The 72,089-nt window shown below is 48.0% G+C and overlaps 1 pseudogene; it reads right to left on the bottom strand.

Annotated features, from left to right (window-relative positions):
- Window positions 1-12,733: 12,733 nt before the first annotated feature.
- On the bottom strand, window positions 12,734-49,587 carry LOC116969209 (annotated as a pseudogene).
- Between the last annotated feature and the right edge of the window lie 22,502 nt (window positions 49,588-72,089).

The raw sequence follows: 72,089 nt of genomic DNA, 5'->3' as shown, positions 1-72,089 counted from the left end.
TGGTTCTGGATAGGAAAACCAAGCATACTTGTTTTGTAAACGGTTTTTGGAAGCAGATTTGATTCAGATTTTGCAATATAATTGTCAATAAGGAAAATTTTTTAAGAAATATTTCCCATTCGGCATATAATTTTTATAAACATGGGATTGGGGAGGGGCCTCACAAGTGGAAAAGCCAAGCGCCTCCCTCTCAAAATAATAAATTAAAACTGATGGTATTATGTAGCAATGTTACAAAATTTCGAGATTTTAAAAATCAAGTCTGCCATTTATCCCACAGATAAGCATAAAAATAAGTTTAATTTGACACCTAATTCACTTTCATTTAAAAAAAGTTCTGGCCATTTTCATACTCGGAAATTAGCATCTTGTTCCCTATTGCTTTTCCATTGACTTAACACAAAAGCTGTGATCGAGGACAGTCAAAAGTCCATAACCTTCTTAACATTAAGAGAACGGAATGAAATTTTTCAGTTATTATAGATTGAAACATTCTGAAACAATATGAAACAATCTTACTTGGATGACTTGAATTAAAGCATATATAATTAGATAGTTACCCAATTGTAGCTAATTACAAAATTCAATTACTAGATCTAAACATCTATCCATTTCTTAAGAAAATATTAACATTTTTAAATCTCTCTCCCTCACTCTCCCCTCTCTTTCCCCCCTTATCATCTCTCTCTATCTCCACTCTCTTCTCTCTCTCTCTCCTCTATCTCTATCTCTCTCTTTCATAGAAAATTAGAAAATAGGGGCAGGAGTAGGCCATTCAGCCCTTCGAGCCTGCACCGCCATTCAATATGATCATGGCTGATCATTCAACTCAGTATCCTGTACCTGCCTTCTCTCCATACCCCCTGATCCTTTAGCCACAAGGGCCACATCTAACTCCCTCTTAAATATAGCCAATGAACTGTGGCCTCAACCATCTTCTGTGGCAGAGAATTCCACAGATTCACCATTCTCTGTGTAAAAAATGATTTTCTCATCTCGGTCCTAAAAGATTTCCCCCTTTATCCTTAAACTGTGACCCCTTGTTCTGGACCTCCTCAATCGGGAACAATCTTCCTGCATCTAGCCTGTCCACCCTTAAGAATTTTGTCCGTTTCTCTATAAGACTCCCCTCAATCTTGGTCGCCCAATTATAGGAAGGATGTCAACAAAAGAGAGAGTACAGAGGAGATTTACCTAAATGTTGCCTGGGTTTCAGCAACTAAGTTACAGAGAAAGGTTGAATATTTAGGTCTTTATTCTGGGAGCGCAGAGGTTAAGAGGGACTTGATAGAGGTCTTTTAAATGATGAGAGGGATGACAGAGTTTGACGTGGACAAGCTTTTCCCATTGAGAGTAGGGAAGACTTCAAACAAGAGGACATGAATTGAGAATTAAGGACAGAAGTTATAGGGGTAACATGAGGGGGAACTTCTATACCTCAGAGAGTGGTAGCTGTGTGGAATGAGCTTCCAGTGGAAGTGGTGGAGGCAGGTTCGATGGTTATCATTTAAAAATAAATTGGATAGGTATAATGGATGAGAAAGGAATGGATGAATATGGGTCGGCATGCAGACAGATGGGATTAGGGGAAAATAATTGTTTGGCACGGAATTGTAGGGCCGAGATGAGCCTGTTTCCGTTGCTGTAATGTTATATGGTTATATGGTAAACTTCTAAATTCTAGCGAGTACAAGCCGAGTCTATCCAGTCTTTTCTTCACATGAAAGTCCTGACATGCCAGGAATCAGTCTGGTTGAACCTTCTCTGCACTCCCTCTATGGCAAGTACGTCTTTCCTCAGAGTAGGAGACCAAAACTGCACGCAATACTCCAGGTGTGATCTCACCAAGGCCCTGTACATAGGTATATTGTAAAACGTATCTGAAGCGTCGCTGAAAATCTGTCCCAGCCCGTGTGCGCGATTTTGGCGCCATTTAGAGGGAGGCGGGTTTAAACGCGATTTCCCTAGGCTGTTCAAATCGAGGTTGTTCAGCCTAGTTAATTATTAACGAAAAATCGCTGGAAGATTCCGTCGCTTGAGCTATTTTTACTTTTAAGGGGTTATTTACTTGTTATAGTAGGTTTAAAATTAACCTCTAAACCCGCGACCCGCCGACAATGGGCCGGTTCTCATACAGGGGACAACGGAGGTAGGTTGTTTATTTTACATTAAAACGGCTTCTTAAGATCCCTTTATATACAAACTTTTATGTGCGAGTAGCTAATTGGGGGGCCATTATAATCCCGCAGTTATTTTTCTGGGCATTTGGGGCACAAATCTACCGCAATGTGAACGTTCTAAACCACGCCGTTCCACAGGACCCACTAGAAATGCTGATTTAAATGGCCATTAATTTACAGCAATTGAATACACTAAATTCCTTCCATTTTGGCCGATAAATTAATGTAAATGAGATTTAAAAATCATGTTTTATTGTGAATTATTTGTGAATATTATTTGGACACTTAGGCTATTTAAAAATGTTAATCATTTATTAAGAAATGGATAGATGTTTAGATCTAGTAATGTGAAGTTTGGAAATTAGCTACAATTCGGGTAACTAACTAATTATATGCTTTAATTTCAGGTCATCCAAGTAGATTATTTATATTTGTTCAGAATGCTTCAATCTATGATAACTGTAAAATTTCATTCAGTTCTCTTAATTTTTAAGAAAGTTATGGGCTTTTGACTGTCCACGATCACAGCTTTTTTGTTATGTCCATAGAAAAGCAATAGGGAACAAGATGCTAATTTCCGAGTATGAAAATGGCCATAACTTTTTAATACATGAATATGAAAGTGAATTTAACTTATTTTTATGCTTTATCTGATGGGATAGAAACATAGAAATTAGGTGCAGGAGTAGGCCATTCGGCCCTTCGAGCCTGCACCGCCATTCAATATGATCATGGCTGATCATCCAACTCAGTATCCCGTACCTGCCTTCTCTCCATACCCTCTGATCCCCTTAGCCACAAGGGCCACATCTAACTCCCTCTTAAATATAGCCAATGAACTGGCCTCGACTACCCTCTGTGGCAGAGAGTTCCAGAGATCACCACTCTCTGTGTGAAAAAAAGTTCTTCTCATCTCGGTTTTAAAGGATTTCCCCCTTATCCTTAAGCTGTGACCCCTTGTCCTGGACTTCCCCAACATCGGGAGCAATCTTCCTGCATCTAGCCTGTCCAACCCCTTAAGAATTTTGTAAGTTTCTATAAGGATCCCCTCTCAATCTCCTAATTCTAGAGAGTATAAACCAAGTCTATCCAGTCTTTCTTCATAAGACAGTCCTGACATCCCAGGAATCAGTCTGGTGAACCTTCTCTGCACTCCCTCTATGGCAATAATGTCCTTCCTCAGATTTGGAGACCAAAACTGTACGCAATACTCCAGGTGTGGTCTCACCAAGACCCTGTACAACTGCAGTAGAACCTCCCTGCTCTATACTCAAATCCTTTTGCTATGAAAGCTAACATACCATTCGCTTTCTTCACTGCCTGCTGCACCTGCATGCCTACTTTCAATGACTGGTGTACCATGACACCCAGGTCTCGCTGCATCTCCCTTTTCCTAGTCGGCCACCATTTAGATAATAGTCTGCTTTCCCTGTTTTTGCCACCAAAATGGATAACCTCACATTTAATCCACAGTATACTGCATCTGCCAAACATTTGCCCACTCACCCAGCCTATCCAAGTCACCTTGCAGTCTCCTAGCATCCTCCTCACAGCTAACACTGCCCCCCAGCTTAGTGTCATCCGCAAACTTGGAGATATTGCCTTCAATTCCCTCATCCAGATCATTAATATATATTGTAAATAGCTGGGGTCCCAGCACTGAGCCTTGCGGTACCCCACTAGTCACTGCCTGCCATTGTGAAAAGGACCCGTTTACTCCTACTCTTTGCTTCCTGTTTGCCAGCCAGTTCTCAATCCACATCAATACTGAACCCACAATGACCGTGTGCTTTAAGTTTGTATACTAATCTCTTATGTGGGACCTTGTCGAAAGCCTTCTGGAAGTCCAGATACACCACATCCACTGGTTCTCCCCTATCCACGCTACTAGTTACATCCTCGAAAATTCTATAAGATTCGTCAGACATGATTACCTTTTGTAAATCCATGCTGACTTTGTCCAATGATTTCACCACTTTCCAAATGTGCTGCTATCCCATCTTTAATAACTGACTCTAGCAGTTTCCCACTACCGATGTTAGACTAACTGGTCTGTAATTCCCCGTTTTCTCTCTCCCTCCCTTCTTAAAAAGTGGGGTTACGTTTGCTACCCCGCCAATCCTCAGGAACTACTCCAGAATCTAAAGAGATTTGAAAGGTTATTACTAATGCATCCACTATTTCTGGAGCTACTTCCTTAAGTACTCTGGGATGCAGCCTATCTGGCCCTGGGGATTTATCGGCCTTTAATCCATTCAATTTACCCAACACCACTTCCCGGCTAACCTGGATTTCACTCAATTCCTCCAACTCCTTTGACCCGCGTACCCTGCTATTTCCGGCAGATTATTTATGTCTTCCTTAGTGAAGACGGAACCAAAGTATGTTATTCAATGTGGTCCGCCATATCCTTGTTCCCCATGATCAACTCACCTGTTTCTGACTGCAAGGGACCTACATTTGTTTTAACTAATCTCTTTTTTTTCACATAAATTGCAGACTTGATTTTTAAAATCTCTAAATTTTGTAACATTGCTACTGTACAACTGCAGTAGAACCTCCTTGCTCCTATACTCAAATCTTATGCAGTAGAACCTCCCCCTCTCAACATCAGTCTTTCTCCTCCCTCTCTCTCTCTCCCTCTCCCTCTCTCCATCTCTCTCTCTCTCCCTCCCTCTCTCCTTCTCTCTCTCCCTCCACCTCTCTCTCTTTCTCACTCCCTCTCTCTCACTGTCCATGTGCGGGTCGGCTCCACCTTGGGGGCGTTGCCGTCATTTCCGGCTGAGGCCGCCCCGCACTCTGCGGGGCAAATGGGGGGGCGGCCTCAGCCCGGAAATGACGCATCTGCCACGGCCCCAAGATGGAGCCAACCCGCACTGGACGGTGAGAGAGATGGGGGAGAAAGAGAGAGAGAGATGGAGGAGAGAGAGAGAGGAAGAGAGAGAGAGAGAGTAAGATTGTTTCATATTTGTTTCAAGAAGCTTCAATCTATAGGGAGTTTCACACGCAGTGGGGTCACCGACCCATGACCCGTATGTTTGCTAGGCTACTCCAAATGGATTACACGCGATGAACTGCAGGTAGGCACTTACCATTGTTTCCAGCGTAGCGGGCCCGTTAAAACCCCACCGCTGAAATTGTCCATTTTTGCGCTGTAAATAATTATGGAAATCGGGATAAGCGTGTGAGACATTTAGCCAACTTCAGAATTCCAAAAGTGAGGAGAAATGACGGTAGATAGAAAAGAGAGCTGAAGGGACAACAACAGACAGAGAGCTTGGCGAACATTGGCAGTTTGCTCACTGCATTTCATTAACAAAGGCATTATTTGTTTTTTTTCTTGACTCCTTTGGCATCTAAAAAGTTTCAGAAGTGATAAATCTGGCTGTAATTTTTTTAAATCGACCATGGTTCCCAAGTGGGTTTTTACGTACAAAATGAAAACGCATCTGAAGAAAAATTTACAGCCAGATTTATCACTTCTAACACTTTTTAGATACCAAAGGAATCAAGAAAAAACACAAATAATGTCTTACTTGATGAAATGCAGTGAGCAAACGCCATAATTCCCAATATTTTCAATGTTTACCAAGCACTTTAGCTGCTGTAATCCCTTCAGTTCTCGCTTCTCTTTACCTTCATTTCGCTTCACGTTTGGAATTCTGAAGTTGGGTACATGTCTCTCACACTTACCCTGACTTCCACAATTTTTTTCAGCGCAAAAATTCACCATTTTCATGGTTTTTAACAGGTAGGAGATTACGCGTTTCTTGCATTAATAACATATTCCGGAAGTTACGGATGTCCTCCAGATGGATTGAGCGGCTCCGTGCGTCAAGCCCTATGACCCAGTGACCTTACATGCAACCCCCTATTAAAAACGTGATGGCCATTTTCATTGTTGTTCCCTATTGCTTTTCCATTGACTTAACACAAAAGCTGTGATCAAGAACAGGCAAAAGACTATAACTTTCTTAAAAATTAAGAGAACTGAAAGAAACTTTCAGTTATTATAGATTGAATACCAATGTTACAAAATTTTGAGATTTTAAAAATCAAGTCTGCAATTCATCCCATCAGATAAAGCATAAAAAGAAGTTTAATTTGACACCTAATTCACTTTCATATTAAAAAGGTTATGGCCATTTTCATAGCATCTTGTTCCCTATTGCTTTTCCATTGACGTAATACAAAAGCTGTGATTGAGTACAGTCAAAAGCCCATAACTTTCTGAAACATTAAGAGAACTGAATGAAATTTTCAGTTATTATAGATTGAAGCATTCTGAAACAAATATGAAACAATCTTACTTGGATGACCTGAAATTAAAGCATATAATTAGTTAGTTACCCAATTGAGCTAATTACAAATTCAATTACTAGATCTAAACATCTATCCATTTCTTAAGAAAAGATTTAACATTCATAAATCTCTCTCTCCCACTCTACCCCCTCTTTCTCCCCCCTATCGTTCTGTCTCTTTCTCACCCTCTCTTTCTTTCTCGCTCCCTCCCTCTATCTCTCTCTCTCTTTCATAGAAACATAGAAAATAGGTGCAGGAGGTAGGCCATTCGGCCCTTCGAGCCTGCACCGCCATTCAATATTATCATGGCTGATCATCCAACTCAGTATCCTGTAACCTGCCTTCTCTCTCCATACCCGCTGATCCCTTTAGCAACAAGGGCCACATCTAACTCCGTCTTAAATATAGCCAATGAACTGGCCTCAACTATCTTCTGTGGCAGAGAATTCCACAGATTCACCAATCTCTGTGTAAAAAAATGATTTTCCAATCTCGGTCCTAAAAGACTTCCCTCTTATCCTTAAACTGTGACCCCTTGTTCTGGACTTCCCCAACATCGGGAACAATCTTCCTGCATCTAGCCTGTCCAACCCCTTAAGAATTTTGTAAGTTTCTATAAGATCCCCCCTCAATCTTGGGCCGCGGCAGAGGCGTCATTTCCAGGCTGAGGACGCCCCGCTGAAAGATTATAGAGGGGGAGAGAGGGGCATCAGCCCGGAAATGACGTCGCCGGCCCCGTTGCCCCGCAGAGAGAGATAGAGAGCGGGAGAGAAAGAGAGAGAGATAACGAGAGAGAGAGAGTGGGGAGGGAGAGAGAGAGGGGATAGAGAGACAGAGAGAGAGGTTGGGGGGGGGGAGATGGACAGAGAGAAGGGGTCAAGAAGAGAGGTGTGGAGGAGAGATGGAGAGCGAGAAGGGGATAACGAGAGAGAGAGGGGTGGGGAGGGAGAGATGGAGAGAGAGAAGGGGATGGCGAGGGGAGAGGGTGGGGAGGGATAGCTGATAGAGAGGAGGAGGGATGGGGGAGTGGAGGGGTGGGGGTGAGAGATAGAGGAGAGAGAGAGTTGGGATTGTTGAGGGTGGGGAGATGAGAGCTGGTCTCAGGGTTCTATCCTCTTTCACGATCTTTTCTTCTCTTTGTCTAGAGAGGGGTTAGAGAGAGCTCTCTTCTCTTTTGGAGAGATGGAGATGGAGAGAGATAGAGGGTGTGGGAGGGAGAGTGGGTCTCGAGGGAGGGCGAGAGGGCTAGAGCGGAGAGCGGGGGGGGGGGGGAGATGAGAGAACTGGTGATAGAGAGAGATAGGGTGGGCTCGGATAGTCTGGAGAATTGGGGCTTTCAGCCTTTCGCTCCGCCAGGGTCCTCTGGATAGAGGGGGGATTCTTTGAGAGGGTGGGAGGGCCTGGTGAGATAAGGGATAAAGAGAGGATTCTCGATTCTTTCTCCCGGAGTGAGAGAGTGGGATTGAGAATTGTTGGAGGAGGAGGTCTCTAGAGGGAGGGGGACGAGAGGGATTCGGGGATTCGAGCCCGATTTGGGGGAGAGAGTTCTTCGAGATGGAAAGCTAGAAGGAAAGAGAGAGAAGGAGAAGATCTCGGAGGCTTTTTCTTTCTTTCTGGCTTTCCCTCGCCGGGATCTCGGTGAGGGCTCGTTTTTTGGGCGGCTCTCTGGCGCCCTCTAGGGGTCGCCCTGCTCTCTCGTCGCGATGGCCTTGGCTACTCTCTCGCGGCCCGGGGGGAGCGCTGCGCGCTCGCCGGTATCCCGAGAGGTTGTGAGCGGGATTGAGTAGAGAGAGAGGGAGAGAGAGCAAAGGAGGGGGGAGGGATTCAAGGGGAGTGTGGTTTTGCGTGCCGAGGGGGATGAATGGGGGAGGGCAGGGAGATTGGGGGGGAGTGGGGGGGGAGAGGGGTCAAGTGAGTCATAAGAAGGGGGTAGAGGAGCCTGGTGGGGGTTCACAACTGTTTGGGGGTGGGGAAGGATTGGTGGAGGGAGCAAAGGGTGGTAAGGAGCAGGAGGTGGCAGAAGGTAAGGTGCGGGAGCCACAGGGAGGTAGGTCACATTGTTTGGGGGGTAGGGAGGGTGTTGCAGTTTAGTTAGTCAAACCAGGGCAGGATCTTCACTGTGAATGGCGGGGCGCTGTGCAATAGACAATAGTGCAGGAGTAGGCCATTCGGCCCTTTGAGCAGCACCGTCATTCAATGTGATCATGGCTGTTCATCCCGAATCAGTACCCCGTACCTGCCTTCTCCCCATATTCCGCTGACTCCACTATCTTTAAGAGCCCCATCTAGCTCTCTCTTGAATGTACTGCGGGATATAATGCGGGATATAATGGGCCCAAATGCTGCGGGATATAATGGGCCCAAAATGAGCTACTCGCAACATTAAACTTTGTATAAAGGGATCTTTAGAAGCCCATTTTAATGTAAAAATATACAGGTTACCTTCAATTGTCTGCTTTATGAGACCCTGCGGTTGCTGGTGGTCGCGGGTTTAGAGATTGATTTTTAAACTACTATAACTATTATTCAAGGCCTTTAAAACTAATAATAGCTTTTGCGACGGGGTCTTTCAGCGATTTTTCGTTAATATTTTACAAGGCTGAACATCTTCGATTGGAACAGCCTAGAGAAAATCGCGTTTTAAACCTGCCCCCTCTAAACGGCGCCAAAATCGCGCAAACCCGCAGCGACAGATTTTCAGCGACGCTTCAGGTAGGCTTTGCAACATACCTAGATAAAGGCAACTGGAGGTGAAGGAGCCATTAGTGACCATATAAATGGCCATTCATTTACAGGAATCAAACACTAAATTCCTTCCATTTGGCCCATAAATCCACGACAATGAGATTTAAAAATCATGCCATATTGTGAATACTTGTGTAAATGTTATTTGGACACTTAGGCTATTTAAACATGTTAAATCTTTTCTTAAGAAATGGATAGATTCATAGCAAAAGGATTTGAGTATAGGAGCAGGGAGGTTCTCTGCAGTTGTACAGGGTCTTGGTGAGACCACACCTGGAGTATTGCGTACAGTTTTGGTCTCCTAATCTGAGGAAAGACATTCTTGCCATCGAGGGAGTACAGAGAAGGTTCACCAGACTGATTCCTGGGATGGCAGGACTTTCATGTGAAGAAAGACTGGATAGACTCGGCTTGTACACGCTAGAATTTAGAAGATTGAGGGGGGATCTTATAGAAACTTACAAAATTCTTAAGGGGTTGGACAGACTAGATGCAGGAAGATTATTCCCGATGTTGGGGAAGTCCAGAACTAGGGGTCATAGTTTAAGAATAAGAGGGAAGTCTTTTAGGACCGAGATGAAACAATCATTTTTTACACAGAGTGGTGAATCTGTGGAATTCTCTGCCACAGAAGGTAGTTGAAGCCAGTTCATTGGCTATATTTAAGAGGGAGTTAGATGTGGCCCTTGTGGCTAAAGGGATCAGGGGGGTATGGAGAGAAGGCAGGGATGGGATACTGAGTTGGACGATCAGCCATGATGATATCGAATGGCTCGAAGGGCCGAATGGCCTACTCCTGCACCTATTTTCTATGTTTCTATTCTTGGTTCTTCTTGGTTTCTTGGTCCACCAAAATACTCCAAATGGAATTTAAACTGGAGGTGGTGGAGGGAGGGCTTAAGCCAGAAAGGGTTATTGGGAAGAAAGAGCTACTTTAAATTAAGTTGCATCTGGTTGGGTAACTATAGTTGGGTGGAGATTATTCCATGCTTTAATTGTGCGGGGGAGGAACGAATGGATGTACACATCTGTCTTTGTAGCTGGGATCACAAATTGGATCGAATGCCCTCGTCTGCTCCTAATTGGTTTGGGTTTGGTGTAGGTCTTGTAATCTATGTTGAGCTGACCATTTAACATTTTGTAAAAACAGGATAAACGGTGAGCTTCACGTCTGTCTTGGAGAGGGTTCCACCCCAGAGAATTCAGAAGTTTGGTGACACTCGCTTTTCTCTCTTCAGACTGAGAGTCACAGGAGAGTGAGACACAGAGATAAGGAAGTGTAAGGTGTTATTCCAGCACTATGTATTATCGAATAGTGTCAGGTTAGGAAAATGGGAAGTACGAGATCTGTGTGTCCTGGTACATCAGTCACTGAAAGTAAGCATGCAGGTACAGCAGGCAGTGAAGAAAGCCAATGGCATGTTGGGCTTCATAGGGCGAGGCATTAATTTAGGTGCAAGGAGGACCTACTACAGTTGTACAGGGTCCTAGTGACACCACACCTGGAGAATTGTGTGCAGTTGTGGTCTCCAAATTTGAGGAAGGATATTCTTGCTATTCAGGGAGCCCAGCGTAGGTTCACAATGTTAATTCCTGAGTTAATGGCGGGACTGACATATGTTGAAAGAATGGGTCGACTGGGTTTGTATTCACTGGAATTCAGAAGGATGAGCGGGTTTCTTATAGAATCGTATAAAATTAGTGAGAGATTGGACAGGGTAGATGCAGGAAACATGTTCCCCATGTTGGGGGAGTCCAGAACTGTTAAGGTATATTTCATAAAACAGACAACTCACAATAAGTTAGATCAACCAACACAAGCTTTACTGATCATTTAGAAGGCGAGAGTGGCAGGTGATACAAAGTCAAGTATGCAACACATACTTAACCCTCCTGGGCCATCACTCTAATGAACAAAGGCACAGCATCTTTTGTTAGTATTTTGGAATATGTTTAAACACAGTTGGAGCAATGACGTCTAACACATCAATCACAGAGTATACCCATTCAAAGCATTGTTGTCACTAACACAATACTTCTCATGCTATGATTGTATCGTGGACAAACTTTAGTTACAAACCCCCAAACAACAGGAACTTAGTCAAAGGGTGCTGGAGTAACTCAGCGGGTCAGGCAGCATCTGTGGAGAACATGGATAGGTGACATTTCGGGTCGGGACCCTTCTTCAGACTGACACTATGTTGACAGATGAGGGGGTGATCGGCAGATGAGTGAAGTGATAGAGGCGAGGGAAATATGGAGATAAAAGGATGTGAGATAAGGAGAGTGGAATGTATATGTGCAGCTTTAAGGGACATTGTTCAGGTAGCATTTGGAGTATTGCATACAGTTCTGGTCACTCCATTACAGGACTGATGCGGAGGCTTTGGGGAAGGTGCAGAGATGGTTAACCAGAATGGTTTAAAAACAAGGAACTGCAGATGCTGGTTTACAAAAAAGGACACAAAATGCTGGAATAACTCAGCGGGACAGGCAGCATCTCTGGACAGAAGGAATGGGTGACATTTCGGGTCGAGACTGAGGAGGGTCTCGACCAGAAATGTTACCCATTCCTTCCAGCATTTTGTGTTTACCTAAACAGCGCCTATCTATCCACGTGGCGGTGTGCCAGCAGGCTGGAGGAGCGGGCAAAGGCATTGCCACAGAGCGGGCAGGTGAAGGGGCACTGGACGGTGTGGACTCACCGGTGCTCCAGCAGGTGGTCAAGGCGGGTGAAGCCGTTACCACAGGACGGGCAGGGGAAGGGACGCTCACCGCTGTGGGTACGCCGGTGCTGCCACAGGCTGGACATGCAGGTGAAACCCTTGCCACACTCAGCGCACACAAAGAGTTTCTCTCCGGTGTGTATCCGCTGGTGCTCCCGCAGCTCCCATCCTCTCTTGTCACAGTGGGAGCAGCTGCTCGCCGACGTGGGCCCGCCGGTGCTGCCGCAACCCCCGCGAGCTGTCAAACGACTCACCACAGTACGGGCAGTCGTAGGGCGGGCCACTGGTGTGCACGTGCTGGTGAGACAGGGCATGGGAGGCCATGGCAAAGTGCTCTCCACACACCGGGCTGGGGACGGGACGGTCGCCGGCGTGCACCCGCTGGTGGAACAGCAGTCGGGTCAAGTGGGTGAAGCCCTTGTCACACTGGGTGCAAATGTAGCGGCGCTCGCCGTTGTGGGTGCGCTGGTGTATCAGCAGCATGGTGGAGGTGGTGAAGCCCTTGCCGCATTGGGCACAGGTGTAGGGGCGCTCACCAGTGTGGGTGCGCTGGTGCTTCTCCAGGCTGCTGGACTGGGTGAAGCCCTTGCCACACTGGGTGCAAATGTAGGGGCGCTCGCCGTTGTGGGTGCGCTGGTGTATCAGCAGCATGGTGGAGGTGGTGAAGCCCTTGCCGCATTGGGCACATGTGTAGGGGCGCTCACCAGTGTGGGTGCGCTGGTGCTTCTCCAGGCTGCTGGACTGGGTGAAGCCCTTGCCGCACAGGGCACAGGTGTAGGGGCGCTCGCCGGTGTGGGTGCGCTGGTGCACCTGCAGGTTTCTGGACTGGGTGAAGCCCTTGCCACACTGGACACAGGTGTAGGGGCGCTCACCAGTGTGGGTGCGCTGGTGCATCTGCAGGCAGTCAGAGCTGGGTGAAGCCCTTGCCGCACTGGGCACAGGTGTAGGGGCGCTCGCCGGTGTGGGTGCGCTGGTGCTTCAGCAGGATGCTGGAGTTGGTGAAGCCCTTGCCGCACTGGGCACAGGTGTAGGGGCGCTCGCCGGTGTGGGTGCGCTGGTGCATCAGCAGGCAATCAGAGCGGGTGAAGTCCTTGCCGCATTGGGCGCAGGTGTAGGGGCACTCGCCGGTGTGGGTGCGCTGGTGATCCAGCAGGCTGCTGGGCTTGGTGAAGCCCTTGCCGCAGTGGCTGCAGGTGAAGGGCCGCTCCCCGGTGTGCACCCGCCTGTGGACCCGCAGCCCAGACAACAAGGCAAAGCTCTTGCCGCAGGTGGAGCAGCCATAGGGCTTCTCGCCCGTGTGCAACCGCCGGTGGGTCTCCAGGACATTCACCGTCTTGAAGCTCTTGCCGCACTCCGAGCAGTCGAAGGGGCGTTCCCCCGTGTGCACCCGCTGGTGGGTCTCCAGCTCGCTCGGGCTCCGCAAGGCCTTGCCACACACATCGCACTCATAACGCTTCTCCTTGTTGTGCCCATTCATGTGGTCCTCCATCGAAGCTCAGCCCCTCGAAGCTCAGCCCGCACACCGAGCGGGGGGGTGGCTCACACTCAATGGCCGCTCATGTCCCCGTCTCTCCGTCCACAGCAAAGGCTCCTAAACCCTACAGGAGTGGAACAAGTTGGCAAACAGAACATTACTAACGCGTGCTTGAAGAGCGGGGAAGTGGGCGGTCGAGTGGTGTGGAGTGGGGGTAGGGAAGGATGGGGAGGGGCTGAGTTGCTCCAACATGCTGGCCCACACCGGCGAACGGCTGCTCCCACTGCGGCGAGCGTTTCAAGAGTGCATGGGGGCTGCGGGAGCACCAGCTGATATACACCAGAGATAGAATCAAGTCTGCAATTTATCCCAACAGATAAAGCATAAAAAGAAGTTTCATTTGACACCTAATTCACTTTCATATTAAAAAAAAGCTATGGCCATTCTCATAGCATCTTGTTCCCTATTGCTTTTCCATTGACTTAACACAAAAGCTGTGATCGAGGACAGTCAAAAGCTCATAACTTTCTTAAACATTAAGAGAACTGAATGAAATTTTCAGTTATTTTAGATTGAAGCATTCTGAAACAAATATGAAACAATCTTACTTGGATGACTTGAAATTAAAGCATATAATTAGTTAGTTACCCGATTGTAGCTAATTACAAAATTCAATTACTAGATCTAAACATCTATCCATTTCTTAAGAAAATATTAACATTTTTAAATCTCTCTCCCTCACTCTCCCCCTCTTTCTCCCCCTATCATTCTCTCTTGCTCCCTCTCTTTCTCTCTCTCTCTCTCCCTCTATCTCTCTCTCTTTCTCACTCCCTCCCTCTCTCTCTCTCTTTCTCCCCCTCTCTTTCTCTCTCTCCCCCCCCACCCCTCTCTCTCTTTTCCTTCTCCCCCTCTTTCCCTCTTTCTCCCTACCCCTCTCTCTCTCTTTTCTCCCCCTCTCTTTCTCCCCTCCCTTTCTCCCTCCTCTTCCTCTATTCGCTTTCTCCTTCCCCCTCTCCTCTCTCTTTTCTCTCTCACTCTCTTGTCTCCCCCTCGTTTCCTCACTCCCTTCCTAGCTCTCTCTTCTCCCCCTCCTCTTTCTCTTTCTCCCCCTCTCGCCCCTCTCTTTCGTCATCTCCCCCCCTCTCCCTCTTTCTCACCCTCTCATTCTTCTCCTCTCTCATCCCTCATCTCCTCTCTCTCTCTCTTTTCTCTCTCTCCTCTCCTCTTCACTCCCGTCGCCTCTCTTCCCACTCCCTTCTATCTCTCTCCCTCGTCTCTTGGTCTCTTTCGCCTCTCCCCTCGTCTCTTTCACTTCCTGCTCTCCCTCCCCCTCTCTTTCTCTCTCCCTCCCTCCCTCCATCTCCTCCCTCTCTCCCTCCCTTCTTCTCTCCCTGCAATCCCTCTCCCTCTCTTCTCCTCCCCCCCCCTCTTTTCCTTCTCTCTCTCCCCTTTCTCTCTTCCTCTCACTCCCCCACTCTTTCTCTATCCCTCTCTCCCCTTCTCTTTCTCCCTCTCTCTCCTCCCTCTTTCATCCTCCTCCCCCTTTCCTCCCCGCTCCTCGCTCCTTCTCTCTCCTCCCCCCCCCCTCTTCTTTCTCCCTCCCTCTCCTCTCCAGTCCCTCTCTCTCCCCCCCTCTCTCACTCCTCCTCTCCATCTCTCTCTCTCCCCCTCACTCTCTCTCTCTCTCTCCCTCCATCTCTCCCTCTCTCATTCTCTCTCCCCCTCTCACTCTCTCTCTCCCTCATTCTCTCCCTCCCTCCATCTCTCTCTCTCCCTCTATCTCTCTCTCTCCCTCCCTCTCTCTCTTTCTCCCTCAATTTCAATTCAATTTTAAAACTTTATTGGCATGATAAAAAACATTGTTATATTGCCAAAGTATAAAACATATTTGAAATGCATCAATATAAATACAAGTATGTATTTCTCCCTCTCTCTCTCTCTCTCTCTCTCTCTATCTCTCTCTCCCTCTTTCTCTTTTCCTCTACCTCCCCCTCCCTCTCTCACTCCCTCTCCCTCCATCTCTCCCTCTTTCTTTTTTCCCCTCTCTCTCCCTCCCTCCCTCACCCTCTCTCTCTCTCCCTCCATCTCTCTCTCTCCCTCCATCTCTTTCTCCATCTACCAATTTCAATTCAATTTTCAATTTTAAAACATTATTGGCATGATAAAAAACATTGTTATATTGCCAAAGTAGAAAACATTTGAAATGCATCAATATAAATACAAGTATATATTTCTCCCTCTCTCTTCCTCTCCCTCCATCTCTCCCTCTCCCTCACTCTCTCTCTCTCTCCCTCCATCTCCCTCTCCATCTCTCTCTCTCTCCCTCCATCTCTCTATCTCTCCCTCTACCTCTCTCTATCCCTCCCTCTATCTCTCTACCCCCCTCCCTCTCTCTCTTTCTCCATCTATCAATTTCAATTCAATTTTAAAACGTTATTGGCATGATAAAAAAAACATTGTTATATTGCCAAAGTATAAAACATATTTGAAATGCATCAATATAAATACAAGTATGTATTTCTCCCTCTATCCCTCTCTCTCCCTCTCCCTCTCTCTCTCTCTCTCTCTCTCTCTCTTTCTCACTCCCTCTCTCTCACCGTCCAGTGCAGGTCGCCTCCATCTTGGGCCCCGGTCGGACGTCATTTCCGGGCTGAGGCCGCCCCGCAGCTCGACCTGGCAGCCTGCGGGGCGGGTGACGTCATATCCGGGCCGATTTTAGCAACCAGCCCCCGCCATCTTGTTCCGCCATCTGCTTCCGGCCAAAGATCTGATTTTTGCTTCCGCCTCCGCTCCCGTATCTTCACTTTGGTCTTTGAGTTTGACCAGGCCGTCCACATCTACGAGTGTTGCCCACTGCTCGGCGCTAAATTGTTCCAATCGCCAATGTAGGCGACCCGACTTATCTTTCTTCAGGTTCCCCGTTAAAGAGGAAAGGTAAGAGAACTTTTATTACTTATGTTGCATATAGAAAATCTTATTTTGCCTGTACAATCTCACTGTAGTTAGATCATAGAGCTCAGATAGTCGAGTCTTCATGGCAGCAAACTTGTAAAAATCTTTCTACCTCTCTGTTATTTAATGCAGAATAAGCACTCTGTTGTACAATGAGAATTTTATTCGGTCTGCACAAACTTTCAATATAGTTCAGACCTTAAAGCTGGGTGCTCCCCTTTGTCCCAGATGCAGTCGTCTTCATGGCAGAATACTTGTAAAAATCTTTCTACCTCTATGTTATTTAATGCAGAATAAGCACATATTGACTCTGTTGTACACTGAGAATTTCAGTGCCCCCTGATCCCTTTAGCCACAAGGGCCACATCTAACTACCTCTTAAATCTAGCTAATGAGCTGGCCTCAACTACCTTCTGTTGCAGAGAATTCCACAGATTCACCACTGTGTGTAAAAAAAAGATTTTCTCATCTCGGTCCTAAAAGATTCCCCCTTATCCATAAACTGTGACCCCTTGTTCTGGACTTCCCCAACATTGAGACTAACTTTCCTGCATCTAGCCTGTCCAACCCCGTACGAATTTTCTTCTCAGGAGCATTTCCCCAATAGCACCCCTCAAGAGCTTTTTCTTTCTACCTCTGTTATTTAATGTAGAATAAGAACATATTGACTGCATGATATTTTCTGTAATTTCAGATGTCGACAGTGGGTGCAGAATACCCGCCGACATGATCTCCTACATCGAACTGCGGCGTATTTGTCATGTAACTGCCGTCTTTGTTCTGTGCATTTCGAACTTAGCCAGTTTTCCAACAAGCAGACCAAGAACAGGCTAGTTTGGGATGCAGTTCCAACGCTCTTTGACATCCCTAACCCTCCGAAACAACTGTATACTCAACGCAGGATACTTGAGAGGAATAATGAGAACCTTCCATCTTCACCAAAGCCTTCAAAGCAGCAAAGGGCCGACCATTCTTACTGCTTAGCTACGGACCAGATTCGTGAGAATGTTATTCAATTCACACCAGTTGTAAATCACAGAAGAGCTCTGAAGAAGGAAAGACAGCGTACTTTCCGCCTCAAGAAAAGGGTGCAACAGATGAAGAAATCAGCGAGAAGGGGAGCTACAGAAAGCTTGATCAGTTTAGATTTTTTACAAGAGCCAGTAAAGTCTTTTTTTGAATCACAATTGCGGAATGCGCCAGGGCGTAGAAGCGCAAGAGGAAGACGATGGGATTATGCAGACAAGATACTTGCCTTGTCCCTCTACCACAAGAGTCCCAGCACATATCAGTTGTACCAGAGCATATTCACACTTCCATCAATTTCATCGCTGCGTAGATGGTTGTGTAATGTCGAAGTAAGACCAGGATTTCCCACTAAGATCTTCGCGCTTTGGAAGGACAGGGTAGCAGGCATGTCAGAGAGTGATAGAGTCTGTATAGTCTCCTTTGATGAAATGAGTCCACGTACAGGCCTCTCGTACAATATTACAGAAGATTCAGTTGAAGGTTTTGAGGACTTTGGATCGCTAGGGAAGACGTCACGGCCTGCCAACCATGCTCTTGTTTTCATGGTTAGAGGCCTGTTTGGGAAATGGAAACAACCTGTGGGTTACTTTCTGTCGCGAGACTGCACAAGGGCGGACAAACTGCAAGCATTACTCAATGAATGCTTGCATAAGGTTAAGGCAATTGGACTACAGCCTAAGGCCGTGGTTTGTGACCAAGGCCCAAGCAATGTTCGGTTGTACAACAACTTGGGTGTGACAGAAAAACATCCTTTCTTCTTCCACGGGGGAGCCAAGATCTTTTGCCTGCATGACCCGCCACACTTGCTAAAAAACACGAGAACAAATTTGGAGAAGTATGTTTTTGAGGTAACAGGAGAGGATGGCGGAAAGAAACATATCAAGTGGGCACATATTCGCGCATTTTATGAAATGGGTTCACAGTTTCCCGTTAGGAAAGGCCATAAACTGACCAGAGCCCACTTTGCTCTGAACAGCTTCTCCAAAATGAGAGTCACCAAAGCAGCGCAGGTGCTCAGTCATTCGGTGTCAGCAGGCATGTTAACCTATTCAACTATGGGACGGTTGCCTGGGGGTGCTGCTTATACTGCGGATTTCATTGCAATGATAGATGGACTGTTTGATGCATTTAACGGCAGGTGTCTCAAGACAATAAAAAAAATTGAGGAGGCCCATGTCTGAAAAATCGGCGCATTGGTCATTCTTTGAATCATGCCTGCCTGTACTGCAAAGCTTAAAAGTGCTTGGAGCGAAAAATGTATTGTTTGTCAAAGGATGGCGGCTTGCAATTTCTTGCATTACACAGCTGTGGCAGCACATAAAGGAAAATACAGACGCTTGTTTCATGCTCACATCCAGGGTTAATCAGGATAATAATAATAATAATAAATTTTATATTTAATGGGCGCCTTTCATACAAAATCTCAAGGACACCTTACATAGTAATCGGAATAAAAACATATAATCGGAGTAAAACAAGTAATTAAAGACATCACAATGACACAAATTAAAAACAGAATTCAATCCAAAAACAGAAAATCAAAAACACAGTGTGAAGAGAGAGCAGCGGCAACCAATTCGTGCCAGCGTCCACTCTCCCTTCACGGCAGCCATCTTGGACACAGACCTACAAGACTACAGTTAGACAAAAAAAAATCATCCCCCCACAGTGGATAGCACTGTGGAGGAAGGCACAATGTCCAGTCCCCACCCCTTGTTCACCCCAAAGTCAGGCCTATTGGGGCCACCGCAATTGCCTCTACGGAGGCCCGATGTCCCTGGCCGTTCTCACCGGGTGGTCTTGCCCCGGCGTCGGGAGAGTCCTTTCGGCGGCTGGGCCACTTGGAACGGCCGCTTCTTGGTTGGAGCCCGCGGTTGCCGAAGCCGACAAGGCCGCGCCGTTTTGGCGCTCCTAGGCTCCAGATGAAAAAGTCGGCGACCGCTCTCCTCACTGCCGCCTTGCCGCCTCTACGCACGCCGTCTCTCCGCTCCGCAAACCCGCAGCCCGGAGATGTTGCTCACGGCGGTCCAGCTCGCCAGAGCTCCAGCGCGGCGACCCAGGCAAGGCATCGCCCGCTCCAGCGCTCCAATGCTGTGCCACCACGCAGGCCGAGGTGCTGGGTGGTTCCCGCCAAGAAACGGCGCTCCAAGCCCGCTGGTAGGCCACGACGACGGGTCGACGGGCAGCCCGGAAAAAAGGCTGCCACACCAACCAGGTAGGGACCTATAAATAAAGTAACACCTACCCCCCCACATTAAAAGACCATATCCCCTACAAACAAATGTCATTGAGAATTTATTTGCGACCATTCGGCGAAAGGGCGGATTCCGAGAAAACCCATCAGCAAAGGAATTTCGCTGTGCTTTAAGAATGGTCATGGTAGCTGAACTGATAAAGCCATCTCTAAGTGCAAACTGTAAACCTGACGATGCTAAATTTATCTTATCACTGCAAACACTGACAAAAGACAGAGTCAAGAAACCATCTCCATCTACCTCCCATCACAATAGGGCACAACAGAACACTGTATTTTGCAGCACGTCACTTGATCTCCCGGAAGAGAACACACTGGTTTACATCGCAGGCCACATCTACCGTAGGTTCCTCACCCCACATGAACTGATCTCAAGATGTCACATATGCAGAGAAGTTCTGCTACGACCTGATACAACCTTAGTTGATCCTGCCCTCATATTCATCCACCATAAGGCATATGACACATCGACATCAGACTTCGGCTCCCTGATGGTGCCTTCAGTACAGTTTCTCGCATTCTGTCAGGTGTGCGAGAAAGTGTTCCGCACAGAATTCGACAATGCTAACATGACCAGGAACAACATCTCCAATCTAATAAATACAGCGATACACAATACTAAGGAATACAAGGACATGAACTTATGCTGCCAGAGAGTCAAGGCGCGAATTGTAGCTATCTTTGTCAGTGTCCGCATACATTATGGACTCAAATACAAGAATAGAGACCTGCAGGACCTGACCATTAAAAGGAAGTGTAAGAAAGTTCTAAAAGTGACGCATAAGTAAAGTACATGATGTCAAATTATTTATTGATGAAGTCAGAAATAAAGTGTTGACCATTGATTAGTATTATGAATTATTTAAAATTGAGTGGGTTGGTGCAATATACTGCTAATGTGCCGTTATGAGATATTCACATTAAAATCTTACCATGTATGACAGAATGAAAGGTGTTATCCTTGCTTGTTTATGGATCTTGCCTTTGAATTATTAAATTGAGTGGGTTAGTGCAATGTTGGTTCCATGTGCTGCTAATGTGTCGTTATCAGATATTCCGTGTTAAAAAGACAAATAAATCACAATAAAAGCGAAAAGATGCCCATGTTCCTTCCACAGCGGGCGGGGGAGCCTGACCCGGATCAGCACGGCCAAAACACCAGAGTGAAGCTGCGGGGAGGTTTACAATTTTTTACAATGTTTATTATTTAATGTCCCTTGTCTGGTCTGAAATAAAGTTCAACATTGGATATAAAAATCAGAATAAATATAATTTTGTGTGTTACATGATGATATACATCTATATCACATTCATGTATAAATCTTGCTTAATCAAATTTAATTTTGTGAAATTCTACAATTAGATAACCCCACCATTACAGACCGATCTCATTCCACTCTCTGGTTATTGGGAAGACCAGACACTGTTTATTGTGGAGAAACAACCATAGAAAAACGAAAATAAGCACAAAAACTTTAAGTAACATTTCAGGGCTAGAGTAACTGTAATCTTCATATTGCTATTATTTTCCCAAACAGATGTGAACAGTGTGATTACATTAATGTGATTAGATGAATGAATTACAGAGTGCAAGTGTAATACAAAATCAACTCAAACACAGCATATGAGCCATTAAAAAGAACTGATTTTAAAAACATTAAAGAAAATTACCAGAGGCAAAATTTATAAACATTTTTTTCTTTAACAAGAATGAAGAGAATTATGAACTAACATAATTATGAATCTAACCCTATGTTACACACAAAAACCTCCCCGCAACGTTGATTACCCTGCGAGTCTGGTCGGGTCGGCTAGGTTCCGGTTTACACAAAATCTACTCAAACACAGCCTATGAACAATTTAAAAAGAAATTTATTAAAAAACATTAAAAAAAAACACTATTACCAGAGTCAAATTTTATTCTTGACAAGAATTAACAGAGGTGAGAACTAACAGAATTACACCTAAGATCCTATAAATCTGCTATAAGATTACATTGGATTACATTGCGAGTCGGGTCGGTAGGATCTGGTTACTAAAATGGGCGGAGAAAAACGCCCAGGATTCCCTCCGTAGCGTACTACACGTCAGCCCATTGTATTTCGCAGGAGTAGCCTATCTTGCTCCGCTATAAGATCTTTGGCTGGGACTGGCGGGTGACGTCTTATCCGGGCTGAGTTAGGCCGCCCCGCAGCTTGCGGGGCAACGGGGCCCTGGGGCCGTGACGTGGGTTTTAGAAGGAATTGTGTGCAGCAGATGCTGGAAAATGGAAAGTAGACAAACAATGCTGGAGAAACTCAGCGGGTGCAGCAGCATCTACGTGGAGTCTGAAGGAGGGTCTCGGCCCAGAAACGTTACACTATCTCCTTCGCATAGACAATAGGTGCAGGAGTAGAGGCCATTCGGCCCTTCGAGCCTGGACAATTCACCATTCAATATGATCACGGCTGATATAACCATATAACCATATAACAATTACAGCACGGAAACAGGCCATCTCGACCCTTCTAGTCCGTGCCGAACACATAATCTCCCCTAGTCCCATATACCTGCGCTCAGACCATAACCCTCCATTCCTTTCCCATCCATATAACTATCCAATTTATTTTTAAATGATAAAAACGAACCTGCCTCCACCACCTTCACTGGAAGCTCATTCCACACAGCTACCACTCTCTGAGTAAAGAAGTCCCCCCTCATGTTACCCCTAAACTTCAGTCCCTTAATTCTCAAGTCATGTCCCCTTGTTTGAATCTTCCCTACTCTCAGTGGGAAAAGCTTATCCACGTCAACTCTGTCTATCCCTCTCATCATTTTAAAAACCTCTATCAAGTCCCCCCTTAACCTTCTGCGCTCCAAAGAATAAAGCCCTAACTTGTTCAACCTTTCTCTGTAACTTAGTTGCTGAAACCCAGGCAACATTCTAGTAAATCTCTTCTGTACTCTCTCTATTTTGTTGACATCCTTCCTATAATTAGGCGACCAAAATTGTACACCATACTCCAGAATTGGCCTCACCAATGCCTTGTACAATTTTAACATTACATCCCAACTTCTATCCTCAATGCTATGATTTATAAAGGCCAGCACACCAAAAGCTTTATTTACCACCCTATCTACATGAGATTCCACTTTCAGGGAACTGTGCACAGTTATTCCCAGATCCCTCTGTTCACCTACATTCTTCAATTCCCTACCATTTACCATGTACGTCCTATTTTGATTTGTCCTGCCAAGATGTAGCACCTCACACTTATCAGCATTACACTCCATCTGCCATCTTTCAGCCCACTCTTCCAACTGGCATATATCTCTCTGTAGACTTTGAAACTCTACTTCATTACCCGCAACCCCACCTATCTTAGTATCATCTGCATACTTACTAATCCAATTTACCACACCATCGTCCAGATCATTGATGTACATGACAAACAACAGTGGACCCAACACAGATCCCTGTGGCACCCCACTCGTCACTGGCCTCCAACCTGACAAACAACCATCCACCATTACTCTCTGGCATCTCCCATTCAGCCACTGTTGAATCCATCTTGCTACTCCACCATTAATACCCAACCATTGAACCTTCTTAACCAACCTTCCATGAGGAACCTTGTCAAAGGCCTTACTGAAGTCCATATACACAACACCCACTGCTTTACCCTCATCAATTTCCCGAGTAACATTTTCAAAAAATTCAAGAAGATTAGTTAAACATGACCTTCCAGGCACAAATCCATGTTGACTGTTCCTAATCAGACCCTGTTTATCCAGATGCTTATATATATTATCTCTAATTATTCTTTCCATTAATTTGCCCACCACTGGCGTCAAACTAACAGGTCTATAATTGCTAGGTTTACTCTTAGACCCCTTTTTAAACAATGGAACAACATGCGCAGTACGCCAATCCTCCGGCACTATTCCCGTTTCCAATGACATTTGAAATATTTCTGCCATAGCCCCGGCTATTTCTACACTGGATTGATCATCCAACTCAGTATCCTGTACCTGCCTTCTCTCCATACCCCCTGATCCCTTTAGCCGCAAGGGCCACATCTAACTCCCTCTTAAATATAGCCAATGAACTGTGGCCTCAACTATCTTCTGTGGCAGAGAATTCCAGATTCACCAGCGTGTGTGAAAACAATGTTTTTCTCATCTCGACTTCCCCCTTATCCTTAAACTGTGTGTGTGGCCCCTTGTTCTGGACTTCCCCAACATCGGGAATAATCTTCCTGCATCTAGCCTGTCCAACCTCTTAAGAATTTTGTACGTTTCTATAAGATCCCCCCTCAATCTTCTAATTTCTAGCGAGTACAAGCCGAGTCTATCCTGTCTTTCTTCATATGAAAGTTCTGCCACCCCAGGAATCAGTCTGGTGAACCTTCTCTGTACTCCCTCGATGGCAAGAATGTCTTTCCTCAGATTAGGAGACCAAAACTTACGCAATACTCCAGGTGTGGTCTCACCAAGACCCTGTACAACTGCAGTAGAACCTTGCTGCTCCTATACTCAAATCCTTTTGCGACGAATCTATCCATTTCTTAAGAAAGGATTTAACATTTTTAAATAGCCTAAGTGTCCAAATAACATTGACACAAGAATGCACAATATAGCATGATTTTTAAATCTCATTGTTGTGGATTTATGGGCCAAATGGAAGGAATTTCGTGTTTGATTCCTGTAAATGAATGGCCATTTATTTGGTCACTAATGGCTCCTTCACCTCCAGTTGCCTTTATCTAAGCAGGTTCATTGCACGACACTGAACAACCAGACTTGCCTTCTCCCTGGTCAGCTCCTGTACAAGCTGCTCTGGGAATCCATGAGGGAGGGAGGGAGACAGACAGACACTCCACAAACTCCTCGTCCACTTGGACTTGCTCTCCTGTCCCACCCTGTATTACACTCGCTCCCGGGCCCCACAACTGTATTACACTCGCTCCCGGGGCCCCACAACTGTATTACACTCGCTCCGGGGCCCCACAACTGTATTACACTCACTGTATTACACCCCATGAATTTAAAGCATTGACACCGTGTGCTTGACCCGCCCTCCCGCCTCCACCCGGGATCCAGCGCGCGTGTGTCTGGGGCCAGAGCGGGTCCGCCGACCCTCGCCACTCCACCTCCCTCCAGCAGCCCACAGCCGTCGCCTTACCTGGAGCCTGGACTCTGCACTGGGCCTGAAGCCTCCACGCTGCTAACTCCCACTCTCCTGGGTTTGACTGCGCTGGTTCCTAATGCTACTCTGCCCAGCCTTGTTAACCCCAGTGGCTGTTCCACTGAGTCTTCCCCATCCCCCTCTAACTATGTGACCCCTGCTCTTCCCCACCCACACTACAGCCCTCTCAACCCCCCCCCCCCCCCCCCACCCTGACCACCCTTCCCCCAACCCACCCCCTGACCACCCACCAACCACCCCCTGAAAATGCTGGAGTAACTCAGCGGGTCAGGCGGCATCTGTGGAGAACATGGATAGGTGACGTTTCACAGAGTGCTGGTGTAATTCGGGTCAGGCAGCATCTGTGGTCAATGTGGATAGATGATGTTTCAGGTCTGAAGAAGGGTCGTGACCGAAAAAAAACAGCCCCTATCCATGTTCTCCATAGACAGACACAAAATACTGGAGTAACTCAGCGGGACAGGCAGCATCTCTGGAGTGAAGGAACCTTCTTCAGACTGAGAGTCACAGGAGAGTGAGACACAGAGATAAGGAAGTGTAAGGTGTTACTCCAGCACTCTGTATTACATGAATAGTGTCAGGTTAGGAAAATGGTAAGTACAACGAGATCTGTGTGTCCTGGTACATCAGTCACTGAAAGTAAGCATGCAGGTACAGCAGGCAATGAAGAAAACTAATGGCATGTTGGCCTTAATAGGGCGAAGAGTTGAGTTTAGGAGCAAGGAGGACCTACTGCAGTTGTACAGGGCCCTGGTGACACCACACCTGGAGAATTGTGTGCAGTTTTGGTCTCCTAATTTGAGGAAGGATATTCTTGCTATTGAGGGAGCCCAGCGTAGGTTCACCACGTTAATTCCTGAGATGATGGCGGGACTGACAGATGTTGAAAGAATGGGTCGACTGGGTTTGTATTCACTGGAATTCAGAAGTATGAGCGGGTTCTTATAGAATCGTATTAAATTAGTGAGGGATTGGACAGAGTAGATGCAGGAAACTGTTCCCCATGTTGGGGGAGTCCAGAACTGTTAAGGTCCATTTCTTAAAACAGCCAACTCACAATAAGTTAGATCAACCAACACAAGCTTTACTGATCATCTAGTCGGCGAGAGTGCCAGGGGATACAAATTCAAGTATGCAACACATACTTAACCATCCTGGGCCATCACTCTAATGAACAAAGACATACAGCATCTTTTTATAATATTTTGGAAAGGTAGTCACATGTTTATACATAGTTGGAGCAATGACGTCTAACACATCAATCACAGAGTTTACCCATTCAAAGCATTCTTGTCACTAACACAATACTTCTCATGCTATGGTTATATCGATCACAAACTTTAGTTACAAACCCCCAAACAACAGGTACATAGTCAAAGGTCTATCATCTGCAGTACCTTCTTAAACAATGTAAGGATCTGTATCAATTGCCCGCAGAGGTTCCTATTTACGGAAACCAAAATCCAAAGGAAACACATCCTCTCTCAAGGCTTCTGTTGACAGAAGCACCTTCTCAGGAAACACACCCTCTCCCACCGCTGTCAATATCCTTTGCTTGGGCACAACAGGAAGCAGCTTGGGTGCAGTTTGAATGCTGGCCTCCAATTTCCTGATCACCCAGCTCATCTACAGCACAGAATTACAAAGCTTCAGAACCCAAAACCCAAAGAAGTCAAATTAATCTTTACTTAATAAAATACCTTATGTTATAATTTGTATTATATAATAGGATATTATCAGAACCAGGGGCCACCATTTAAGAATAACGGGTAGGTCGTATAGGACTGAGATGAGGAAAAACATTTTCACCCAGAGAGTTGTGAATCTGTGGAATTCCCTGCCACAGAAGGCAGTGGAGGCCAATTCACTGGATGTTTTTCAAGTTGTATTTGAGTTACCATACAGCCATACTAAGTAAAAAGGAACAAGATTATCTGAATGGTGGCCGATTAGGAAAAGGGGAGATGCAACGAGACCTGGGTGTCATGGTACACCAGTCATTGAAAGTAGGCATGCAGGTGCAGCAGGCAGTGAAGAAAGCGAATGGTATGTTAGCATTCATAGCAAAAGGATTTGAGTCTAGGAGCAGCGAGGTTCTACTGCAGTTGTACAGGGTATTGGTGAGACCACACCTGGAGTATTGCGTACAGTTTTGGTCTCCTAATCTGAGGAAAGACATTCTTGCCATAGAGGGAGTACAGAGAACGTTCACTAGACTGATTCCTGGGATGTCAGGACTTTCATATGAAGAAAGACTGGACAGATTCGGCTTGTACTCTCTAGAATTTAGAAGATTGAGGGGGGGGGGGGGGGTGTTTATGTAAATGTACAAAATTCTTAAGGGGTTGGGCAGGCTGGATGCAGGAAGATTTTTTCCGATGTTGGGGAAGTCCAGAACAAGGGGTCACAGTTTAAGGATAAGGGGGAAATATTTTACGACCGAGATGAGAAAAACATTTTTTTTCACACACATAGAGAGTGGTGAATCTGTGGAATTCTCTGCCACAGAAGGTAGTTGAGGCTACTCAGTTCGTTGGCTATATTTAAGAGGGAGTTAGATGTGGCCCTTGTGACGTATGGAGAGAAGGCAGGTACAGGATACCGAGTTGGATGATCAGCCATGATCATATGAATGGCGGTGCAGGCTCGAAGGGCCGAAGATTCAGATTCAGATTCAGATTCAGATTCAATTTTAATTGTCATTGTCAGTGTATAGTACAGAGACAACGAAATGCATTTAGCATCTCCCTGGAAGAGCGACATAGCAAATGATTTGAATAAATAATAATAAGTGATAATAAGTGTCCGGGGGGTAGGGGGGATGATTGGCAGTCACCGAGGTACGTTGTTGAGTAGAGTGACAGCCGCCGGGAAGAAGCTGTTCCTGGACCTGCTGGTTCGGCAACGGAGAGACCTGTAGCGCCTCCCGGATGGTAGGAGGGTAAACTGTCCATGGTTGGGGTGAGACCAGTCCTTGGCGATGCTGAGCGCCCTCCGCAGACAACGCTTGCTTTGGACAGACTCAATGGAGGGGAGCGAGGAACCGGTGATGCGTTGGGCAATTTTCACCACCATCTGCAATGCCTTCCGGTCGGAGACAGAGCAGTTGCCATACCATACTGTGATACAGTTGGTAAGGATGCTCTCGATGGTGCAGCGGTAGAAGTTCACCAGGATCTGAGGAGACAGATGGACCTTCTTCAGTCTCCTCAGGAAGAAGAGACGCTGGTGAGCCTTCTTGATCAGAGTTGAGGTATTGTGGGTCCAAGAGAGGTCATCGGAGATGTTGACTCCCAGGAACCTGAAGCTAGAAACACGTTCCACCTCCGTCCCGTTAATGTGGATGGGGGTGTGCGTGCCGCCCCTGGACTTCCTGAAGTCAACAATGAGCTCCTTGGTCTTCTTGGAGTTAAGGGCCAGGTTGTTGTCAGCGCACCATGCTGCTAAGTGCTGGACCTCCTCCCAGTAGGCCGACTCATCGTTGTTGCTGATGAGGCCAATCAAGTTCAAGTTCAAGTTCAAGTGAGTTTATTGTCATGTGTCCCTGTATAGGACAATGAAATTCTTGCTTTGCTTAAGCACACAGAAAATATTAGGCATTTACTACAAAACAGATAAATGTGTCCATATACCATGATATAAATATATACACACATGAATAAATAAACTGATAGTGCAAATAACAGAAAGTGGTTGGTAATAATCAGAGTTTTGTCCGAGCCATGTTTAATAGCCTGATGGCTGAGGGGAAGTAACTATTCCTGAACCTGGTTGTTGCAGTCTTCAGGCTCCTGTACCTTCTACCTGAAGGTAGCAGGGAGATGAGTGTGTGGCCAGGATGGTGTGGGTCTTTGATGATACTGCCAGCCTTTTTGAGGCAGCGACTGCGATAAATCCCCTCAATGGAAGGAAGGTCAGAGCCGATGATGGACTGGGCAGTGTTTACTACTTTTTGTAGTCTTTTCCTCTCCAGGGCGCTCAAATTGCCGAACCAAGCCACGATGCAACCGGTCAGCATGCTCTCGACTGTGCACCTGTAGAAGTTAGAGAGAGTCTTCCTTGACAATCCGACTCTCCGTAATCTTCTCAGAAAGTAGAGGCGCTGATGTGCTTTTTTGATGATTGCATTAGTGTTCTCGGACCAGGAAAGATCTTCAGAGATGTGCACGCCCAGGAATTTGAAGCTCTTGACCCTTTCAACCATCGACCCGTTGATATAAATGGGGCTGTGGGTCCCCCTCCTACTCCTTCCAAAGTCCACAATCAGTTCCTTGGTTTTGCTGGTGTTGAGGGCCAGGTTATTGCGCTGGCACCATATGGACAGTTGCTCGATCTCGCTTCTGCACTCTGACTCATCCCCATCAGTGATACGCCCCACAATAGTGGTGTCGTCAGCGAACTTGATGATGGAGTTCGCACTGTGGTTCGCTACACAGTCATGGGTATAGAGTGAGTACAGCAGGGGGCTGAGCACGCAGCCTTGAGGTGCTCCCGTGCTGATTGTTATTGAGGCTGACACATTTCCACCAATACGAACAGACTGTGGTCTGTGGACGAGGAAGTCAAGGATCCAGTTGCAGAGGGATGCGCAGAGACCCAGTTCTGCGAGTTTGGTAACCAGTTTGGAGGGGATGATTGTGTTAAATGCCGAGCTGTAATCAATGAATAACAGCCTGACATATGAGTTTTTGTTGTCCAAGTGGTCCAGTGCGGAGTGGAGGGCCAGCGAGATCGCATCCACCGTTGATCTGTTGTGGCGGTACGCGAACTGCAGTGGGTCCAGGTTTTTGTCGATGTAGGAGTTGATTTGCTCCATGATCAACCTCTCAAAGTACTTCATCACCACCGGCGGTAGTGCCACTGGTCGATAGTCATTGAGGCATGTCACCTTACTCTTCTTGGGCACCGGTATAATTGATGCCCTTTTAAAGCAGGTGGGGACCTCAGACCTCAGAAGTGAGAGGTTGAAAATGTCCGTAAAAACTCCCGCCAGTTGGTCCGCACAGGTTTTTAGAACACGACCGGGTATACCATCAGGACCAGGTGCTTTTCGGGGGTTCACCCCCCTGAAGGATTTCCTGACATCGGCCTCTGTGACTGAGACAAAAATGCCATCGCAGCGAATGGGGGATCGGGAAGGCACATCAGTATTTTCCCTGTCAAAGCGTGCGTAAAACGCATTGAGCTCGTCAGGGAGTGATGTTACGCCGGCATTCGAGCTGCCTCCTGGTTTTGCCTTGTAGGAGGTGATTGCATTCAGACCCTGCCACAGCTGCCGAACATCTGTCTCGTCCTCCAGTTTGGAGCAGAAGTCCCTTTTGGCCTTTTTGATGGCCTTACCAAGGTCGTATCTGGTCTTCATGTAGGCCACTGTATCATCGGAGGTGTATCGTGAGGCCAATCACCGAATGGCCTACTCCTGCACCTATGGTCTATGTTTCTATAATTAGTTAGTCAAGTCAAGTCACATTTATTTATTATTATATAGCACATTTACAAAACAACTCTCGTTGGCCAAAGTGTTTTACATTTGTTATAAGAATAGTATAAACCAGTGGTTCCCAACCTTTTTTAGCTCATGGCCCCCTTGGGCTCTTTAAATTTTTCTGTGCCTCCCCCCCCTGACATTATTAGCGGAAAAAAGGTGGCACCTTTCATTGAACCTAAATCCCCACATTTTTCTGTGGCCCCCCTGAGATTTGCCATATATGGCTCCAGGTTGGGAATCACTGGTATAAACAAACAAACTACATACATATATACATATAGCCCTCGCTCAGAGGAAGCCAAGGAAGGCTTGAGAGCATAGATACGTTTTTCCAAGTTAGTTAGTTGCCCAATTGTAGCTAATTACAAAATTCAATTACTAGATCTAAACATCTATTTGGACTACGCAGTTGCAGCATGGGACCCATACACACATAAAAACATTTCTTTCATCGAACGTGTCCAAAGACAGGCAGCTCGATTTGTTACTAACACCTATGGGAGAGAAGCGAGTGTCACCAAACTTCTGAATTCTCTGGGGTGGAACCCTCTCCAGGACAGACGCGGAGCTCATCGTTTGACCTGTTTTTACAAACTGTTAAATGGTCAGCTCGACATAGATTACAAGACCTACACCAAACCCAAACCAATTAGGAGCAGATGAGGGCATTCAATCCAATTTGTCATCCCAGCTACAAAGACAGATGTGTACAGCAATTCGTTCTTCCCCGCACAATTAAAGCATGGAATAATCTCCACCCAGCTATAGTCACCCAACCAGATGCAGCTAAATTTAAAGTAGCTCTTGCTTCCCAATAACCCTTTCTGGCTTAAGTCTTCCCTCCACCGCCTCCAGTTTAAATTCCATTTGGAATATAGGGAGGTTTCACGGCAGTGGGGTCACGACCCATGACCCGTACTGTTGCTACGCTACTCCAAGTGGATTACACGCGATGAACTGCAGGTAGCCATTTACCATTGTTTCCAGCGTAGCGGGCCCGTTAAAATCCCACCGCTGAAATTGTCCATTTTTGCGCTGTAAATAATTATGGAAATCGGGATAAGCGTGAGAGACATTTAGCCAACTTCAGAATTCCAAAAGTGAGGAGAAATTACGGTAGATAGAAGCGAGAGCTGAAGGGACAACAACAGCCAAAGTGCTTGGCGAACATTGGCCGTTTGCTCACTGCATTGCATCAACTAAGGCATTATTTGTGTATTTTCTTAATTCCTTTGGCATCTAAAAAGTTTCATAAGTGATACATTTGGCTGTAATTTTTTTTAATCGCCCATGGTTCCCAAGTGGATTTTTACATACAAAACGAAAACGCATCTGAAGAAAAATTTACAGCCAGATTTATCACTTCTGAGAATATTTAGATACCAAAGGAATCAAGAAAAAACACAAATAATGCCTTACTTGATGAAATGCAGTGATCAAACTGTATTACACTCGCTCCCGGGCTAATAAACTGTATTACACTCGCTCCCGGGCGGATAGGGCTCGGCCTCCAGCCGTTGACACTCCCGCCCGTCACCCTCTCAATTGTCGACGGCTATCGACCCCCCCCCCCCAATTGGCCGGGCCGTCTGTCCGTCTCCCTCCTCCTCCAATGAGCAACGACAGGTGGCGGGCCAACGACCAACTCACCCGCCCATTGGCCCTTCCATCCGTCAGTCTCCCATCCTCCTCCAATGCGCGCGGTCGGGACAACCCTCAGACCCGAACCCCCTCCTCATTGGATGATCCGTCCGCCCCTCTCCCGTCTCCATCCAACCAGCAACGACAGGGGGCGGGACAATCTCTAACCCCCGCCTATTGGATGATCCGTCCGCCCATCACTCATTCCCGATCCAATCAGAACCTATGGGAGGCGGGGTGTCCCTCTAGCCCTCCGCCCATTGGCCGGGACCGCCGTCGGTCGCCGCGTCCTCGTCCAATCAGCGCCGATGGGGGGCCGGACCTTGCGACAGTTGGTGCCTGGAGCCGCGGCCATCACCGACCCCCCCCCACACATAGCTGTGGACGCTCGCTCGGCCGTCCAGCTGTTGACCGTCGCTCATTCACCCGCCCCCCCCCCCCACCACCCACACTAACCCACCCCGAATGGCCTACTCCTGCACCTATTGTCTATTGCACCAGCGCCCCGCCATTCACAGTAAAGCTCCTGCCCTGGTTTGACTAACTAAACTGCAACACCCTCCCTACCCCCAAACAATGTGACCTCCTCCCTGTGGCTCCCTGCCCCTTACCCCTGCCACCTCCTGCTCCTTACCTCCCTTTGCTCCCTCCCCCCCTCCTCCTTATCCCCCTTTGCTCCCTCCCCCCCCCCTCCTCCCAAAGTGTGAACCCCCACCAGGCTCCCGATCCCCTTCTGACTCACTTGACCCCTCTCTCTCCCCCACCCCCCCAGCTCCCTGCCCTCCCCCATTCATCCCCCTCGGCACCAAACCCACTCCCCCTTGAATCCCTCCCCCCTCCCTTTGCTCTCTCTCCCTCTCTCTCTTCTCAATGCCTCTCTCCCCAACCTCTCTCTTTATCCCCTTCTCTCTCGCCATCTCTCCCCTTTCCCTCTCTCTATCCCCTACTCTCACTCTCTCTCCACTTTCTCCCCCTATCGTTCTCCATCTCTCCCTCCCCACCCTCTCTCTCTCTTTCTCTTTCCATCTCTCCCTCCCCACCCTCTCTATCTCTCTCTCTCTATTTCCTTCTCTCTCTCCATCTCTCCCTTCCCACCCTCTCTCTCTCTCTCTTTATCCCCTTATCTCTCCATCTCTCCCTCCACCCTCTTCCTATCCCCTTCTCTCTTTCCATCTCTCCCTCCCCACCCTTTCTCTCTCTCCATCTCTCCCTCCCCACCCCCTCTCTCTCTCTCGCTCTCTACATCTCTCCATCCCCACCCTCTCCCCCTATCTCTATCCCCTTCTTTCTATCCATCTCTCCCTCCCCACCCTCTTTCCCACTATATCCCTTCTCTCTCTCCATCTCTCCCTCCCCGCCCTCTCTTTCTCTCTATCCCCTTCCATCTCTCCCTCACCACTGTCTCCCCCTCGCTCTATCCCCTTCTCTCTCCATCTCCCCCTCCCCACCCTCTTTCCCTCACTCCATCTCTCTCCCCCTTTCTCTCTCTCCCTCTCCCTCACCACCCTCTCTCTCCATCTCTTCCTCCCCACCCTCTCTCTCGTTCTCTCCCTCCCCGCAATCTCCCCCCCCCTCTCTTTCTCTCTCTCTCTCTCCCCTCACTCCTTTCCTCTCTCACTCTCTCTCCCTGTCCCCCTTTTTCTCCCCCCCTATCGTTCTCTCTCTTTCTCCCCCTCTTTCTCCCTCCCTCTCTCTCTCTCTCTCCCTCTCCCTCTATCTCCGTCTCTATCCCCTTCTCTCTCTCCCTCTCTCTTGCTCTCTCCCTCTCTACCCCTTTCTCTCTCTCTCTCCTCCTTCCTCCCTCTCTATCCCCCTCTCCTCACACTCACTCGCTCCCCACTATCTATCCCTCTCTTGTTCTCTCTCTCTCTCTATCCCCGTCTCTCTCTCTTTTTCTCTATCTCTCGCTATCCCCTTCTCTCTCACTCCCTCCTTCTCTCTCTCTCTCACCGTCCAGTGCAAAGATCTTGGTCCAGTGCGGGTCGGCTCCATCCAAATATTTTCAGAAGTGATAAATCTGGCTGTAAATTTTTCTTCAGATGCGTTTGCATTTTGTATGTAAAAACCCACTTGGGAACCATGGGCGATTTAAAAAAATTACAGCCAAATTTATCACTTCTGAAACTTTTTAGATGCCAAAGGAATTAAGAAAAAACACAAATAATGCCTTAGTTGATGCAATGCAGTGAGCAAACGACCATGTTCGCCAAGCACTCTGGCTGTTGTTGTCCCTTCAGTTCTCGCTTCTATCTACCGTCATTTCTCCTCACTTTTGGAATTCTGAAGGAAGCTAAATGTCTCTCACGCTTATCCCGATTTCCATAATTATTTACAGCGCAAAAATGGACAATTTCAGCGGTGGGGTTTTAACGGGCCCGCTACGCTGGAAACAATGGTAAGTGCCTACCTGCAGTTCATTGCGTGTAATCCATTTGGAGTAGCGTAGCAACAGTACGGGTCATGGGTCGTGACCCCACTGCCGTGAAACCTCCCTATATTCCAAATGGAATTTAACCCGGATGTGGTGGAGGGAAGACTTAAGCCAGAAAGGGTTATTGGGAAGAAAGGGCTACTTTAAATTTAGTTGCATCTGGTTGGGTAACTATAGCAGGGTGGAGATTATTCCATGCTTTAATTGTGTGTGCGGGGGAAGAACGAATTGCTGTACACATCTGTCTTTGTAGCTGGGATCACAAATTGGATCGAATGCCCTCGTCTGCTCCTAATTGGTTTGGGTTTGGTGTAGGTCTTGTAATCTATGTCGAGCTGACCATTTAACAGTTTGTAAAAACAGGTCAAACGGTGAGCTCCACGTCTGTCTTGGAGAGTGTTCCACCCCAGAGAATTCAGAAGTTTGGTGACACTCGCTTCTCTCCCATAGGTGTTAGTAACAAATCGAGCTGTCTGTCTTTGGACACGTTCGATGAAAGAAATATTTTTATTTGTGTATGGGTCCCATGCTGCAACTGCGTAGTCCAAATAGATGTTTAGATCTAGTAATTGAATTTTGTAATTAGCTACAATTGGGCAACTAACTAACTTGGAAAAACGTATCTATGCTCTCAAGCCTTCCTTGGCTTCCTCTGAGCGAGGGCTATATGTATATATGTATGTAGTTTGTTTGTTTATACCAGTGATTCCCAACCTGGAGCCATATATGGCAAATCTCAGGGGGGCCACAGAAAAATGTGGGGATTAAGGTTCAATGAAAGGTGCCACCTTTTTTTCGCTAATAATGTCAGGGAGGGAGGGAGGGGGGGCACAGAAAAATTTAAAGAGCCCAAGGGGGCCATGAGCTAAAAAAGGTTGGGAACCACTGGTTTATACAATTTTTATAACAAATGTAAAACACTTTGGCCAACGAGAGTTGTTTTGTAAATGTGCTATATAAATAAATGTGACTTGACTTGACTAACTAATTATAGAAACATAGACCATAGGTGTAGGAGTAGGCCATTCGGCCCTTCGAGCCTGCACCGCCATTCATATGATCATGGCTGATCATCCAACTCGGTATCCTGTACCTGCCTTCTCTCCATACCCCCTGATCCCTTTAGCCACAAGGGCCACATCTAACTCCCTCTTAAATATAGCCAACGAACTGAGTGGCCTCAACTACCTTCTGTGGCAGAAAATTCCACAGATTCACCACTCTCTATGTGTGTGAAAAAAAAAGTTTGTCTCATCTCGGTCGTAAAAGATTTCCCCCTTATCCTTAAACTGTGACCCCTTGTTCTGGACTTCCCCAACATCGGAAACAATCTTCCTGCATCCAGCCTGCCCAACCCCTTAAGAATTTTGTACATTTCCATAAACACCCCCCCCCCCCCCTCAATCTTCTAAGATCTAGCGAGTACAAGCCGAATCTGTCGTCTTTCTTCATATGAAAGTCCTGACATCCCAGGAATCAGTCTGGTGAACCTTCTCTGTACTCCCTCTATGGCAAGAATGTCTTTCCTCAGATTAGGAGACCAAAACTGTACGCAATACTCCAGGTGTGGTCTCACCAAGACCCTGTACAACTGCAGTAGAACCTCCCTGCTCCTATACTCAAATCCTTTTGCTATGAATGCTAACATACCATTCGCTTTCTTCACTGCCTGCTGCACCTGCATGCCTACTTTCAATGACTGGTGTACCATGACACCCAGGTCTCGTTGCATCTCCCCTTTTCCTAATCGGCCACCATTCAGATAATCTTGTTCCTTTTTACTTAGTATGGCTGTATGGTAACTCAAATACAACTTGAAAAACATCCAGTGAATTGGCCTCCACTGCCTTCTGTGGCAGGGAATTCCACAGATTCACAACTCTCTGGGTGAAAATGTTTTTCCTCATCTCAGTCCTATACGACCTACCCGTTGTTCTTAAATGGTGGCCCCTGGTTCTGATAATATCCTATTATATAATACAAATTATAACATAAGGTATTTTATTAAGTAAAGATTAATTTGACTTCTTTGTATTTTGGGTTCTGAAGCTTTGTAATTCTGTGCTGTAGATGAGCTGGGTGATCAGGAAATTGGAGGCCAGCATTCAAACTGCATCCAAGCTGCTTCCTGTTGTGCCCAAGCAAATGATATTGACAGCGGTGGGAGAGGATGTGTTTCCTGAAAAGGTGCTGGCTTCTGTCAACAGAAGCCTTGAGAGAGGATATGTTTCCTTTGGAGTTTGGTCTCCGTAAACAGGAACCTCTGCAGGTAATTGATACAGATCCTTACATTGTTTAAGAAGGTACTGCAGATGATAGACCTTTGACTAAGTTCCTGTTGTTTGGGGGTTTGTAACTGAAGTTTGTGATCGATATAACCATAGCATGAGAAGTATTGTGTTAGTGACAAGAATGCTTTGAATGGGTATACTCTGATTGATGTGTTAGACGTCATTGCTCCAACTATGTATAAACATGTGACTACGTTTCCAAAATACTATAAAAAGATGCTGTATGTCTGTTCATTAGAGTGATGGCCCAGGAGGGTTAAGTATGTGTTGCATACTTGACTTTGTATCCCCAGGCACCCTCGCCGGCTAAATGATCAGTGAAGCTTGTGTTGGTTGAACTAACTTATTGTGAGTTGACTGTTTTAAGAAATGGACCTTAACAGTTCTGGGCGCCCCCAACATGGGGAACATGTTTCCTGCATCTACCCTGTCCAATCCCTTACTAATTTTATACGATTCTATAAGATACCCGCTCATCCTTCTGAATTCCAGTGAATACAAACCCAGTCGACCCATTCTTTCAACATATGTCAGTCCCGCCATCATCATCATTTCCTGAGAAGGTTGGCATTTTCTTTCATTCTTGATAACACAACATGAATTCTGAAGAATTCCGAAGAACACAGTCAGGTTAGGAAAAACTTGCTTTATTTGTTAGGCAAGGCACAAATGCGTTAAGACTTTCTTTAAAAAAAACACTTTAAAATGCTTATGTCTTTGGGCCAGTGGCAGCCAGCTGGTACTGTGAGCAGTCGGCTGTGTGCAGCTTGGCTCACTTTTGCATTTTCACTTGGGTACAGTATGAATGAGAAGATGCTGGTACTGTTGCTTGTCTGCTCCTCGACAGGGCCAAGGAGGGCTTATATTAGGAACACTTCTCCATCCGTTTCCCACCACGGATGGCTGACATGCTGAGTTCTACCGGCAATTTGGAGGGGAATGGCCAGGCGACGTGTCGGGGTTGGACCTTTCTATGGACTCATGGAGTCGGGGGGGGGGGGGGACCTGGAAAAAAGAGTTGGGGTCAGGACAGACTCCAGGATTTCATTTGGATGAGGGGAGAGTCTCCGCAAATTGGAGAATTCTGTGTTCATGTCATTGGGCTGTAAGCTATGAGGTGCTGTTCCTCCATTTTGTGTGTCACCTCACTCTGGCAATGGAGGAGGCCCAGGACAGAAAGATCAGTGTGGGAGTGGGAAGGGGAGTTAAAATGGTTGGCAACCGGGAGATTCAACAGGCCTTGGCGGACTGGGCGCAAGTGAAGGTGAAATGCCCGCTGGGTCTAGATACAAGGAACAGCAGATGCTGGTTTACAAAAAGCGACACAATCTCCTGGAGTAACTTGCACCTCTGGAGAGCATGGACAGGCAACATTCTAGGTCAGGACCCTTCTTCAGACTGCTTGATGTGGGGGGTGGAGAAAGTCGGAAAGGAGAGGTGGGAGTGGTCGCCTTAGATTGCCTTCCCTCTACAGATGCCGCCTGACCCACTGAGTTCCTCCACCGCTTTAGAGGGAATGGACCGACGACGTTTTGAGTCAGGACCCTTCTTCAGACTGATTGGAGAGGGTGGGTGGAGGAAGCCGGAAAAGAGAGTTGGGGGCTGGACAAAGCCTGGCAAGTGATAGGTGGACACAAAATGCTGGAGTAACTCAGCGAGACGGGCGGCATCACTAGAGAGAAGGAATGGGTGAAGTTTCAGGCTGAGACCCTTCTTCAGAAGTGATAGGTGAGGGAGACGCAAGAAACTGCAGATGCTGGAATCTTGCATAGAGCACAATTTAGATGCACAGAGTCTCTTGCCCTGAGTGGGGGAATCGAAGACCAGAGGACATGGGTTCAAGGTGAAGGGGAAAAGATTTAACAAGAATCTGAGGGGTAACTTTTCAACAGAGAGTGGAGGGTGTATGGAACAAGCTGCCGGTGGAGATAGTTGAGGCTGGGACTATCCCAACATTTTAGAAACAGTTATAGACAGGTACATAGACGGGCCAAGTTTGGAGGGATATGGACCAAATGCAGGCAGGTGGGACTAGTGTAGCCGGGACGTTGATCGGTGTGGGCAAGTTGGGCCTGTTTCCACACAGTATCACTCTATGACTCTAATACATAGTGCTGCAGTAAATCAGCAGGTCAGGCAGCATCTGTGGAGAACATGGATAGGTAACGTCTCACAGAGTGCTGGAGTAACTCAACGGGTCAGACAGCATCTGTGGGGAACATGGATAGGTGAAACCCTTGCCACACTCAGCGCACACAAAGGGTCTCTCTCCGGTGTGTATCCGCTGGTGCTCCCGCAGCCCCCATGCTCTCTTGTCACAGTGGGAGCAGCTGCTCGCCGGCGTGGGCCCGCCGGTGATGCCGCAACCCGCGTGAGCTGTCAAACGACTCGCCACAGTACGGGCAGTCGTAGGGCGGGCCACTGGTGTGCACGTGCTGGTGAGACGGGGCGTGGGAGGCCATGGCAAAGCGCTCTCCACACACCGGGCTGGGGACTGGACGGCCGCCGGCGTGAACCCGCTGGTGGGACAGCAGGTTGGAGGAACGGGTGAAGCCCTTGCCACACTGGGCACAGGTGTAGGGGCGCTCGCCGCTGTGGGTGCGCTGGTGCTTCAGCAGGTTGCCAGAGTGGGTGAAGCCCTTGCCGCACTGGGCGCAGGTGTAGGGGCGCTCGCCAGTGTGGGTGCGCTGGTGCACCAGCAGGTTGCCGGAGTGGGTGAAGCCCTTGCCGCACTGGGTGCAGGTGTAGGGACGCTCGCCAGTGTGGGAGCGCTGGTGTATCAGCAGCCCGGTGGAGGTGGTGAAGCCCTTGCCGCAGTCGCTGCAGGTGTAGGGCCGCTCCCCGGTGTGCACGCGCCTGTGCACCTTCAGCTCCTTGGACGACTTGAAGCCTTTGCCGCAGTCGGGGCAGGTGAAGGGCCGCTCACTGCTGTGCACCCGCCGGTGCTGCCGCAGCCCCTTCAACTGGGTAAAGCTCTTACCGCAGGTGGAGCAGCCATAGGGCTTCTCGCCCGTGTGCACCCGCCGGTGGATCTCCAGCTCGCTCGGGCTCCGGCAGGCCTTGCCACACACGTCGCACTCATAACGCTTCTCCTTGTTGTGCCCCGTCATGTGGTCCTCCATCGAAGCTCAGCCCCTCGAAGCTCGGCCCGCACACCGAGCAGATGGGGGCTCACCTGCACCCTGGCTGCCCTCAATGGCCGCTCACGTCCCCGTCTCTCCGTCCACAGCAACGGCTCCTAAACCCTGCAGCGGGGAACACAGAGGGTCAACAAGCTGGCAAACAGGGCATTACTAGCACATATTGAGTGTGTTGAATCTTGAATCTTTATGGCGGAGGAAACCGTTATATAATTCTGCGCGGCACACTGTCCCAGCGGTACAGTTGCTGCCTCACCTCCAGAGGACCGGGCTCGATCTTGACTACGGGTGCGGTCTGTACGGAGTTTGTACGTTCTCCCTTTGACCTGCGTGGGTTTTTACTCCGGGTGTTCCGGCTTCCTCCAACATTTCAAAGACGTTCAGGGTTGTAGATTAATCGGCCTCCGCAAAATTGCTGAATTGTCCCTAATGTGCGTGGGATAGTGCTAGTGCACGGGGTGATCGCTGGTCGGCACGGACTCCGTGGGCGGAAAGACCTGTTGTTTATACGCTGCATCTCTAAACTAAACTAAACCAAAGAAGGGTGTCGACCCAAAACGCCACCCATTCCTTCTCTCCACAGATGCTGCCTGACCCGCTGAGTTACTCAAGCACTTTGTCATAGAGTGATACAGCGTTGGAAAGAGGCCCTTCGGCCCAACTCGTACCCACAGTCCTAGATCCCTCGGCTCCACACATTCCGCCAGGCTCAGAGTTGTACAGAGTCCTAGTGAGACCACACCTGGAGTATTGTGTGCTGTTTTGGTCCTCTAATTTGAGGAAGGACATTCTTGCTATTGAGGGAGAGCAGCGTAGGTTTACAAGGTTAATTCCCGGGATGGCAGGACTGTCATATGCTGAGAGAATGGAGCGGTTGGGCTTGTACACTCTGGAGTTTAGAAGGATGAGAGGTTATCTTATTGAAACATATAAGATTGTTAAGGGTTTCGACATGCTAGAGGCAGGAAACATGTTCCCGGTGGTGGGGGAGTCCAGAACCAGGGGCCGCACACACAGTTTAAGAATAAGGGGTAAGCCATTTAGTACGGAGACGAGGAAACACTTTTTCTCACGGAGAGTTGTGAGTCTGTGGAATTCTCTGCCTCAGAGGGTGGTGGAGGCGGGATCTCTGGATACATTCAAGAGAGAGCTAGATGGGGCTCTTAAAGTTAGTGGAGTCAGCGGATATGGGGAGAAGGCCGGTACGGGGTACTGATTTGGGATGAACAGCCATAATCACATTGAATGACGGTGCTGGCTCAAAGGGCCGAATGGCCTACTCCTGCACCTATTGTCTATTGCACCAGCGCCCCGCCATACACAGTGAAGATCCTGCCCTGGTTTGACTTCCTGAACTGCAACACCCTCCCTACCCCCAAACAATGTGACCTCCTCCCTGTGGCTCCCTGCCCCTTACCCCTGCCACCTCCTGCTCCTTACCCCCCTTTGCTCCCTCCCCACCCCCAAACAGTGTGAACCCCCACCAGGCTCCCGATCCCCTTCTATGACTCACTTGACCCCTCTCTCTCCCCCACCCCCCCAGCTCCCTGCCCTCCCCCATTCATCCCCCTCGGCACCAAACCCACTCCCCCTTGAATCCCTCCCCCCTCCCTTTGCTCTCTCCCCAACCTCTCTATCCCCTTCTCTCTCGTCTCTCCCCCTTTCCCTCTCTCTCTCTCTATCCCCCTTCTCTCTTTCCATCTCTCCCTCCCCACCCACTCTCTCTCTATTTCCTTCTCTCTCTCCATCTCTCCCACTCTCTCTCCTCTTTCTCTTCCCCAATCGTTCTCTCTCTCCCCCTCTCCCCTCCTCTTTCCCCTCTCTCTCTCCATCTCTCCCTCCACCCTCTTTCTATCCCCTTCTCTTTCCATCTCTCCCTCCCCACCCTCTCTCTCTCTTTATCCCCTTCTCTCTCTCCATCTCTCCCTCCCCGCCCTCTCTCTCTATCCTCCTCTCTCGCTCCATCTCTCCCCACCCTCTCTCTCTCTCTCTCGCTCTCTCCTTCCCCACCCTCTCCCCCTCTCTCTATCCCCTTCTTTCTCTCCATCTCTCCCTCCCCGCCCTCTCTCTTTCACTCAATCCCATTCCATCTCTCCCTCCCCACCCTCACCCCCTCCCTCTATCCCTTTCTCCATCTCCCCCTCCCCACCCTCTTTCCCTCTCTCTCCATCTCTCCCTCCCCGCCCTCTCTCTCTCTTCCCCTTTCTCTCTCTCCATCTCTCCCTCACCACCCTCTCCCCCTCTCTCTCTATCCCCTCTCCATCTCTCCCTCCCCGCCCTCTCTCTCTGCCTCTCCCCCTTTCTCTCTCCATCTCTCCCTCACCACCCTCTTCCCCTCTCTCTCCATCTATCCCTCCCCACCCTATCTCTCTATCCCCTTCTCTCTCTACCTCCCCACCCTCTCTCTCGTTCTCTCCCCCCCTCTCTTTCTCTCCCCCCTCACTCCTTTCCTCTCTCCCTCTCCCCCCTCTTTTTATCCCCTCCCCTATCGTTCTCTCTCTTTCTCCCCCCTCTCTCTCTCTCCCTCCCACTATCTTTCTCTCTTTCTTTCTCCCTCCCTCTCTCTCTCCCTCTATCTCTCTCTCTCCGTCTCTATCCCCTTCTCTCTCTCCCTCTCTCTCTACCCCCCTCTTTCTCTCTCTCCTCCTTCCCTCTCTCTCCCCCTCTCTCATCACACTCACTTTCTCCCCACTCTCTATCCCTCTCTCTTGTTGTCTCTCTCTATCCCCCTTTCCCCCTCTCTCTCTATTTTTCTCTCTCTCGCTATCCCCTTCTCTCTCCATCTCTTCCTCCCCACCCTCTCTTTTTCTCCCCCTCTCTCTCTCCCTCTCCATATCTCTCTCTCCCTCCATATCTCTCTCTCCCTCCCTCCATCTCCCTCTCCATCTCTCCCTCCATCTCTCTCTCTCCCTCCCTCTCCCCCCTCTCTATCTCTCTCCCCCTCTCTCCCTCCCTCTCTCTCTCCCTCCCTCTCTCTTTCTCTCTCTATCTCTCTCTCTCCCTCCACATCTCTCTCTCCCTCCCTCCATCTCTCTCTCCCTCTCTCTCCCTCCCTCTATCTCTCTCTCTCCCTCCCTCTCTCTCTCCCTCTCTCTTTCTCTCTCTCCCTCTCCCCCTCCCTCCATCTCTCTCTCTCTCTCTCGCCCACTCTCTCTCTCTCCATCTCTCTCCCTCCATCTCTCTCTCGTTCTCTCTCCCCCTCCATCTCTCTCTCTCTCTCCCTCCCCCCCTCTCTCTATCTCTCCCTCTCTCTCTATCTCCCTCTCTCCATCTCTCCCTCCCCACCCTTTCTCTCTCTCTCTATCCCTTCTTTCTCTCCATCTCCCTCTCTATCCCCTTCCCTCTCTCCATCTCCCCCTCCCTGCCCTCGCTCTTTCTCTCTATCCCCTTCTATCTCTCCATCTCTCCCTCCCCAACCTCACCCCCTCTCTCTCTATCCCCTTCTCTCTCTCCAACTCCCCCTCCCCACCCTCTCTCTCTCGTTCTCTCCCTCCTCGCAATCTCTCCCCCCTCTCTTTCTCTCTCTCTCCCCTCACTCCTTTCCTCTCTCTCTCTCCCTCCCCCCTCTATTTTTCTCCCCTATCGTTCCCTCTCTCTCACCGTCCAGTGCTGGTCGGCTCCATCTTGGGGCTGGCGGGGTCTGTTCGCTACGTCATTTCCGGGCTGAGACCCCTCTTCTAGAATCTTTCAGCGGGGAAATGACGTCACCGCCCCCGGCCCCGTTGACTCCATCTTAGGCCGGCGTAGCCGTCATTTCCGGGCAATGGGCGGGGCGGCCTCGGCCCGGAAATGACGCATCTACCGCGGCCCCAAGATGGAGCCAACCCGCACTGGACGGTGAGAGAGAGGGAGAGAGGGAGAGAAAGAGAGAGAACGATAGGGGGGAGAAAGAGGGGGAGGGAGGGAGAGAGATTTAAAAATGTTAAATCTTTTCTTAAATGGATAGATGTTTAGATCTAGTAATTGAATTTTGTAATTAGTTACAGTTGGGTAACTAACTAATTATATGCTTTAATTTCAGGTCATCCAAGTAAGATTGTTTCATATTTGTTTCAGAATGCTTCAATCTATAGGGAGGTTTCACGGCAGTGGGGTCACGACCCATGACCCGTACTGTTGCTAGGCTACTCCAAATGGATTACACGCGATGAACTGCAGGTAGGCACTTACCATTGTTTCCAGCGTAGCGGGCCCGTTAAAACCCCACCGCTGAAATTGTCCATTTTTGCGCTGTAAATAATTATGGAAATCGGGATAAGCGTGAGAGACATTTAGCCAACTTCAGAATTCCAAAAGTGAGGAGAAATGACGATGGATAGAAGCGAGAGCTGAAGGGACAACAACAGACAGAGTGCTTGGCGAACATTGGCCGTTTGCTCACTGCATTTCATCAACAAAGGCATTATTTGTGTTTTTTCTTGATTCCTTTGGCATCTAAAAAGTTTCAGAAGTGATAAATCTGGCTGTAATTTTTTTTAATCGACCATGTTTCCCAAGTGGGTTTTTACATACAAAATGAAAACGCATCTGAAGAAAATATTTACAGCCAGATTTATCACGTCTGAGAATTTTTAGATACCAAAGGAATCAAGAAAAAACACAAATAATGCCTTACTTGATGAAATGCAGTGAGCAAACGCGATAATTCCCAATATTTTCAATGTTTACCAAGCACTTTAGCTGCTGTAGTCCCTTCAGTTCTCGCTTCTCTTTACCTTCATTTCGCTTCACGTTTGGAATTTTGAAGTTGGGTACACGTCTCTCACACTTACCCCGACTTCCACAATTTTTTTTCAGCGCAAACATTCACCATTTTGACGGTTTTTCTAACAGGTAGGACAGTACGCGTTTCTTGCATTCATAACATATACCGGAAGTTACGGATGTCCTCCAGATGGATTGAGCGGCTCCGTGCGTCAAGCCCTACGACCCAGTGACCTTACGTGCAACCCCCCTATTAAAAAAGTTATGGCCATTTTCATAGCATCTTGTTCCCTATTGCTTTTCCATTGACTTAACACAAAAGCTGTGATCGAGGACAGTCAAAAGCCCATAACTTTCTGAAACATTAAGGGAACTGAATGAACAAGGGGTCACAGTTTAAGGATAAGGGGGAAATCTTTTAGGACAGAGATGAGAAAAAAACTTTCACACAGAGAGTGGTGAATCTGTGGAATTCTCTGCCACAGAAGGTAGTTGAGGCCAGTTCATTGGCTATATTTAAGAGGGAGTTAGATGTGGCCCTTGTGGATAAAGGGATCAGGGGGTATGGAGAGAGGGCAGGTACAGGATACTGATTTGGATGATCAGCCATGATCATATTGAATGGCGGTGCAGGCTCGAAGGGCCGAATGGCCTACTCCTGCACCTATTGTCTATGTTTATATCTTGTTCCCTATTGCTTTTCCATTGACTTAACACAAAAGCTGTGATCGAGGACAGTCAAAAGCCCATAACTTTCTGAAACATTAAGAGAACTGAATGACATTTTCAGTTATTATAGATTGAAGCATTCTGAAACAAATATGAAACAATCTTACTTGGATGACCTGAAATTAAAGCATATAATTAGTTAGTTACCCAATTGTAGCTAATTACAAAATTCAATTACTAGATCTAAACATCTATCCACTTCTTAAGAAAAGAGTTAACATTTTTAAATGAATCTCTCTCCCTCTCTCTCTCTCTCTCTCTCTCTCTATCCCTCCCTCTATCGCTCTCTCTCTCCCTCCATCTCTCTCTCTTTCTCACTCCCTCTCTCTCACCGTCCAGTGCGGGTCGGCTCCATCTTGGGGCCGGGGGGACGGCGATATCATTTCCAGGCTGAGGCCGCTCCGCTGAAAGATTATAGAAGGAGGGGGGAGAGAGGGGCATCAGCCCGGAAATGACGGCATCGCCGGCCCAAGATGGAGCCGACCCCCACTGGACGGTGAGAGAGAGGGAGTGAGAAAGAGAGAGATGGAGGGAGAGAGAGAGAGTGGGGAGGGAGAGGGAGAGGGGGTGGGGAGGGAGAGATGGAGAAAGAGAAGTGGATAGAGAGAGGGTGGGGAGGGAGAAGGGGATAGAGAGAGATAGAGGGTGGGGAGGGAGAGATGGAGAGAGAAGGATCGAGAGAGAGATAGGGTGGGGAGGGAGAGATGGAGAGAGAGAAGGGGATAGAGAGGGGAGAGGGTGGGGAGGGAGAGATGGGGAGAGAAAGAGATAGAGAGAGGAAAAAGGGTGGGGAGGGAGAGATGGAGAGAGAGAAGGGGATAGAGAGAGGGTGGGGAGGGAGAGATGGAGAGAAGGGGAGAGAGGGTGGGGAGGGAGAGATGGAGAGAGAGAAGGGTATAAAGAGAGAGAGAGAGAGAGGGTGGGGAGGGAGAGATGGAGAGAGAGAAGGGGATAGAGAGAGGGGGTGGCGAGGGAGAAGGGAAAAGAGAGAGGTGGGGAGGGAGAGATGGAGAGAGAAGTGGATAGAGAGAGAGAGGATGGGGAGGGAGAGATGGAGAGAAGGGGATAGAGAGAGAGGGGAAGGGGAGGGAGCGAGAAGGGGATAGAGAGATGGAAAGAGGGTGGTGAGAGAGAGAACAAGAGAGAGAGGGAGTGGGGAGATAGAGAGAACGATAGGGGGAGAGGGAGAGAGAGAGAGAGAGTGTTGGGAGGGATTGAGGAGAGGGAGAGGGCAGAGTGAGAGAGATAGAGGGGTGGAGAGGGAAGGGAGGGAGAGACAGAGAGGGGGGAGTTGAGGAGAAAGAGTTTAGAGGGGAGAGGGAGAGAGAGATATCTGAGCTATGCGATGCTGAGAGGGGCAGAGAAAGAGAGAGTATACAGTCCAGGGGAGGGAGGGGGTGAGAGGCTGGGGGTTGGACAAAGGGGTGAAGTGGGTAGCGGGGGGAAGCAGGGAGCAAAGGGAGGGGGGAGGGATTGAAGGGAGAGTGGGTTTCGTGCCGAGGGGGATGAATGGGGGGGGGGGCAGGGAACTGGGGGGGGAGAGAGAGACGGGTCAAGTGAGTCATAGAAGGGGATAGGGAGCCTGGTGGGGGTTCAAATGCCTGTATTTAGAGAAATGTAATATTGAAAGGAAAATGTCTTCAATAAATGAGTCAATGTTGCCAATATTCTGTTCACACTGTTCGGGGGTAGGGAGGAGGGGGGAGGAAGCAAAGGGGGGTAAGGAGCAGGAGGCGGCAGGAGTAAGGGGCAGGGAGCCACAGGGAGGAGGTCACATTGTTGGGGTGGGGAGGGTGTTGCAGTTTAGGAAGTCAAACCAGGGCAGGATCTTCACTGTGAATGGCGGGGCGCTGGGGCAATAGACAACAGGTGCAGGAGTAGGCCATTCGGCCCTTTACGCCAGCACCGCCATTCAATGTGATCATGGCTGATCATCCCAAATCAGTACCCCGTTCCTGCCTTCTCCCCATATCCCTTGACTCCGCGATCTTTGAGCCCTATCCAACCCTCTCTTGAAAGTATCCAGAGAACCAGCCTCCACCTGAGGTAGAGAATTCAACACTCTGTTGTGAAAGGTGTTTCCTCGTCTCCGTTCTAAATGGCTTACCCCTAATTCTTAAATTGTGGCCCCTGGTTCTGGACTCCCCCAACATCGGGAACATGTTTCCTGCCTCTAGCGTGTCCAATCCCTTAACAACCTTATATGTTTCAATAAGATCCCCCCATCCTTCTAAACTCCAGAGTGTACAAGCCCAGCCGCTCCATTCTCCCAGTATATGACAGCCCGCCATCCTGGGAATTAACCTTGTAAACCTACGCTGCTCTCCCTCAATAGCATGAATGTCCTTCCTCAAATTAGGGGGCCAAAACAGCACACAGTACTCCAGGTGTGGTCTCACTAGGACTCAGTACAACTCTGAGCCTGGCGGAATGTGTGGAGCCGAGGGATCTAGGAGTGCGGGTATGAGTTGGGCCGAAGGACCTCTTTCCAACGCTGTATCACTCTATGACTCTGACAAAGTGTTGGAGTAACTCAGCGGGTCAGGCAGCATCTGTGGAGGAGATAGACACAAAGTGCTGGAGTAAGTCAGTGGGTCAGGCAGCATCTGTGGAGAGAAAGAATGGGTGGCATTTTGGGTCGACGCCCTTCTTTGGTTTAGTTTAGTTTAGAGATGCAGCGCGGAAACAACAGGTCTTTCGGCCCACGGAGTCCGTGCCGACCAGCGATCACCCCGTACACTAGCACTATCCCACGCACATTAGGGAAAATTCAGCAATTTTGTGGAGGCCGGTTCATCTACAACCCTGAACGTCTTTGAAATGTTGGAGGAATCCGGAACACCAGGAGAACACCCGGAGTAAAAACCCACTCAGGTCAAAGGGAGAACGTACAAACTCCGCACAGACAGCACCCGTAGTCATGATCGAGCCCGGGTCTCTGGCGGTGAGGCAGCAACTGTACCGTTGCGTCAGAGTGCCGCACTGAATTATATAACGGTTTCCTCCGCCATAAACACACTCAACATGTGCTAGTAATGAAGGTACACAAAATTGCTGGAGAAACTCAGCGGGTGCAGCAGCATCTATGGAGCGAAGGAAATAGGCGACGTTTCGGGCCAAAACCCTTCTTCAGACTGATGGGGGGTGGGGGAAAGAAAGAAGGAAAAGGGGAGGAGGAGGAGGAGCCCGAGGGCGGGCGGATGGGAGGGTGGGAGGAGACAGCTAGAGGGTTAAGGAAGGGGAGGAGACAGCAAGGGCTAGCCAAATTGGGAGAATTCAATGTTAATGCCATAAGGACGCAAGGTCCCCAGACGGAATATGAGGTGCTGTTCCTTCAATTTCCGCTGTTGCTCACTCTGGCAATGGAGGAGACCCAGGACAGAGAGGTCTGATTGGGAATGGGAGGGGGAGTTGAAGTGCTGAGCCACCGGGAGGTCAGGTAAGTTATTGCGGACTGAGCGGAGGTGTTCGGCGAAACGATCGCCCAACCTACGCTTGGTCTCACCGATGTAGATCAGCTGACATCTAGAGCAGCGGATGCAGTAGAGGACATTTCCGATGCCCTGGTATGAAATGTCTCATCCTGGGAACAGATGCGGCGTAGGCGGAGGAATTGGGAGTAGGGGATGGAGTCTTTACAGGGGGCAGGGTGGGAAGACGTGTAGCCCAGATAGCCATGTGAGTCAGTGGGTTTGTAATGTATGTCGGTCAGGAGTCTGTCCCCTGCGATGGAGATGGTGAGGTCAAGGAATGGTAGGGAAGTGTCGGAAATCGTCCAGGTGTATTGGAGTGCCGGATGGAAGTTGGTGGTGAAGTGGATGAAGTCAGTCAGTTGTGTGTAGGTGCAGGAGGTGGCACCAAAGCATCGTCAATGTGTACAATTACTACACTAGTAATATCCTGTTTGCCAGCTTGTTGACCCTCTGTGTTCCCCTCCTGCAGGGTTTAGGAGCCGTTGCTGTGGACGGAGAGACGGGGACGTGAGCGGCCAGGGTGCAGGTGTGCCCTCACCCCCCCCCCCCCCCCCATCTGCTCGGTGTGCGGGCAGAGCTTCGAGGGGCTGAGCTTCGATGGAGGACCAGATGACGGGGCAAAACAAGGAGAAGCGTTATGAGTGCGATGTGTGTGGCAAGGCCTGGCAGAACCCAAGCCAGCTGGAGACCCACCGGCGGGTGCACACAGGGGAACGCCCCTTTGATTGCTCGCACTGCGGCAAGAGCTTCAAGACGGCGATGGTCCTGGAGACCCACCGGACGATACACACGGTCGAGAAGCCCTATGGCTGCGCCACATGCGGCAAGAGCTTTACCCATTTGTCAGTGCTGCGGCAGCACCGGCAGGTGCACAGCAGTGAGCGGCCCTTCACCTGCCCCGACTGCGGCAAAGGCTTCAAGTTGCCCAACAACTTGAAGGTGCACAGGCGCGTGCACACCGGGGAGCGGCCCTACATCTGGAGTGACTGCAGCAAAAGCTTCACCAAGTCCAGCAACCTGCTGAGGCACCAGCGCACCCACACCAGCGAGCGCCCCTTCACCTGCGCCCAGTGCGGCAAGGGCTTTATCCAGTCCAGCAACCTGCTGAAGCACCAGCGTACCCACACTGGCGAGTGCCCCTACACCTGCACCCAGTGTGGCAAGGGCTTCACCAGCTCCTCCAACCTGCTGCAACACCAGCGCACCCACACCGGCGAGCGCCCCTACACCTGCGCCCTGTGCGGCAAGGGCTTCACCCAGTCCAGCAGCCTGCAGTAGCACCAGCGCACCCACAACGGCGAGCGCCCCTACACCTGCACCCTGTGCGGCAAGGGCTTCACCGCTCCACCCGGCTGCTGTCCCACCAGCGGGTGCACGCCGGCGACAGTCCCGTCCCCAGCCCGGTGTGTGGAGAGCACTCTGTCATGGACTCCCACGCCCTGTCTCACCAGCACGTGCACACCAGTGGCCCGCCCTACGACTGCCCGTACTGTGGCGAGTCGTTTGACAGCTCGCGGGGGTTGCGGCAGCACCGGCGGGCCCACGTCGGCGAGCAGCTGCTCCCACTGTGACAAGAGAGCACGGGGGCTGCGGGAGCACCAGCTCATACACACCGGAGAGAAACCTTTTGTGTGCGCTGAGTGTGGCAAGGCTTTCACCCGCATGTCCAGCTTGTGGCAGCATCGGCGTACCCACAGCGGTGAGCGTCCCTTCCCCTGCCCGTCCTGTGGTAAGGGCTTCACCCGCCTAGACCACCTGCTGGAGCACCGGCGAGCCCACACCAGCCAGCGCCCCTTCACCTGCCCGCTCTATTGGCATGCCCGCTCCTCCAGCCTGCTGGCACACCGCCACATGGATAGATAGGCGCTGATTAGGTAAACACAAAATCCTGGAAGGAATGGGTAACATTCCTGGTCGAGACCCTCCTCAGTCTCGACCCGAAATGTCACCCATTCCTTCTGTCCAGAGATGCTGCCTGTCCCGCTGAGTTACTCCAGCGTTTTGTGTCCTTTTTTGTAAACCAGCATCTGCAGTTCCTTGTTTTAAACCATTCTGGTTAACCATCTCTGCACCTGCCCCAAAGCCTCCACATCAGTCCTCTAATGGAGTGACCAGAATTGTATGCAATACTCCAAATGCTACCTGAACAATGTCCCTTAAAGCTGCACATATACATTCCTCTCTCCTTATCTCACATCCTTTTATCTCCTTATTTTCCCTCGCCTCTGTCACTTACTTCACTCATCTGCCGATCACCCCCTCATCGGTCAACATAGGGTCAGTCTGAAGAAGGGTCCCGACCCGAAATGTCACCTATCCTTGTTCTCCACAGATGCTGCCTAACCCACTGAGTTAGTCCAGCACTATGTGAAACGTCACCTATCCATGTTCCACACAGATGCTGCCTGACCCGCTGAGTTACTCTAGCACTCTGTGAAACGTCACCTATCCATGTTCCCCACATATGATCGATATAACCATAGCATGAGAAGTATTGTGTTAGTGACAAGAATGCTTTGAATGGGTATACTCTGTGATTGATGTGTTTGACGTCATTGCTCCAACTCTGTATAAACATGTGACTATGTTTCCAAAATACTAACAAAAGATGCTGTATGTCTTTGTTCATTAAAGTGATGGCCCAGGAGGGTTAAGTGTGTGTTGCATACTTGACTTTGTATCCCTTGCCAATCTCGCCGGCTAAATGATCAGTAAAGCTTATGTTGGTTGATCTAACTAATTGTGAGTTGTCTGTTTAAAGAAATGTACCTTAACAGTTCTGGACTCCCCCAACATGGGGAACATGTTTCCTGCATCTACCCTGTCCAATCCCTCACTAATTTTATACGATTCTATAAGAACCCGCTCATCCTTCTGAATTCCAGTGAATACAAACCCAGTCGACCCATTCTTTCAACATATGTCAGTCCCGCCATTATCTCAGGAATTAACCTTGTGAACCTACGCTGGGCTCCCTGAATAACAAGAATATCCTTCCTCAAATTTGGAGACCAAAACTGCACACAATTCTCCAGGTGTGTTGTCACCAGGGCCCTGTACAACTGCAGTGGGTCCTCCTTGCGCCTAAACTCAACTCCTCGCCCTATGAAGGCCAACATGCCATTAGCTTTCTTCTTTGCCTGCTGTACCTGCATGCTTACTTTCAGTGACTGATGTACCAGGACACACAGATCTTATTATAATTTCCATTTTCCTAACCTGACACTATTCATTTAATACAGAGTGCTGGAGTACACCTTACACTTCCTTATCTCTGTGTCTCACTCTCCTGTGACTCAGTCTGAAGAAGGTTCCATCACCCCGGAGATGCTGCCTGTCCCGCTGAGTTACTCCAGCATTTTGTGTCTGTCTATGGAGAACATGGACAGGGGCTGTTTTTTTTCGGTCACGACCCTTCTTCAGACCTGAAACATCATCTATCCACATTGACCACAGATGCTGCCTGACCCGAATTACACCAGCACTCTGTGAAACGTCACCTATCCATGTTCTCCACAGATGCTGCCTGACCCGCTGAGTTGCTCCAGCACTCTGTAAAACGTCACCTATCCATGTTCTCCACAGACGCTGCCTGACCCGCTGAGTTACTCCAGCACTCTGTGAAACGTCACCTATGCACATTGTCAAGTCAAACTGAAATGAAAGAACAGGTGCAGAAAAATGCTACATTGAAATCACGAGACAGTGATTAAAGTGGGCGGAACCCCAGCCTGCCGAGTTCTGCCTGGGGGTCAAAAGGGCACACAGCACCAGAAGCCAGGGAAGAAGACACAAGAGACTTCCGAGCAGCAAAACTTGAACAGTAAATCAAAAGGACTGTCCAAAAAGACTGCCGCGATAGCCAGAAAAGGCAAGCAGGACTGATTTTCTACAGATCCGATTGGCAGCCGGTAAGGACTGAACTCTAAATGGACTGAGCCGAAGACTGCAGCCCCAGAGACTCTGTTTAACCCTTTAATATCTGAGAAACTTGTCTGGCTAACGTGTTGATTGAGAAAGTTTGAAATATTGGTGGTGTTTGTTAACCAAGATGACAGGATGATGATAGTGTTTGATGTCTATGTAAAGTGCATCCTGCTTCATTGTGGGATTAAGGGCTAATGTGAGCTAATTTCTAATACTTGTATGCTATGTGTGGTGTTAGTTTAAATAATTGCATTTTAAAAAATATGATAAAATGTGTTAAAAAACAGTAAACATTCATATGATATTAAGCTAAAAAATTGGTAACAGTAGTGGGCATTATTTGTATTTTTCATTTAATGAAATGTGAAAATTATTTTAAAAACAAAATGGCTGATATGAGTTGGAATGTTAGATACATGTAATTTTCTGTTATTTATATTTGGTTACAGTAATGTGTATATTTTTTGCCTTTGTGTCTAAAGGTTTTTCACCTGATAAAGACCAAAACTGGTAAAGACTAAAACTGCTAAAAACTGCTAAAGACTAATCTGCCAAAATAAAAGAAGGAGAAAATAAAAAAGGTGGAAAAGAAGTGTTTGGTCTGAGTGAATCCAGTTCATCATTTCGGGGTAGATAAATCAAATCCCTTTCAAGCGGGGAATCTGCAAAAACATTAGAAGACTTGACAGTGAAAAACCGGGCGGGGCAGGAGATTTGGAAACCTGGAAAAGAGACAGTTAAGTCAAGATAAAACATGGCTGATGAAGTTGCTGGAAAGTCAGCTGAGCAGCTCAAGCTGAAGAGGACAACAGCAAAACGGGCATTCTCTCGTCTTGTTAACAGCATCATTAGGAACCATGAAGAAATGTCTGAAGAGGAGCTCAGGAACAATTTCAACAAACTCATGCAGGAGGCCGAAAAAGTCATGGAAGCCAATGACGATGTGGAGGCTGGACTCATTGCAGAGCTGGAGGCGGAGCTGGACGCAGATGAAGAAACTGTGTTAACTGAACAGCAAAAAGCCGAACTGGCAAAGAATGCAAAGGAGTGTGAGTCAAAACTAAAAGAGGTCAAAGGGCTCATCCAGGACACTCTATGGGCAAACTTTGGAAATGTTGAATTACCCACCTCACTACAGACAGCAGATGGTGCATGTGAACTTGCTGCTGCCACCGCACCATCAAATAGCAACCAAGAAGCATATGAATTCATGCTTAACCACCTGCAGAAACTGGTAGAGACTGCAAAGGAGACGTACAGTCGGTGGAAACGTTGGGTCCCTCTGGATGAGCAAGAGAGCTTCCAGAAACACCTAAGAACACTCGAGCTTCTCGTCCCCAAGCTGGTTTCCAGGAAGGCTGACTTCATACAGGCAAGAATAAAGAAGAACGCTGAAGGATTAGCACAAGTGGCGAATGCTTTCAATTATCCTTCACCAGCCATCAGACTGAGACCCACGGCCCTTCCTAAGTTTACTGGAAACAAGCGTGACTTTTATAGATGGAGGAAGGATTGGGAAGCACTGCAAAAGCAAGGTGAACCCACTGGATCAAATGAGGTGAAGAAGGTTCAATTGCTGGACAGTCTGGAAGACAAAATTACAAGAGACCTCCGCCTCACAAGTTATAACACTGCAGATGATATCTTTCGTGTCCTAGAGAACCGGTTTGGAAATCAAACAGCTATTGCTATTGAGATAGTGGAGGAGCTTCAGAGAATCCCACCTGTCAGAGGACATCAGCCACGTAAAATAGTGGAATTAATTCAAGCTGTGGAAAAGGCGCTTAAGGACTTGAGCGATCTCGGAGACACAGGCGCTATTAAAAATCCACTGATGACAAAATCAATTGAAACCAAGCTTCCAGAAACCCTTAAGAAGGAATGGCTGGTTTATGTAGCTGACAAGAGGAATGCTGTGGCACCAGAGAAACGGTTTGACAGTCTCTTGTCATTTCTCAAAGAGCAGGAGAGCATATACGAACAGCTCGAGCAACTGAGGGACGAAGAGCCGAGTAGAAAGGAAACTCGGACTGAACCAAGACATGCCAGAACCAAGTCTACCAAGTCAGGAAGTGACCACACAAGTTGTGTAGTCTGTGGTGACGTAAAGCATAAAAGGAAGCTGTACTTCTGCAAGCAGTTTCGAGGGCTAAAGCTGACAGAGAAAAGAGCTGCAGCCAAGAAGTTGGGAGCATGCAAAAAGTGTCTTGAAGTTCATGATGATGGTTCATACTGCAACCCTGCATATCTGTGTAAAAATCAAATCTGCAAGGATGAACAGACTCCTGAGCATCATTTTTATCTGTGCCCCAATTATGAGATGAGGAAAAGCAGTGTGGATCAGAGAAGGAGTAAATTTGGTCCAGAGGAAGATAAAGGCAAGAAGAAATATACAGTGGACCAAGAGGAGTTTTTCAGCAAACTTCCACCAGAGTTGGCAAAACAATGCCGAGATGTGTTCTCCAACACTGCATCAAGAGCCTTCAACATTGCAAAGCATCAGCCAAGCCTCCTAAAGGAAGGTGGACTGCAGGAGCACCCAGTGATTATGATGCTTCTGGAGGTCGTAGCAAATGCTGGACAAAAGGTTGGGACATTAATTGACTTGGCTTCAGATACCAACTACATAACTCACAAGACTGCGAGCAGACTGAACCTTAGGAGTGAAGACATCACGCTTATCGTCCATGGAGTTGGGGTGATGAAGGTCCACGTAGAGACGATGCGTTACCTTCTAAAGATCCGAGTCAAGACTCCCAAGGGCATACTCAAGCCGCACCAGTTAGTTTGTTATGGATTGGACAGCATTGCAGATGTTCACAAACATGTGACACCACAGCAGCTGCAAAAGTTCTTTCCAGACATCCCACTTGAGGAACTTGTGAGACCAAAAGAGATACATTTGCTCATAAGCCATAGAGAAGGTCAGCTAGCGCCTCAGAGGATTAGAACGGTGGGAGATCTCATTCTGTGGGATGGACCACTGGGAAAGACTGTTGGAGGTTGTCATCCTGAGCTGTTTGAGAAGCTTACCATGTCAGCCCACATGTCCAAAACACACTTCGCAAGATCAATGAGAGCAGCTGCTTTAAAGTATGAGGAGCTCACTGCCCCAGTCCCTGAGGAACTTTCACCAAACGGACAGGTCGCCGTCAAAGTACAGAAGTCACGTACATCAACCGCCAATCGGGATTTCTTGGATTGGTGGAAGTGGGATAGCATTGGAGCAGCATGCGAGCCAAAGTGCGGGGGTTGCCGCTGTGGAAACTGCCAGCCAGCCGGAAAAGAAATGACTCTTGCTGAAGAGAGAGAGCTCGAAGTAGTAAGGGAAGGCCTCACCTACGTAACAGGAGACCGTCACAGTAAGGACCCACATTGGCATGCTAGCTATCCTTGGTTGGAAGACCCAGCTTCTCTACCAAATAATAAAAGGACAGTGGAAGCCACATTTCTCAGGACGGAGAGGCAGCTATCCAGAGAACCTGAATGGAAAAGTGCCTACACGGCTCAGGTGCACGACATGGTGGACCGAAAGGCTGCAATCAAATTGTCCGAAGACATGATTGCAAACTGGAAGGGACCAGTGTGGTATGTGAGTCACCTTATTGCTCCAAACCCCCACTCTGTCACAACCCCAGTGAGACTAGTGTGGAACAGCAGCCAAAAGTGCAATGGTGTCAGCTTAAATGATTTGCTGATGAAAGGTCCAGACGTCCTCAACCAAATTCGCGCCGTCCTCCTCAGATTCAGAGGCGGAATCTATGCTGCTCTGGGAGACATAAAGAAGATGTATAACTCAGTCTGGTTGGAGGACCGTGAAGTACACTTACACAGATTCCTCTGGCGAGATTCCGAGGACGAGGAGCTGGGAGAGTATGCTATCACAAGAGTGAACATCGGAGACAACCCTGCGGGGTGCATTGCACAGTTGGCAATGCGTGAGACTGCTAATCTTCCTTCTTTTACCCACCTCAAGGATGAGCAGCAAGTACTCCAGAAAGAAGCTATGTTGACGACATCCTCACATCTCACAACAGCCTCGACCAGTTGAGAATCATCACAGCAAATGTGGAACGAATCCTAAAAGCTGGTGGGTTTGAGCTCAAGCCTTGGGTTCTGTCTGGCCAAAGTGGGAGGAAGGAGGACAGTGATGCTTTAAAGAAAAGCAAAACAAAAAGCATGATCCTACCAAACCAAATGCATGATGATGATAACAAGGCACTTGGTCTGGGCTACATTGTTGAAGAGGACATGCTCCACGTTATGGTGGGAATCAATTTCTCCAAGAGAAAGAAAAAGATGCGGCTTGGTCAAAGCCTTCTACAAGAGCAAATCAAAACTCAGACGCCAAATCCCCTAACAAGAAGAGAGCTTCTCAGCTAGGTAGCAGGGCTATATGACCCCATCGGCATAGTGGCTCCTGTTAATCAAAAGGGAGCGATTCTAGTACGCAGAGCTTTCCAATAAGCAAAAGAGGGAAGCTGTTCAGTCAGAGACACATGGGACATGGCACTCTCAGATGGACTCAGGGAGGATGCAATTAAGCTCTTTGAAGAGTACGTACAACTTGGAAAAGTCAAGTTCGTCAGGGCACTGACTCCATCTTGCTCCGCAACTGAACCCTTGGGAATCACCTTTTCTGACGGAAGTGAGCACACCTACGGGGCAGTGATGTACCTGAGATGGGATTCAGACCATGGCCCAATTGTCAGACTTGTGGAATCCAAGGCCAAGTTAACTCCCTTGGACCACAGAGGAGACGCTGTTAAAGCAGAGATGTGCGGAGCAGTGTTCGCCTCATGCTTAAAGAAGTATTTTGAGCTACACAGTCAAATTCAAGTGGAGAAGTGGTATCATCTTGTGGATAGCCAAACAATCCTTGGTGCAATACAGCGAGAAAGCTACGGATTTCAGACATTCTTCGCCAATCGGATTGGAGAGATTCAAACAAGCACCAACATTCAGGACTGGCGGTGGATTCCTGGCCCAGAAAACATCGCTGATGTAATCACCAGAGGTGCCAGCCCTTAAGACCTTGATCAGTATTCGGAGTGGCAAAATGGACCGAAGTTCCTGGCATTGCCTGTGAGTGAGTGGCCAATAAAATCAGCTAAAGAACTGGCTGCCACTGCCAGAGAGAACATCAACAAGTTACAGAAGAAAGCTTTTGTTGCAGCACTATCAAGAGCCAAAGTAGAGAACTAAGAACCGGAACCAACAAGCCCAAAGAGACCACCTGCAGGGTCAGCTATTCAGAACCTAGTTGATGTCAAGCGGTTCAGCGTTCTAACTCGACTGATCAAGACAGTCGCATGGATTTGGAGAGCAGCGAAGAGGTTTCTTGGCAAGAACAAAGCCCTAAACAATCCAAAGTAGGAGGCCATCTCTTTGACAGGAGTCATTACAGTAAGAGAACGAGAAAATGCTCTAAAAGACATTTTTTGTGCTGCGCAATTGGGCACAACTTTCCCAAGCACCACAACAGATCGACTGGTAGCCTATAAAGACCAAGATTCTGGGCTGATGGTTTGTGGTGGCAGAGTGCAGAGCTTTGAAGAGGATAAAGTTGCTGTTCCCATCCTGCCCGTTGATGCCTGGGTGTCCATGCTGCTAGCTCGGGAGGCTCACAGGGAGAGTCATGACGGAGTGGCTGGGACCTTGCTTAAAATGAGAAGAAAGGCTTGAGTCATAAAAGGAAGGAGAATTGCTCAAAAAGTTGTTGATCACTGCATAATCTGCAAGAAAGCAAAAGCAAAGAAATGTCAACAAGTAATGAGTGATCTGCCGCCTGAAAGAACTGAACCTTTTGAGGTTACAACAGTAGACCTCTTTGGACCCTACCACGTACACGATGACGTCAAGAAGAGGGTAAAACTCAAAGTCTGGGGTGTTGTCTTCTGCTGTATGGCCAGCAGAGCCATCCACACAGAGTTAGTCAACACCTTATCAAGTGAAGGGTTTCTGATGGCTTATCAAAGATTCACAGCAATCCGTGGGCACCCCAAGAAGATCTGGTCAGATCTAGGCACTAATTTTATTTGCGCAAAACCAGTCTTAGAGGAACTATATAGGTTTTTGGACAACCTGGACAGAGCAGCTTTGGAGGAGAACGCAGCTAAAAATGGAACAGAGTGGATGTGGAAAATGCATCCTGCTGATTCTCCACACAGAAATGGCGCTGCGGAAGCTGCTGTGCGTGTTGTGAAGAGAGCGCTCCAAAGTTTTGGAAAATAATCGTCACTCAGTTATAGTGAGTTTCAGACAGCTCTTTACATGGCAGCCAAACTGTCAAATGAACGTCCAATCGACGCCAGGATACAAAGCCGGGAAGACTGCGTTCAGTACATCACACCAAATACTCTTCTGCTTGGCCGAGCATCTCAGTGCGGAGACGTCAAGACTTTTGACTTTTCCAGCTACCCCTACAAAAGACTTAGAACAATGCAGTCGGAGGTGAACAAGTTTTGGAAGAGCTGGAGCCAACTCGCTGGTCCTAACTTGTTTATAAGGAGCAAGTGGCACACCACTCAGAGAAATGTCACTGCCGGAGACATTGTCTGGTTAAGTGACCAAAATGCACTGAGGGGGCAATTCAAGCTGGGCAGAGTCGTCAGCTCCAATCCAGACCGCAAAGGCATCATGAGAGACGTTAATGTACGGATCTTTCCAAGTTACTCCATTCCTCTGACAAAGGCTTTGAAAGGAAGGGCAAGTCATTCCACTCAGGGGAAGGAGAGGATCCAAGCCACGATAGTTCACAGAGATGTTAGGCGGCTGGTTGTCTTACTTCCAGTAGAAGAACAAGACAGAAATGCATCAGGTGACTAAGTTCAAACCTAGACTTCAAAGTTTGACTTTAAAGCGTCGAACTCCCTAGTGGTTCCATTGGAAGATCGAGTGGGAGGTGTCAAGTCAAACTGAAATGAAAGAACAGGTGCAGAAAAATGCTACATTGAAATCACGAGACAGTGATTAAAGTGGGCGGAACCCCAGCCTGCCGAGTTCTGCCTGGGGATAAAAAGGGCACACAGCACCAGAAGCCAGTGAAGAAGACACAAGAGACTTGCGAGCAGCAAAACTTGAACAGTAAATCAAAAGGACTGTCCAAAAAGACTGCCGCGATAGCGAGAAAAGGCAAGCAGGACTGATTTTCTACAGACCCGATTGGCAGCCGGTAAGGACTGAACTCTAAATGGACTGAGCCGAAGACTGCAGCCCCATAGACTCTGTTTAACCCTTTAATATCTGAGAAACTTGTCTGGCTAACGTGTTGATTGAGAAAGTTTGAAATATTGGTGGTGTTTGTTAACCAAGATGACAGGGTGATGATAGTGTTTGTTGTCTATGTAAAGTGCATCCTGCTTCATTGTGGGGTTAAGGGCTAATGTGAGCTAATTTCTAATACTTGTATGCTATGTGTGGTGTTAGTTTAAATAATTGCATTTTAAAAAATATGATAAAATGTGTTAAAAAACAGTAAAGATTCATATGATATTAAGCTAAAAAATTGGTAACAGTAGTGGGCATTATTTGTATTTTTCATTTAATGAAATGTGAAAATTATTTTAAAAACAAAATGGCTGCTATGAGTTGGAATGTTAGATACATGTAATTTTCTGTTATTTATATTTGGTTACAGTAATGTGTATATTTTTTGCCTTTGTGTCTAAAGGTTTTTCACCTGATAAAGACCAAAACTGGTAAAGACTAAAACTGCTAAAAACTGCTAAAGACTAATCTGCCAAAATAAAAGAAGGAGAAAATAAAAAGGGTAGAAAAGAAGTGTTTGGTCTGAGTGAATCCAGTTCATCATTTCGGGGTAGATAAATCAAATCCCTTTCAAGCGGGGAATCAGCAAAAACATTAGAAGACTTGACACACATTGACCACAGATGCTGCCTGACCCGCTGAGTTACTCCAGCACTTTTTAATGTAAAAATAAACAGCCTACCTTGCCTTCTCCCCTACGTGAGATCCGTCCCGTAGTCGGCGTTCACGGCTTTAGAAGATGATTTTTAATTTACTATAACACTTAAATTATCCAACTTAGTTTAAAAATAAATGCCGAGAACGGCAGTCGGAGGTGGTGGTCAGGGGGTGGGAGGGTGGGAGGGTGGGTGATTAGGGGGTGGGGGGTGGTCAGGGGGTGATGTGGTGGGGGTGGGGTGGTATGGGTGGGGGGGGGGTGGTCAGGGGTGAGGGGGGGTGGTCAGGGGGGTGATGTGGTCCGTGGGGGGTGCGTGGGTGGTCAGGTGGGTGGGGGTGAGAGGGCTGTGCTGTGGGTGGGGAAGAGCAGGGGTCACATAGTTAGAGGGGGGATTGGGGAGACCCAGTGGAACAGCCACTGGGGTTAACAAGGCTGGGCAGACTAGCACTAGGACCCAGCGCAGTGAAACCCAGGAGAGTGGGAGTTAGCAGCGTGGAGGCTTCAGGCCCAGTGAAGCAGAGTCCAGGCTCCAGGTGAGGCGACGGCTGTGGGCTGCTGGAGGGAGGGAGGTGGAGGGGCGAGGGGCGGCGGGCGGACCCGATGGTGGGGAGTCGGGGTCCGCGGGCGGTTGAGTCGGGTCCGCGGGCGACGTTTGGGGGGAAAAAAGAAAAGAAAAGCGTTGACCCTTTTTTAAATGGTTTAAATCTAAATAATGACCGTTGTGGAGAAGCGAAGTCCGAATGAACGGCCGTTGGGGAAGAACGTTCTGGAAACGCGGGAGGGCGGGAAATAACGGGCGTCAACGGCTGAGGGAGCGCGCGGGAGCGTTGACAGTTGACAGTTGGGGGGGGGGGAGTGTTGACGTCACTGGGCCTCGCGCCGTTCCAAGCGGCGCCGCGCGCGGGCAGATCTGCAGCGCCGCTGAAGGTAAGTGTTGCAACATTCCTAAACAAGATGCTAATTTCCGAGTATGAAAATGGCCACAACCTTTTTAATACTGAAGATATGAAAGTGAATTAGGTGTCAAATTAAACTTCTTTTTATGCTTTATCTGATGGGATAATTGCAGACTTGATTTTTTTAAATCTCAAAATGTTGTAACATTGCTAATTTTATCCTTTTGCTATTTTATGTTGCACGGGGAGCCAGATGCAACGACATTTCTTTCAGACTCGCATTTATTGATGTATTTCTGAATGACAATAAAGTTGTGATTGATTAATTAATTGATTGATGTGATTGCTGTGTTAAACATCCATTGATGAACTGAGCAATCATCAAAAGTGTCGAAAACTCTGCACATTCGGTTCCTTCTTAATGGCTAAGTTTGAAAAAGAAATGAGGAGAGAGCAGTGGGGATATTAAAAATCCAAAAACAAGCAATTTTGTAAAAACTAATTGTTTCATGTAAATTAAAAGAAAAGCGATTTCAGTTGTGTAATCATCGAATCAAATAAGCGCGAAGTTTCGAAACAGTTATGCAGTAAATCTTGTTTAAAATGAATTATTCAAATATAATATTGGAAAAAAATCGTCGACATTTGCGTGCACGTCTCCCACGCTTACCCCGGCTTCCACAATTTTTTACAGCGCTAAAATTCAACATTTTGGCGGTTTTTTAACAGCTAGGAAAGTACGCGTTTCTTGCATTAATAACATATACCGGAAGTTGCGGATTTCTTACGGATGGATTGAGCGGCTCCGTGCGTCAAGCCCTATGACCCAGTGACCTTACGTGCAACACCCCCTATATATAACAAACACCTTTAATTATTTCTCTGGCCCCACACACACGCACTCTGGCCCCGCACACACGCGCTCTGGCCCCGCACACACGCGCTCTGGCCCCGCACACACACGCGGTCTGGCCCCGCACACACACGCGGTCTGGCCCCGCACACACACGCGGTCTGGCACCACACACACACGCTCTGGCCCCGCACACACGCGGTCTGGCCCCGCACACACACGCTCCGGCCCCGCACACACGCGGTCTGGCCCCGCACACACGCGCGCTCTGGCCCCGCACACACACGCGCTCTGGCACCACACACACGCGCTCTGGCGCCACACACACGCGCTCTGGCCCCGCACACACACGCTCGGATCCCGGGTGGAGGCGGGACACACGGTGTCAATCAAATGCAGCAGCTTTAAATTCATGCTTTTTACCTCTTTACCGTCGCTTCACATCTGTTCCAGCTTCGGAGCGGTTAACGGCGACGATGGACGGTTAGTGGGTGAGGGGGAGAGGGAGAGGGGGGGGGGGAGGAGGAGGAGGAGGAGTGGGGGGGGGGGAGAGGAGGGGTGGATAGATGGGGGGGGAGAGGAGGAGGGGGGGGGAGAGGAGGAGGGGCGAGAGAGAGGAGGGGTGGATAGAGAGGAGGATGGGGGAGAGAGGAGGGGGGAAGAGGAGAGGAGAGGTGGGAGAGAGGGGGAGGGGGTAGGGGGGAGAGGTGGGAGAGAGGAGGTGGGGGAGGGGGAAGAGAGGAGAAAGGGGGTGGGAGAGAGGAGGGGGGGTAGAGAGAGAGAAGGGAAGAGAGAGGAGAAAGGGGGTGGGAGAGAGGGGGGGAGAGAGGGGGGGGAGAAAGGAGGAGGAAGGGGGTGGGAGAGAGGAGGGGGGGAAGAGATGGGGAGGCGGGAGGTTAACCGGCTGGAGAGTTCGAGCCGACCAGGAGCGAGTGTAATACAGTTATGAGGACCCGGGATCGAGTGTAATACAGTTGTGAGGGCAGGGGGGGAGAGAGGGGGACACCGCTCCGGAAATGACGTCGCTGCCCCGCAGCCCCGCCGTAAACGGTGATGTCAAGCGTGGGGCGGAAGGCGCAGGGTGGGACAGGAGAGCAAGGCCAAGTGGACGAGGAGTTTGTGGAGTGTCTGTCTGTCTCCCTCCCTCCCTCCCTCCCATGGATCCCCAGAGCAGCTTGTACAGGAGCTGACCAGGGAGAAGGTACGTCTGGTTGTTCAGTGTCGTGCAATGAACCTGCTTAGATAAAGGCAACTGGAGGTGAAGGAGCCATTAGTGACCAAATAAATGGCCATTCATTTACAGGAATCAAACACTAAATCCTTCCATTTGGCCCATAAATCCACGACAATGAGATTTAAAAATCATGCTATATTGTGAATTCTAGTGTGAATGTTATTTGGACACTTAGGCTATTTAAAAATGTTAAATCTTTTCTTAAGAAATGGATAGATTCTTAAGGATTTGAGTATAAGAGCAGGGAGGTTCTACTGCAGTTGTACAGGGTCTTGGTGATACCACACCTGGAGTATTGCGTACAGTTTTGGTCTCCTAATCTGAGGAAAGACATTCTTGCCATAGAGGGAGTACAGAGAAGGTTCACCAGACTGATTCCAGGGATGGCAGGACTTTCATATCAAGAAAGACTGGATAGACTCGGCTTGTACACGCCAGAATTTAGAAGATTGAGGGGGGATCTTATAGAAACTTACAAAATTCTTAAGGGGTTGGACAGACTAGATGCAGGAAGATTATTCCCCATGTTGTGGAAGTTCAGAACTAGAGGTCACAGTTTAAGGATAAGAGGGAATTCTTTTAGGACCAAGATTAGAAAATTATTTTTTACACAGAGTGGTGAATCTGTGGAATTCTCTGCCACAGAAGGTAGTTGAGGCCAGTTCATTGGCTATATTTAAGAGGGAGCTAGATGTGGCCCTTGTGGTTAAAGGGATCAGGGGGTATGGAGAGAAGGCAGGAATGGGATACTGAGTTGGATGATCAGCCACGATCATATCGAATGGCGGTGCAGGCTCGAAGGGCCGAATGGCCTACTCCTGCACCTATTTTCTATGTTTCTATTCTTGGTTCTTCTTGGTTTCTTGGTCCTCCAAAATATTTCAAATGGAATTTAAACTGGAGGTGATGGAGGGAGGACCTAAGCCAGAAAGGGTTATTGGGAAGAAAGAGCTACTTTAAATTTAGTTGCATCTGGTTGGGTAACTATAGTTGGGTGGAGATTATTCCATGCTTTAATTGTGCGGGGGAAGAACGAATTGCTGTACACATCTTATGTAGCTGGGATCACAAATTGGATCGAATGCCCACGTCTGCTCCTAATTGGTTTGGGTTTGGTGCAGGTCTTGTAATCTATGTTGAGCTGATCATTTAACATTTTGTAAAAACAGGTTAAACGGTGAGCTTCACGTCTGTCTTGGAGAGGGTTCCACCCCAGATAATTCAGGAGTTTGGTGACACTCGCTTCTCTCTCTTCAGACCGAGAGTCACAGGAGAGTGAGACACAGAGATAAGGAAGTGTAAGGTGTTACTCCAGCACTCTGTATTAAACGAATAGTGTCAGGTTAGGAAAATTGGAAGTACGAGATCTGTGTGTCCTGGTACATCAGTCACTGAAAGTAAGCATGCAGGTACAGCAGGCAGTGAAGAAAGCCAGCAGGCAGTGAAATTGGCCTTCATAGGGCGAGAGGTTGAGGTTAGGCGCATGGAGGACCTACTGCAGTTGTACAGGGCCCTAGTGACACCACACCTGGATAATTGTGTGCAGTTTTGGTCTCCAAATTTGAGGAAGGATATTTTTGCTATTGAGCGAGCCCAGCGTAGGTTCACCAGGTTAATTCCTGAGATGATGGCGGGACTGACATATGTTGAAAGAATGGGTCGATTGGGTTTGTATTCTCTGGAGGGGGATGCTGTTCCACAGCCTAGGGGCTGCAACCGCAAAGGCGCGGTCGCCCGAGCTTATGCCTAGACCGTGGGATATTCAGCAACCTCAAGTCGGCCGATCTGAGTGGCCTGGAGGTGGAGTGGTGGGTGAGAAGACTTTTTATGTAGGTGGAGGCAAGCCCATTGAGGGCTTTGTAGACATGGAGGAGAATCTTGAAGTTTATGCGGAACCGCACAGGGAGCCAGTGGAGAGAGGCCAGGATTGGGGTGATGTGGTGTAACTCAGCGGGTCAGGCAGCATCACTGGAGAACATGGATAGGTGACGTTTCACAGAGTTCTTGAGTAACTCAGCGGGTCAGGCAGCATCTGTGGCCAATGTGGATAGATGATGTTTCTAGATGAAGAAGTGTCATGACCGAAAAAAAACGGCCCCTATCCATGTTCTCCATAGACAGACACAAAATGCTGGAGTAACTCAGCGGGACAGGCAGCATCTCTGGAGTGAAGGAACCTTCGTCAGACTGAGAGTCACAGGAGAGTGAGACACAGAGATAAGGAAGTGTAAGGTGTTACTCCAGCACTCTGTATTAAATGAATAGTGTCAGGTTAGGAAAATCGGAAGTACAACAAGATCTGTGTGTCCTGGTACATCAGTCACTGAAAGTAAGCATGCAGGTACAGCAGGCAGTGAAGAAAGCTAATGTCATGTTGGCCTTCATAGGGTGAGGGGTTGAGTTTAGGCGCAAGGAGGACCCACTGCAGTTGTACATGGCCCTGGTGACACCACACCTGGAGAATTGTGTGCAGTTTTGGTCTCCAAATTTGAGGAAGGATATTCTTGCTATTAAGGGAGCCCAGCGTAGGTTCACAAGATTAATTCCTGAGATGATGGCGGGACAGACATATGTTGGAAGAATGGACCGATAGATTTAAAAATGTTAATTATTTTCTTAAGAAATGGATAGATGTTTAGATCTAGTAATTGAATTTTGTAATTAGCTACAATTGGGTAACTAACTAATTATATGCTTTCATTTCAGGTCATCCAAGTAAGATTGTTTCATATTTGTTTCAAAATGCTTCAATCTATAATAACTGAAAATTTCATTCAGTTCTCTTAATGTTTCAGAAAGTTATGGGCTTTTGACTGTCCTCGATCACAGCTTTTGTGTTAAGTCAATGGAAAAGCAATAGGGAACAAGATGCTATGAAAATGGCCATAGCCTTTTTAATAGGGGGGTTGCACGTAAGGTCACTGGGTCATAGAGCTTGACGCACGGAGCCGCTCAATCCATCTGGAGGACATCCATAACTTCCGGAATATGTTATTAATGCAAGAAACGCGTACTTTCCTACCTGTGAAAACCGTCAAAATGGTGAATGTTTGGGCTGAAAAAAATTGTGGGAGTCGGGGTAAGTGTGAGAGACGTGTACCCAACTTCAGAATTCCAAACGTGAAGCGAAATGAAGGTAAAGAGAAGTGAGAACTGAAGGGACTACAGCAGCTAAAGTGCTTGGTAAACATTGAAAATATTGGGAATTATCGCGTTTGCTCACTGTATTTCATCAAGTAAGGCATTATTTGTGTTTTTGCTTGATTCCTTTGGTATCTAAAAATTCTCAGAAGTGATAAATCTGGCTGTATATTTTTCTTCAGATGCGTTTTCATTTTGTATGTAAAAACCCACTTGGGAACCATGGGCGATTAAAAAAAATTACAGCCAGATTTATCACTTGAGAAGTTTTAGATGCCAAAGGAATCAAGAAAAAACACAAATAATGCCTTAGTTGATGCAATGCAGTGAGCAAACGGCCAATGTTCGCCAAGCACTCTGGCTGTTGTTGTCCCTTCAGCTCTCGCTTCTATCCACCGTCATTTCTCCTCACTTTTGGAATTCTGAAGTTGGCTAAATGTCTCACACGCTTATCCCGATTTCCATAATTATTTACAGCGCAAAAATGGACAATTTCAGCGGTGGGATTTTAACAGGCCCGCTACGCTGGAAACAATGGTAAGTGCCTACCTGCAGTTCATCGCGTGTACTCCATTTGGAGTAGCGTAGCAACAGTACGGGTCATGAGTCGTGACCCGGCTGCCGTGAAACCTCCCTATAAGATCAACCCTCATCCTCCTGCCTTCCATGGAATAAAATCCCAGCCTGTCCCAACCTCTCCGTGTAGCTCAGTCTCTCTATTCTTGCCAACATTCTTGGAAAAAATTTCTCCCCCCTTTCCAGCTTGACAACATCTTTCCTATAACACGGTGTCTAGAACTGAACGCACTAGTCTAAACACGGCCTCACCCACGTCTTATACAACTGCAACATGACCTCCCAAATTGTAACTCAGACTTCGAAAACTTCCAATAACAGGGGTGTAAGGATTGGGAATTCCTTGGATTTGTCGCTTGGAAGTTTGGGAACTGCTGGGGATTTGTGGGGCTTAGGAGTGGAGCAATTCCTGACATTTCAGTTTAGGAATTTAGGATTTCAATAGACAATAGGTGCAAGAATAGGCTATTAGGCCCTTCGAGCCAACACCGCCATTCAATGTGATCACGGCTGATCATCCCGAATCAGTTCCTGCCTTCTCCCCATATCCCCTGACTCCGCTATCTTTAAGAGCCCTATCTAGCTCTCTCTTGAAAGCATCCAGAGAACCGCCCTCTGAGGCAGTGAATTTCACACTCACCACTCTCTGTGAGAAAAAGTGTTTCCTCGTCTCCGTTCTAAATGGCTTACCCCTTATTCTTGAACTGCGTGTGGCCCCTGGTTCTAGACTCCCCCACCAGCGGGAACATGTTTCCTGCATGTAGCGTGTCCAATCCCTTAATAATCTTATATATTTCAATAAGATGCCCTCTCATCCTTCTAAACTCCAGAGTGTACAACCCCAGCCGCTCCATTCTCTCAGCATATGACAGTCCCGCCATCCCGGGAATTAATCTTGGGGAGGAGGTAGTTCGGAAAAGCCCGGGATTTCAGGGTGTGGATTTTCCGATTCACTGGGATTTCCTGAGTGTGTATTTTGATAATCTCCTGGTATTCGGGAATGAGGTGAGTACAGGAGTTGGGAGGTCACGTTGCAGTTGTACAAGACGTTGGTGAGACCGCATTTAGAATATTGTGTTCAGTTCTGGGCACCATGTTATAGGAAAGATTGAAAGGGTGCAGAGAAGTTTTACGAAGACGTTGCCAGGTCTAGAGGGTGTGAGTTATAGGGAGAGGTTGGGGCAGGCTGTGTCTCTATTCCATGGAGCGTAGGAGGATGAGGGGAGATCTTATAGAGGTGTACAAAATCATGAGAGGAATAGATCGGGTAGATGCACAGTCTCTTGCCCAGAGTAGGGGAATCGAGGACCAGAGGACTTGGGTTTAAGGTGAGGGGGGAAAAGATTTAATAGGAATCTGAGGGGTAACTTTTTCACACAGTGTATGGAACAAGCTGCCGGAGGAGGTAGTTGAGGCTGGGAGTATCCTAAGGTTTAAGAAACAGTTAGACTGGTACGTGGATAGGCAAGTTTGTGGCAAGGGTTATGGGCTAAATGCAGGCAGGTGGGACTAGTTTTAAATAGCTAGTTTAGCCAGGACATGTTGGGCCGAATGGCCTGTTTCCATGCTGTATCACTCTATGACTCTGTTAACTGGATTTTGGAGATGTGGAATTTTATGTTTAAGAAACCCCTGGAGAGGTACATGGAGAGTGTGTAGGAAGGAACTGCAGATGCTGTTTTAAACCGAAGATAGATACAAAAAGCTGGAGTAACTCAGCGAGCGGGACAGGCAGCATCTATAGAGATAAGGAAGGGGTGACGTTTCGGGTCTAGACTCTTCGGACGAAGGGCCATTCTTCGTCTGAAGAAGGATCTCGACCCGAAACGCCACCCATTCTCTCCAGAGATGCTGCCTGTCCCGCTGAGTTACTCCAGCTTTTTGTGTCTATGTTCGGTACATGGAAAAGACAGGTTTGTCTATTCTAGTGTCTATTGACAATATTGTCTATTCAGAACCAGGGACCACACACACCGTTTAAGAATAATAAGGGGTAAGCCATTTAGAAAAGAGACGAGGAAACACATTTTCTCACCTAGAGTGGTGAGTCTGTGGAATTCTCTGCCTCAGAGGCCAGTTCTCTGGATGCTTTCAAGAGAGAGCTAGATAGGGCTCTTAAAGATAGCGGAATCAGGGGGATATGGGGAGAAGGCAGGAACGGGGTACTAATTGTGGATGATCAGCCATGATCACATTGAATGGCGGTGCTGGCTCGAAGGGCCGAATGGCCTCTACTCCTGCACCTATTGTCTATTGACTACTCTGGAATTTAGAAGGATGAGAGGGCATCTCATTAAAACATATAAGATTGTTAAGGGCTTGGACACGCTAGAGGCAGGAAACATGTTCCCGATGTTGGGGGAGTCCAGAACCAGCGGCCACACACAGTTTAAGAATAAGGGGTCGGCCATTTAGAACGGAGATGAGGAACCACTTTTTCTCACAGAGAGTTGCGAGTTGGTGTAATTCTCTGCGTCAGAGGGCGGTGGAGCCCGGTTCTCTGGATATTTTCAAGAGAGAGCTAGATAGGGCTTTTAAAGATAGCGGAGTCAAGGGGATATGGGGGGAAGGCAGGAACGGGGTACTGATTGGGGATGATCAGCCATGATCACATTGAATGGCGGTGCTGGCTCGAAGGGCCGAATGGCCTCTACTCCTGCACCTATTGTCTATTGTTTGGCGGGATATGGACCAAACGCGGGCAGTTGGGACTAGTGCAGCTGGTACATGTTGGCCATGGTGGGCAAACATAGACAACAGGTGCAGGAGTAGAGGCCATTCGGCCCTTCGAACCTGCACCGCTATTCAATATGATCATGGCTGATCATCCAACTCAGTATCCCGTACCTGCCTTCTCTCCATACCCCCTGATCCCTTTAGCCACAAGGGCCACATCTAACTCCCTCTTAAATATAGCCAATGAACTGGCCTCAACTACCTTCTGTGGCAGAGAATTCCACAGATTCACCACTCTCTGTGTGAAAAATGTTGGGCTAATGACTAATCAGACAGGGAGCATTATCCTAGTCCGGAGACCTTGGACAGATTCCGAATCCCAAACTTGTTCCCGAATTATACAGGGGGTTAAATTGCCCATTTTTTCTCCAGCTATCCTGGCCTTCCTGCCTCTTTGAAACAAACCCAGGCTTCCTACTCCAAAATTCCCAGGAGATGGATCATTTATCTCGCTGTTTCTCGCCCCCTCCCCACCTGCAACATAGAGATCCTGTTTCTCCCCAGAAGAGGATTTTCCACATCAACATGTGCGTGGGTTGCTTTGGCTGAGCGAGAGAGAGATAGAGAGGTGTTTTCTGTGAGTTTGGGCTGCAATGAAGGGAGAGCGAGAGAGAGAGAGTGAGAGGGAGAGCGAAAGGGAGAGAGAGAGAGGTGTTTTTCTAACTTTGGGCTGCAATGAAGAGAGGAAGGGAGGGCGAGGGAGAGAGAGCGAGAGAGAGGGGTGTTTTGTCTGAGTTTGGCTGCAATGAAGAGAGGAAGGGAGGGGGAGGGAGAGAGAGAGAGGGGTGTTTTCTCTGAGTTTGGGCTGCAATGAAGAGAGAGGAATACTAAGGGGCAGAAAACGCTAGTGAGAGTTGTGTACAGGCCACCTAACAGCAGAAGTGGAGTTGGGGATTGCATCAAACAGGAAATTAGAAATGCGTGCAACAAAGGTAAAACAGTTATAATGGGTGACTTCAATCTACATATAGATTGGGTGAATCAAATAGGCAAGGGTGCTGAGGAAGAGGATTTCTTGGAATGTATGCGGGATAGTTTTCTAAACCAACATGTAGAGGAACCAACGAGAGAGCAGGCTATTCTAGACTGGGTATTGAGTAATGAGGAAGGGCTAGTTAGCAGTCTTGTGGTGCGTGGCCCCTTGGGCAAGAGTGACCATAATATGGTTGAGTTCTTCATTAGGATGGAGAGTGACATCGTTAATTCAGAAACAAGGGTCCTGAACTTAAAGAAAGGTAACTTTGAGGGTATGAGACGTGAATTGGCCAAGATAGACTGGCGATTGATTCTTAATGGGTTGAAGGTGGATATGCAATGGAAGGCCTTTAAAGACTGCATGGATGAACTACAACAATTGTTCATCCCAGTTTGGCAAAAAAATAAATCAGGGAAGGTAGTGCATCCGTGGATAACAAGGGAAATCAGGGATAGTATCAAAACAAAAGATGAAGCGTACAAATTAGCCAGAAAAAGCAGCCTACCTGAGGACTGGGAGAAATTCAGAGACGAGCAGAGGAGGACAAAGGGCTTAATTAGGAAAGGGAAAATAGATTATGAAAGAAAACTGGCAAGGAACATAAAAACTGACTGCAAAAGCTTCTATAGATATGTGAAGAGAAAAAGATTAGTTAAAACAAATGTAGGTCCCTTGCAGTCAGAAACAGGTGAATTGATCATGGGGAACAAGGACATGGCAGACCAATTGAATAACTATTTTGGTTCTGTCTTCATTAAGGAAGACATAAATAATCTGCCGGAAATAGCAGGGGACCGGGGGTCAAATGAGATGGAGGAACTGAGTGAAATCCAGGTTAGCTGGGAAGTGGTGTTAGGTAAATTGAATGGATTAAAGGCCGATAAATCCCCAGGATAAATCCCATAGGCTGCATCCCAAAGTACTTAAGGAAGTAGCCCCAGAAATAGTGGACGCATTAGTGATAATTTCAAAACTCTTTAGATTCTGGAGTAGTTCCTGAGGATTGGAGGGTAGCTAATGTAACCCCACTTTTAAAAAAAGGGAGGGAGAGAGAAAACGGGGAATTACAGACCAGT

This window comes from Amblyraja radiata, unplaced genomic scaffold, assembly GCF_010909765.2.
Source record: "Amblyraja radiata isolate CabotCenter1 unplaced genomic scaffold, sAmbRad1.1.pri S122, whole genome shotgun sequence".
Lineage (NCBI taxonomy): Eukaryota > Metazoa > Chordata > Chondrichthyes > Rajiformes > Rajidae > Amblyraja > Amblyraja radiata.
Note: the sequence above shows the minus strand (reverse complement) of the source record. Positions and strands in the feature narration are given on the sequence as shown.